The sequence below is a fragment of the Panthera leo genome, chromosome B2, assembly GCF_018350215.1.
Source record: "Panthera leo isolate Ple1 chromosome B2, P.leo_Ple1_pat1.1, whole genome shotgun sequence".
Classification (NCBI taxonomy): Eukaryota; Metazoa; Chordata; class Mammalia; order Carnivora; family Felidae; genus Panthera; species Panthera leo.
The window spans coordinates 124,811,892-124,876,508 of record NC_056683.1 but is presented as its reverse complement, the minus strand read 5'-3'; the positions used below and the strand labels follow the sequence as shown (position 1 = coordinate 124,876,508).

Sequence of the window (64,617 nt, the reverse complement as noted above, 5' to 3'; positions counted from 1 at the left end):
AATTTATATAATTTTATAATTATATAAATATATAATATATATTATATAATTATAATTATGATAATTATTATATATATAATATATATAATATATATATAATATTATATATAAATAGGATGAGATCACCAAGACAATGAGTACAGATGAAACAAAGAGGATCAAAAGCTGAGCACTGGGGCATTCCATTGTTAAGAGAATGGGGCGATGAAGGAGGACCCGCTAAGGAGGGATTGAGAAGGAGTTAGCCAGTAAGGTAGGAGGAAAAACTGGAACATGCGGTGTTCTGGAAGAGGGAGTGATCACTATTATCAAATGCTATTAACCACTTAAGTATGATAAGGACTGAGAGATGACCACTGGTTTTAACAGATGGTGGTCATGGTTTTAATGGAGTGATCAAATGGAAACATCACTCTTTGGAATCACATCCACTTATTCATTCAATAACTGTATCTTGACCATCTACTATGCGACACACTATTCTAGACATTGGGTACATGCCAGTGAAACACACACCCCCTGCCTCCCCACTTCTCCTCCCTTAAGAAAACACCTGTGCCTTTAAAAAGCTTAGATTGTAGTGGGAAGAGACACACAAACAAAAAGCATAATAAATGGGTCAGAAGGTGATAAATGCTATTAAAAAAAAGAATACTGCAGGGAAAGGGAAATCAGAAATGCCTGAGGGGCTGCAATTTAAATAATGTGGTCAGGGTAGGCTTCATAAAGAAGGTGACATTTGATTTATAGCTTGAAAGAGCTAATCCTCTGATCCAAGAGGCTCTCCAGGATTTTACTTCTCTCAATGTCCTCGCAGTTTACAGCCCTCAGCTGGCATTAAGGAATCGAGAAATCTGTAAGACCTGTGACTCTAGAGGCTGCCTGAAATGTTAACTAGCTAAAGAAATAAACCAAAAGTAAAAACCAAGATTCAGTCTCCACTTATTTCGCTGTTACCTTTAGAATGATCCAATCAGTACTGCGATCTATCAGAAACACCAAAGAAAAGTTATTTCCTATTAAGTCTAATGAAAGTTCATAAAGCATTACTAAGACAAAAAAAGAAATCTATCAATATTAGATTATTTAAAACTAAATTAAGTATATTTAGCTGCTCACAGAAGAGGCTAAATTAAGCAGGGATGTTAAGAACACCAGCTTTGGGAAGTTACTTGACACAGACCTGGAGTTAACTTTGTTGTTTCACAGGAGGCAGACAAGGGCCAAATAAGGCCTTTTCTGCTCAATCTCAGGAACATGGTTCTGCGACTGCTCACATCTAAATGAACCATACACACTGAGTCTCCAGATACACCTCGCTCCTGGGATAACCAAAAATGAGTAATAAGTAACAAAATCACTTCACACGTTGTTTCCAGTTTTAATTCATTTATTGAAATACAGCGTGAGGGGCCAATCACCAGGCACCCATTCATTAAGGTTTTAAGTGGAGAAAAAAGAGCTTTGGTGAAAAAGTCTAGTCGAGCATGCTCTAACAGAACTGTCTCCAATGACAGAAATGTTTTAGAACTGGTGCTGTCCAGTAGATTAGCCACTAGCCACGTGTGGCTACTGAAAACTGGGGCTGTGGCTAGTGCAACTTAGCGAGTGGATCTCTAAAACTTTGTTAATTTAATTTGAATGGCTAGTGGCCACTGGACTGAATGACACAGTTCCAGAGGCCTTGACTCTAAGCAATTTTTGTACGGTTGCCCTTTCTTTCCAGAAAGGATTTTTAAGGGGCCTTCTATTTTTGACATTCTCTAATTCTAATTTTTTTTAATCTTAACTACCTAAATCATCTTAAACAAGATTACCTTTATTGTAAGTGTGTGAAAGGTGAAGTGATTTTTGCCAACAGCCCAGGATAAAGGTTAGTTCTAATGATCCAGGTATTTTCTTTTCACATTTTGATATTTGATTTTCTGAAAGAAATCCCCAAAGGAACAGGCATCACAAATGCAAACCACAGTATGATGTATAGTATACTAGGTGAAAAAGAAACTGAGTTCTCCCACAACTGGCTCATTTGTGTCTCTGACCTGCCGAACTACCAGCACATTCGCTCAACATTTAACAGAGAGGTAACGGGGAAGGCCCTGTACCGGGCATTAGGAATACAAAATGTCAAAAAAATAATCCCTGCCCTTAAGGAAAGCGTAATTCCATCATACAGTTTCGACAGTACAAGAGCCTGGCAAGTTCTCCGTACCCCACATCTGAGCAATTTCTTGCCAACAAGATCATCCTTGCTAAATGCTAACATTGCAGTCCAACAAAGCTCTGTTTTCATCTGGCTCTGCCCTCCCCACCACACACCTGCCGAGGCAGTATTGCCTTTGAGGAGTTGAAAGCTTTCTTCCCTGACCCACATAAGAAGCACCTCTGACCTGGAGGGGTGCCTGGGTGGCTCAGTCAGTTATATTCCAAATGAGTACATCTCCACAAGCCAGGAACTCCATTTACTTCGACAACTTTCTGGTTTCCTTTCTTTTGGGTGTCATGATAAATTTTGAAATCTTTAGACTCCTATTTAGCATCTTGTTAACTGAAATGACGTGTAAACCAAGAAAACTAAAAGTGCCAAAGTACTTGCTCCAACCTCAAAATAGAGTTCTAATAACAAAAACCTTCAACTTGACTATTTTAATTCTTTTTTTTTAACGTTTATTTACTTTTTGAGACAGAGAGAGACAGAGCATGAACGGGGGAGGGGCAGAGAGAGAGGGAGACACAGAATCCGAAGCAGGCTCCAGGCTCTGAGCCGTCAGCCCAGAGCCCGACGCGGGGCTCGAACTCACGGACCGCGAGATCGTGACCTGAGCCGAAGTCGGACGCTTAACCGACTGAGCCACCCAGGCGCCCCTCAACTTGACTATTTTAAACATTTTTCTTTTTAGGTAAAATCATCTTTCGAACTTTAAAACAGCAATTTTGAATAAGCTTTCTCACATCGCTTAGATAATTTGCTACAGGTATTTTCTTAAAACTGTCAACGAAGGCAAATCCAAATATGCGTATCAGCTTTAAGCAAAATCATAAAGTGGGGCACCTGGGTAGCTCAGCTAGTTGAGCGTCTGACTTTGGCTCAGGTCGTGATCCCGCCGTTCTTGGGTTTGAGCCCCACCTCAGGCTCTGCACAGACAATGAGGAGCCTGCTTGGGATTCTCTCTTCTCCCCCTCTTTCCCCCCCACCCAATAAATAAATAAACTTAAAAAAAGATTTTTTAAAAAAAAATAAAGGGAAATCATTAAGTTTTTAGCAACAGCAACAGAAAATGCCTGTTACCTCTTCTGTAATGTTTGTATCCCCAAAAGCTATAATAAAACGTTAGTACTTCCTACACTACGCATCACAGAAATGCTTAATGTTAAAGTCCCAATTTCAAAAGAATAAGAATCACAGCCCATATCCTGCCTACACAGACACCAGATTAAAGACATCTGGAAAATAATTGAGATTTCAACACAGTTCTTCCAAAAGCTCTTGCTTCTCCGCACACAACGTGCTACATATGCATTAATAAACCTGACAAAAATGTAAATGAGATATGCCCGGCGTGAAATTTCTTTCGACTTTTTTCGGACTAATAAAAATCATAATCTAAAAAAGCAAACCTTGTAAGCCAAATGCTTTGTTAAGAAATTCTATTAGTTCTCTTAAAAAGGATCTACACTTAAACATTCATTTCAGTGTTAGGGGAGATCACCAATGAACATAGCAATTCTCAGCAAGAACGATCTTAGGTGTACATAACCTCAAGGAGCTTGTCACCTCTCACAGGATGACACTTCAAAAGTGTCATCTCTTATTGAAAGTCTTTAAAAGACTTTTAAAGACTCTTATTGAAGTCTTTAAAAGATTTTCACAGCTACTGAAGATCAGCCTTCTGAATAGTCACATTTTTTTTTAGCAAAAAAGCATGTGCACATAGTGCGTGCTCAATAAACAGTGTGTGCTCAATAAATGCTGAATTAAATAGCATTTAGCAAGCCAACCTTGTCATGAGAAAGACAAATTTTAGTGACATAGTCACAGCCATTAAACACCAGGGATCAAAGGCATCTGGTATAAATGCTCCTGTTTTAAAGAATTAAATGGGATCATCACTGACTTGCTCATTTTAATAACTTCATTCTTTTTTTTTTTTTTTTTTTTTACTACATTTTGGGAGTTCTTCATAGATTCTGGATGCAAGTCCTTTTCTTCTAGTCTGTAGCTCATCTTCATTCTCCTAATATCTTTGAGAAGCCTTAATTTTAAGAAAGTTCAACTTGGGGCACTTGGGTGGCTCAGTCGGTTGGGTGTCCGACTTCGGCTCAGGTCATGATCTCAGAGTTTGTGGGTTCAAGCCCCACGTAGGGCTCTGTGCTGACAGCTCAGAGCCTGGAGCCTGCTTCGGATTCTGTGTTCTCCCTCTCTCTCTGCCCCTCCCCTGCTAATTCTCAGTCTCTTGAGAATGAATGTTTGAAAAAATTAAAGAAAAAAAAAAGTGTAGACACTTCTAAAAAATGGCATTTTCCCAACTCTGCCATCGCCAAAGACGATGGCACCTAAGATGGCACCAAAGACGATGGCACCCCCCACCTAACATGACCGTATCCTGCTCTGAAAGGTTATGTCTATGAGGTAAACAGCACTTATTAGATAATAATTCATTTGTGCTCTCATATATTATTCATCTGAGACATAGGCTACTGCCAGTGTTTCTGAGCACGAGATAGCCAAGGTTGCCAAAACTCCTGCCAAAAATAAATTGACCTTTTAGATATCCTGTGCAGTGTCACGGTGGGCAATGTTACAACTCCATTAAGCTTTTTGAAATATTCACAGTAGCCCCCAGGACTGCCACCATTTTGCTCCCTGCCCAAACCACTCTCTTCTTAGAGCCATGGGCTTCTAGAGCCTCAGACAAACCCTAGCCTAGGGGCTTCACCTCAGCTTTACTTTTTCCATCAACCACATGCTGGGTCAACAGAGCTTCAGAAAAATGTGTGATTTGTTAATGGGATAAAAACAACAAGTATAAGGCACTGACTGCCAACCCATGGTTGTGCAATAATTTGGAATACCACTAATTATTAGCTCAAGAGATAGCCCCTGTACCGTGAAACATCTTAAGTCTCTAAAAGAAACATGTAACCAGCATTTTCCTCCCCAAGGCTGTGTGGGATACCAGTACAGTGCTCAGGTTTAGCAACTTAAGAACTCCCAGATACCAGAGCTTCGAACAAAATAGTGAGCAACTGAAAATGAAACATACCAAGAGCAACTGTTTGAAAAGTTAGTCAAAAAGGAAAACCGTACCCAAACGGCAGAGACCAATGCTATCAAATCTGACAGCTGGACATATTTGAATCAAAACACAACTCAAAGTCAGATCCCAACGTGAATAAAATGATAGACTCCAAGTGCAGGCTGTTAAAATGTTACCTTACACTCTCAAGCAATGCTCTTACAAAAGGGAACAGAGGTCAACAAATTAATGCATGAAAAATGAGGCAAACACAATTGCTGATTTCACATATTATTCTTCCCTCTTATAAAAGTGTTTGTTTGGTTTTTTTCTTCTTTCTAAAAATAGGGGGTGATTTCAAACATGCTTGTCACCCTTATACAAGGGCCCAGTGAAACCTTCCAGAATTACTCCCATTTTAGCACCTGTGCAGCCAAAGTGAGGGCTACTATACATTTTAAATCTACTGCCTTGTGAAAACAAACCCAAAGTTATCTCTCACCTGGAAACAAAGTACCCACCCATTGATCTCATTTGGAAGACCAGGGAGAGGAAACCCAGACTTAATATTCTCGGCCACTGACTATGTGAACTTATTATATAGATGTAAATTCTCTGGGTCTCCGTTTCTCTCTAAAATGAGTACAACAGTCAATGCAACTTAACAAACATACACTATTGAGAATACAATAAAAAATACAGCCTTTGCTTCAAATTCTGGTATCTCTAAATTTTAGACTTTTATAGCTGTGCGTTTTCACTTTTGGGTTTATGAGAAATGTGACTAGCTGGCTCTAAATGTGACTTTAAGATATGATCTAAATTTTCAATCAAGTGTATCAGAACCTCTTGGCTATGGTATCTATCACCAGGAAATGGTGCAATGGTGGCCGATTCCATTTGTTGAGCACCAACAAATGTAAAGAGTGTTGTTCTACTGAATTCCATAAAACAAAGTGCTTTGTTAATCTTCCTTTTGCTGTCCCTGAGGCTTAGCAATGCCAGAACTATCTTCAAAGGTATTTTGTATTCATCAAATAAGATTTATCCCAACTATGGTCAGTTAACATGAAAAGAACACAAGCTCCGAACAGCTTTTTATTCTTCCAAAATTTAATGCTTTACTAGAGAAACAGCCTGAATAATTAGCAATCTGATTGCTAAAATTAAGTAAAAACAATATAAGATTTAAAAAAATGGCAACCACTACAAACAAGATTCTTCTTCCATTAACCTTAATTCTAATCAGTCACTGTTTAGCTGTTTCTACCACGGTGAGAACCGTATTTTTCTTACAATTGCTAAGGAATTTTGTTGACATAAATTACACCAGTAGAAACCACAATATCCTTGGGCCTTGGGCCCTTATGTAAAATTTATGCCTATGATGTCTGTAGTAAATAAATGGTAAGACAGGCCTTTGAATCCACCGGCAGACTGGACACAGTTTCCTCACCCACATTTCCACATCTTATCCTGTGTTCTAATGTTTTTGAGGATTCCAACCCATTGGCTGAGAATATTTGAAATGAAAGGGACAATGAGATTTAAAAGATAAAAGATACCTGACCACAGTGCATAAACTCAGCAAGAAGTTTAATTACGACTCAGTTTTCATTTCTTTACAATAAAGAAGCACATGACCAAGTCTTTTCATTATGAAAATTGGTATAGGCCTGGGAACCAAAGAAAAATCTGCAGAATAAGATTATCTACCTATTCAGTAGAATTCCCTCTAACCAGAACAAGAACTGTGGACTATCCATACGGAACCAACCTTGTGATTTTACTGTAGAGGTCAGCTACATGCGACACACTGCCATCACACAGCTTTCTAAGTTTGAAGTTTTCATCAGCCGCAACAGTGATTGTGGGATGGCCACCTGAGCAGTGATCAAAATCCCAGGTCTTCCCTATGATCTCTTCTGATCAAACAACCCCAAGCTCAAAAACCTTGAATCCCAAATAAAGTGACACACCGAAGAGAGATACAATGTTAGTTTCTGAAATTTTATTATTTTTAATACATACATGTCACAAACAGAAACCTTCAAACACCACACACAATTCCATAACCAAATGTTTTAGGTTTATCAACATTCTTTAACTATTTACACTTTCTTCCCCCAACAAAAGTGCAATCCAAGACATCTTGACAAGAAATGTTTACTGACAAGAATATATTTGTGAGCTGGTTTTAATGACGCCCATCCGTTATTTTTTCTTTCCATTACCTGGAATAATAACAAAGTCAACAGGACACAGAGATGAGCTGGGTTAGGCAGCATCCTATTAAAGGAACGAAAACACTGAACAGGAGCACTTATTCCTCAAGTCCTCCCCAAACCTCCAACTAAAACTGCTCAAGAGCTGCAACCAGGAGACCAAAGAGGAGAGCTGAGTGGAGGTCCTGATCCGGGCACAGCACAACAGACTGTACATTAAGCGTCAGTCTTACAGGACAAAACAGAAGACTGCAGCAAGTTAGGTCTCACGGTCTGAGAAGTTACATGTCAGCCTATCCGTTAGTTTTAGTATTTCAACACCGAATAATATTCTTTCCTGATGAGGTCATCTCCCCCCAAACAGATACGAAAATACTTTTTATTCTGAAAATAAGCTTCTTTTGCAAAAACTGGAAAGTAAAGACCGGGGAGAGCTCTTTCTTAGAGTGGAATAATTCATCCCACTCCACAATTTCATGGCCAATGTCTATCTTTTCATCAAGCAGCTGATAAACTCAGTATATCTATCACTGGCTTCAGATGCAACCAGAAGAGAGTGGAGAACTGAGTCAGCCTGAAGAGGAAGTAATAAAACCATCAGAAAGAGTTTCTCACTAGAATGAAGCAGGTAACATTTTATTTGTTCCAGGTACAGAACACTTAAAACTAAATGAATAATAAAAAAGAGTTAGAACAGATGAAAACTCACTTTGAAATTACTAATCACTTACAAGTGGTTCATTTTATTGAACACTACTTATCAGAAAAAAAGAAAATGGATCTCTGGTGTGACTAACGTCCTTTAATATCCGAACCACAACAAAAATGGTCATTTTTGACCTATTCCAATTTCCACCAGAGCAGAGTACTCTGACAAAGTGTGGCAAAAATGCGAAGGTCAGCAGATTTCCAAAGTAAGATTTATTCTCCACATTGTTGCATACTCGATTATATTTTATTCTCAAATAAGCCAGATTCTCTACTTCAGAGGAGAACGTGATGCCTTAAAGGCAAAAGATACTCTCAGATGATACCTGTGCCTTGACTTTTAACATAACTGCAGCATCCACAGAATCCTAACTTTGTCATCCAAATAAAGGCCAAAAGCAAATTTTATCCAATTACAGGGAAAACTCCTCATCTTACTTTTCAGAGAGTAGAAAACAAATATAAGGAGAAAATACTGAATGCATCAGACACTACACTCACGGGAGTTTTAGACTACTAGGAGCTTGTGAATGTGTAAATGTGTCAATTTTAAGATCCAGAACAACAATATAAGCAGGTTTCTCTACAAAATTTTAGGTGGATTAAAAAACAGCATTACAGACATTTATTTTACTATATGTTTTAAGTTCAGAACTGAAATCCAAATGCTACTCTTAGGATAAGAGAAACCAATTTTTATACTTGGGTATACGAGAGAATCAATGGGGAACCAGTTAATTCACAATTACAGCTTTGTGTATTAAAGACAAATTTGCAAGGGCTATGTCCTATAGACCTTTTAAGTCGCATCAAATACTGTCAGACCAATATCGATTTGCCACTTCTTAAAGGCATTGAGCATTTCCCCCTACTGTGAAACATTTTTCAGATCATCAAACACCAAACCAGATGCAGTAAACCCAATTCATCCAAACTGAAAGATAAGAATATTAGTCGATATGCTGGTTCTTTAATGTTGTTATCTCAAACAAAACATCAAATATTTCATACAATAGAATGGAGACTTGCTTGCAATAATAGCTAAATGCTTCTGAGAGGAAAAACAGCTGTCTTTCTGAAGGGGGAAAAAAAAAAAGGTATAAACCAAATGAATAACACAAAATGCTCACATAACCCCAAATTTGGCTACCCATGAAACGACTGTATTTTCAGCATTCTATTAGCCTACACGTGTAATACTTGAAATTATCAAATCCATTTTTGAGGGATCATATTCCAATTACAATTCTATACGGGTATGAGGTGCCCGTCTATTTAATCAAGGTCTCATTAACACACGTCCGTATTTTGGAAAGCCCAATGCTCTGATAATCGAGTTACACAAATTACCTTCTTTTTTCACTAACGGTGAAGTATCACGGAGACCTTCAGAATGATCTCTTCTCAAACATACTGTTACACATTACAACAGGTAATGTTTTGAAAAATGAAACACATTTAAAAAGAAATATTAAAATTCTTTTCCTCATATCCTCAAAAGCAATTTTTTCCTTTCCTTCCTAGGGTCAAACCTATGATTTGGGAAACTCAGCATTAAATGGGTAAAATGTGGCCATAACAGTTTTGTGGAAGGTAAGGCATGGTAACGGTGGCTCTGAAATTCACCAGTTAGGGTCCACGGCTGCGAGATTACCCCTAAGAAGGATCTGACATCAGATGACACCTCGACAGTGCAACCTACATAAATCGACACCCACCCAAATCACGTTATTCATGGATTCTCCTTCAGGGCTCATCTGACCAACCTCAAAGACACAATTCAAATGACAGGGTTCTTTCTGCCTGATCTTGCCCCCTCCCTAGAGTCACTGTGTATCACTTCCAAATTCACTTAGCATATTCTCTGTGACAGGTCACTTACCCACAAATATTTGCAACACCATTAGTTTTCACAGGTCTTATAATTCGGATATAATTTTCAGGAGGACAACTGCTAAGTCACAACAGTGACAGAAACAGCACTCGGGTCTACTTGCAAATAATGTGCAGGTCAGTGCGCAGTGCAGAACACTAAACCAAGACAGACTAATCCACTATCAGCTCCCCAGGCACAGACTCACGTTCACACGTCACGTGTTTTTCCCAAGGCCCCGGGAAGATCTAAGAAGTGGGTCTCGAGACGGTTAACAAGATCGGAACAGGAGTTTCCTTCCAACACCTACCATGCTTTTAGTTTATAACCACATAATCCCTTTGCTAATTTCACCCTATCCTCCCCACCACCTTCAAAGCTGCATGAGAGACGCTTAGTGACGGTGAACCGCTAGCCCAGACTCACAGGATTATCCGCTTGGGCTCCGGTCGTGACCACAGACTAACACTGAGGAGTCAAGAGAGGGCAAGGGGCCAACCCCATGTCAGTGGCACATGTACACAAAGGAACTCTCCTTTAAATTAGAAAAGAAAGTAATGTCACAGAATGTCTCCCTATAAAAGATACGTAATAAAGAAGTAATGTCAATAAAAGAGCTACTACTAAAGCAAAGCTTTCATCAATAAGCTTCGAGAACTTTGAAGGAGGAAAATGGCTTCACGAAATGGTAGTCCAGGTTCCCACAGTGCGGACACTGCTGGACATTGCTGTACTCGGAGAAGTACTGCATCCCGATCCGTACGTCTATCACAGGCTTCCCGCAGTGCTTACAGTTCAGGCGGGCCTGGGGGGGAAACACAGACGCGTGAGCCACGATGCCCTTCTGTCTCACAGCACAGTCAATGTCACCCACACCGCGATGCAACACTGCCAGGCCAGAGAAACGGATCGAGAGTTTAGCAAAGCGTCCCTTTCGTTGCCAAAAGCAGGTTATGCAAAGCCTAAGACGCGTGCTCGACTGCTCATCGTCAGTCCGACGCACTGACTCTTAACATTTCTCCCTGGGTGTGCACGCCGCTAGCATTTCCACCTACTGGTACGAAGCCAACTCCAAACCTGTACTGCCCGAACGTCTGCACTAAAGTTCCCCTAACAACAGGAAACCCCCTCCCCTGGATTGTACCGAGTGGCTGAAGCCAACTTCCCCCATTCAAAGCCTCATGAAGCTTCTGGGAACATGCTGAGTTTAGGTTAAAACTTCATATACATTTCTTTCTGCTCCTTACTGCCCTTGTTTCCTTTGATGTAAAAATAAAATGCCCCCTAAAATACTCAAGGAAAATTAACGGTCCAGGAAGAAATGCTATGTTTATCCTGAGGCTTCTGGGAAACCACCGCACAGCAGATCTTCATTCGTGCCTGGGCCTCTGACAGCACAAGACTAGAGTCTTTCAGCGAAAGGTCCAAGAACTTAAGGGAATAACCAGAAATGATAAATACAACAGACTCTCAATTTAGACTCATTCTAAAAATGTAATAAAAAGTATGATCTCATTTTGCGCTCAACACACTCCTGTGAGGCGTGTGAATTTTAGATGAAGAAACTGAGGCACGCAGTGAGAGAGCAACATGGCTAAGACCACAAAGTTAGGAAGCAGAAAGGCTGAGAACTGAACAAAGTAGCTTACTCCAGAGCCCACATGCCTAGTCGTGACATGGACGACCTTCCTGGAGTCTAAGATCAATTCTCTTCTAGCTGATTAATCTCTCTGAACAACAAAAGTGAAATTCTGGGCAAACCTCTCTCTTTAATCATTCTCTTTAATCTGCTGTTCCTTTCAAATAACTAACCATCGCTTATTTTTGGCTCAAAGTCTTATTAGAAGACTTTCCTTGATTCCTTAATACTGTCTAACACTTGTACCTTCCCGGTGAATAAACAGTTGACCCTTGAACAACCCAGGTTGAACTACATGGGTCCTCTTATAAATAACCAGATTTGTTTAAATAAATACAATACAGTATTATAAATGTATTTCCTCTCCCTTATTATTTTCTTTATAATATTATCTTTTCTCTACCTTATTCAATGTAAGAATACAGTATACAATACATATGATATATAAAATATGCGTTAATCAACTATTTATTTATGTTATCGGTAAGGCTTCTGGTCAGTAGGAGACTATTAGTAGTTAAGCATTTAGGGAGTCAAAAGTTGTATGTGGATTTTCGACTGCACAGGGGATCAGTGCCCTTAACCCCTATGTTGTTCAAGAGTGAACTGTAATTAATTGATATTTTTTTAAAGCCAAAGAGTAATCAAGCATGTTTTCCATTTTACTAGGAGGCCATAAAATAAAAGTCTGAGCTTACAGTTTTAAGGAAGAAATACATAGTGGGTACCAATACTGGGTATGGCAGGATGCCATTCTGCTTTCCTCCCTAAAGATAAGGAAATAATCCCATTGCCTTTCAAGCGTCTAGTAGAAAGAACACCAGACTGGCTGTGACACATTTGTAAAGACCTGGGCAAAAAGGTCTATTCTGTGTGTGGAAAACAAGGAGGCTAAACTAGATCTCCCAGGTCCTTTCCGGCACCAACATTCTATGAGGCACAGGCCCCAAATTCTTTTATTTCCTTATTTCTTTAAAAGAGAACCCTCTCTCGTGTGTGTAAAGAGAGAGAAGCCGCCGCCTCCTGTTTCTCTCATCTCAAAAGCTGCCATCATGGCACGATGGATATTACAAAACGCTACAGTGCAGAACTCAAAGGCTAATGAGATCTCATTTCCAACGCTAATGGAATTTTAAAATGGAAATGTGGTCAATGTATCAGAATAGCATAAAAGTGGTCAGTCCTATCCGGAATCAAATGACAGGCTACGGATGGCCATCTAGGTCTCTCACGGCCGTGCTTCTCTTCTGAGAACACTAGTAGAGAACAAAGTGTAGCTGAAAAACCCACTCCGCCAACCTTTTAATTCAGCCGACACAGGTTATCACAGGATACTCTCTTTATAAAATCAAACCGTAATGCTAAAGATACAAAACTACGTAGTAACCAATAAAGTGTGTACTAGTTATTGACATTGAAAGCCAGGCTTGGCCACCAAAGAGCCAAGGAAAATTCTCTCCTACCCATGAATATCAAGGAATTCTAAAACGAGGCTTTCTTTTCCCCAAGCACTTGGAAACAAACCAAGATACTTCCAAGAAATTTCTTTTGTCTGCTGTGTTTCCATGTACTTATTAATATGTTTTCAGAGGCTACCACTTCCCTTTTTCCTGGTGGCAGCTAAGTTTTGGAAAATGCTTCCTCTTACCGGGGCTTTATGGATTACAAATCTTTCATGTTGACCTCCCAACACTGTACAAAGCAGGCAGTTCCTGGGTAACTTTACTATCCCATAGGAAGAAAGCAAAAGAAAATCCTCTCTATTAAAGAAGGGGCTTGAACCCATGAACTATGAGACCATGACCTGAGCTGAAGTCAGACAACTGAACTGACTGAGCCACCCAGGCACCCCTAAGTAATAGCTTTTTTTTCTTACTAGAACCTAAGTATACATTAATCATACAAACATAAGAAAATAGAGCAAAAGAAAACTTAGGGAACCACTTAGCATCCCACCATCCAGAAACAACCTCTGGTTAACAGGCCAGCAGCTCCCTTTTTACAAATGGAAGCATACTTCCATACATATTATGCTATTTTATAAAGTACCTTTGTGACTTGAAATACTAAAACTCTTTCTTATGAATTAGACATTACTCTACATACCCCTTTGAGTGGCTGCCGAGTATTCCAGCAACAACTCCCTCACACTGGTGAATCAGCCATCATCCCTGGACTCTGGGGAAGTCTTAGGATTGTTCACTTATCTTCCTCCTCCTCCCCCAAGCTAACTACAGCACTGCCTCTAACTCCTCTACACCGACTACAGAAAAGAAGCCGGAGATCATCCACAGCTCGCTCTGTGGGGCCAATACCAACCTGACAGCACGGAGAGGCGGCCAGGATGTCGTAGGTGTACATGGTGCCCAGCTGGTGCCAGCTGCCGTCCCACCGCGACTTACACTTGATGCAGATGATCTTGTGAACCCCTTCCAGGCAGTCCACGCACACCGCGTACAGGTGCATGAGTCTCCCTGTGCACAGAAGACATAATGCTGAGAGTGGCCGTTAGAAGGGATAAAAAAAGTGGGTTACCCATCAATTATAAACAAACATGTTATCATTCAGATAAAATAAGCAAAATAGGTCCTATTTATCACATATCCCCAGGATGTCCTTTTAGAATAATGATGAATACTAACTATTATCAATGGGACATATATTGGAAGTTGTTTTAATAAATATTGGCTCAATTCACTTTTCCAAAAAGAACTGACAGGTTTCCAATATGGACATCCAAACTCAAGTGATCAAGCCACAAATGCTAAAAACTAGCCAATGATGACAGAGGACTTTCTGCTCAGAAGTCTGTGCGTGGCGTGGGGACTGAACCACAACGCTAGTCTGCAGTCAAGGGCTTTCATCCACCAACAGGTCCCATCATAAAAAAAGGCAAAAGTCTGTCTTGATATACTGGTGGCCCAGAATTCTACCACAGCCACGATTACTAGGTTAACTGTCTTTGTCTCCAAAACTGCTCAGCCATCACCATATTTAATTTAGGAACCAGAATTATAGCTTACTTGTAAGTGGTTATTTAAAAGGAGTTCAATGCTTTGTTATTTACTCGGCTCTTCAAAGACACAACCCCATTCTTCCATCACCTATTAACATCTAGTGCTTGAGAAAGAAGTCACCCTTGTTTACACAGAAGGGTTAGTTAGGATTCAAATCATTGGGAAAGACTGGGAATGTCCAGGATCAGCCCAGACAGTGTGTAAGAGCAACACTGTTGCTCTCACAGGGAGCTCTGCTGTGCTGAAAGCTATGGTAAGAAGAACACGTCCTCCTCCAGAATGTGCTGCTCCCTGCCATCCGCCCGCCCATGGCTCTTCACCTTTCAGAGGTTAGGGCCAGCCTGCTCCTTACCTGTTGGGGGGTCGGGGGTAATACAGTACTTACAGAGACACTTTTCATTGCATTTGCTTACAAGGCTCTCTCTTCCTCCGTGAGGGTAGGAACACGTCTACACGCATGCACGCACACACACGCGCGCACGCACACACACACACACACACTGTTCTCAGGACTATCTAATTTTCACCTTTCTCCACCCATTCCCTGATAGGTTCCCTTCAGACATGGTCCTGGGCTCTGCCATATACTCTTCCTTTACTTTCTCTTTTCTCCCTATTCAAGAATTCTTCTAATCTTAAAATCTGAACCACCACTGTTATAAAAGAAGCTCCCCAAATGCTTATTTCTCAAGGTGCTTGCTACGTAGACCTCTCCAGCGAAGAGTCCCAACACCCCTTCAAACCCAAAACACACCAATGTCCTCATCGTCTTTCCCCTAAGACAAGTCCCCTTCCCAACATTCTCCACTCCCGTCCTTGACAGCATCATTTATCTGGTCTAGAGCCAAAGTGAGCTAACAGGGATGCATTCTCATCCTCTATAGGCAAGCTGCCCCCCAAGCTCCAATTTTTCCTTTAAAATAATCTCCTGTAGGTATATATTCCTACCTTTCAGTTCCCACTGGTAGCACCCAACAGTCTCTCATCTCCTGCCATCTAGACCGGAGATAGAAGCTCTACCTCCCTTAAAAAAAAAAAAAAAAAAAAAAAAAAGAAGTTCCACCTCCCTATAGATAGGTTCCACCCCTTTTGAACAATTTTTTCCCCAACCGATCATCTACTCTCAAAAAAAACAACTCTTGGGGCGCCTGGGTGGCTCAGTTGGTTGAGCGTCTGACTTTGGCTCAGGTCATGATCTCACAATTCGTGAGTTCGAGCCCCGCGTCAGGCTCTGTGCTGACAACTCAGAGCCTGGAGCCTGCTTCGCATTCTGTTGTCTCCCTCTCTCTCTGCTCCTCCCCTGCTCGTGCTCTGTCTGTCTGTCTGTCTCTCTCTCTCTCTCAAAAAATAAACATTAAAAAAAATGTTTTTTTTACACTCTTCAGTTCTTAAAGAACATGGCAAAGCTCTCGTTATGGCTCAAAAGGACACCCACAATCTATTGTCCACCTGACCTACTCATTGTCCACTGCAGAACCTCTACCCTAACCAACGTGTTCTCTCCAGTTCTGTCTCCCGACTTTTTAACCACCATTCCTCTGCTCATGTTGCTCCCTGTCCTTATCAGCAAAGACCTTATGTGAGCAGACCCTCTGCTTATCAAAATCCAGCCCACCTTCTGACATCTGCCTTCACGCTGCCTCCTGTGACTACGCAGGCCAAAGTGGCCCCTTCCTAACTGTAGGCAACTACAGGATGCCTAACGTACATCATATCCAGGTGTTATTAACTCCACAGGTGGTACTAGTGTCTTCATTCTGGTAAAGTTAATTACATTTTTATAAAAACATCTTACATCCTGGGGGCACCTGGGTGGCTCAGCTGGTTGGGCGTCCAACTTCAGCTCAGGTCATGAATTCACAGTTCGGCAGTTCAAGCCCTGCATCGGGCTCTGGTGGTGCGGGGCCTGCTTGGGATTCTCTCTCCCTCTCTTTGCCCCTTCCCCACCTGCACATACTCTCTCTCTCTCCTCTCTCTCTCTCTCTCTCTCAAAATAAATAAATAAACTTTAAAAAAAAAACAACATTGCATCCTAAGATTATAAATTGGTAAAAAGCAAGAACTGATAGTACCCAGCACATGTATGAAATTCATAAAACGGACTCACTGACGAATGGGTTAAGCGAAAAGAATCCATCACAAATAGAACACTCCTCTCATGTACACAGAACACCTGTACTCTCATTCATCTTCAGAAAGAGTATTTCCAGTCTTAAAACGAAGTGAAAGTAGTTTCCACCTACTTCCCTCTAAAATTATCCCCGACCAGTATAAAGAATGAGAAACAAAACACAAACTCCATTTTCCAGGAAACTATGAGATACCTGCAAACCTGAACCAAAATAAGAGCTCAGAAGCTGGATGAAGGCATTTTAAATGGTTTAGCTCTGGAAGCAGCCAGCATGCACAGGGAGGACTGGGATGAGGTGCTGAGAGGAAAACAGTGTGGGATAGACAAGTAGCCATTCTGTGCAACTTTTTCCACCAAATCACCCCCAAACCTGGGCTAGCCTTACGACTTATTTTGAAGAACACAACGTGACGGAAGTGATGAGACTCAGTTCCACGCTTATGCCTCTGGAGAGAGACTGCAGCCCCCACACTCACCCCCACTGAATGCAGGAAAGAGCCCAGCCCAGCCCTACCGGAAGACAGAAGACTACACAGAACAAGGAGGAGGGTAGAGCCATTCAGTCCGGCTGAGGCTCCCCAGGCCAGCCAGTCTGCCAACTGTCAGACCCGTGTCAGGGGCCATCCTAACCAACCCCCCCACAGAACGGTGACAAATCAGAAATCATCACTGTTTTAAAACACTCAGTGGGGGAGTAATTTGCCTTTAACAAAGGTTAAAAGACATTCGGGATGAGGTGAAGCTCTGGAAAAGGAAGGGGGCGGGGCTCCCCCTGCAACTTCATTTCCTCTTCCTCGGATGAGAAAGTTAGAACAAGAAACTGCATCCATGAAACAAGAACAAGATGCTATTAAAAAGAGCTCTTGGAAATTATAATTCATATTTACATAACAGAAAATCTTAAACTCAGTAAAAATACTGGAATATAAAGTTCAAGAAATCTTCCAGAAGGCAAGATAAAGAGATAAACAATAGGCTCAATGTGTATATAATAGAACAAAAAAAAGGGATCAATTTTAAGAGGTCCAATATCTGACTAACAGTTGCACGGGTTTTTTTTTATTTTTTTTTTTCCCTTAAATGAAAGAAAAAATCTTCAGAGAAATAAATTAGAAGAAAACTCCCCCAAACTAAAGACTGTAAGTTTACACAGTCAAATGTTTCACAACGAACTGGGGGGGTGGGGGGGGTGGGGGGAACAAGTGACGGTGAAACTTCAGAACACTAGGGATAAAGAGGAAATCTTAAAACCTTCAGGGGATAGAAGGGGAGACCAAAGGGACAGGAATAAGACTACTATTTGACTTCTCAACAGTGACACTGGAAGACAGGAGACAGTGAAGAAATGCCTTCAAAATCCTAAAGGGAGAATATTTATAACTTGGAAGACTTATGCCCAGTCAGACAGCAATCAAGTATGAAGACAGAATCAAGATCTTATCAGACTTTCAAAGTCAGAAAATACCTATTCCCACGCTTCCTTTCTCAGAAAGCTCCTGGGGATGTTTCTTAACAAACCGGGGGAATAAACCAAGGAAAAAAGAAAACACGGGATCTAGGAAACAGAAGATTAAAAAAAAAAAAGAAGAAGAGAAAAGCAAATAAAGAATTCCTGGAAGGGCAGCTATGTAGTACAGCCAGTAATGAGTGCACCAGGACAGACAGGAGCAGGGAGACGAAAGGCTCCGTGAAGGAGATTTCTGCAAAAGGAAATTTATAAAATGTATGATAGGTATGTGCAAATGTTTCTGAAAGCTTTGTGAGAGCTGCTGGAAAGTGAGAACAACCAGCCATTGTTTCCAAAAAGATGAAGCCAATGAAACTGTGAAGCAACTATTAACTTGAAGAAAAACAAAAGATGTCTTAGAATATACTGTACTCTACACAGGAAATGCACCTACACTACTTACTCAACACTAAATATTTACATAATCTTAACAGTAAAAACATTAAGGATTTAACCAAGAACTGTAATAGATTATCCTGATAGAAAGTGGAAGATTTAAGAAAGCAGAGTCATCCACCTCAAAAGTAAGCCAACAGACAGTATCCAAAATTGGACATGAAGATAGCAGTTTTTAAATGATGATGGGAAAAACCTGAGAATCAGTTACGGTTGAAACGTGCTCGTCTCTGGGCACCGAAACAGCAGGCATCGATGGGAAGAAGGCGGTGGGGCTACATCGTTTCTACTACAGGCTTTGTTAGCACACTTGTTTTGAAATTTATTTTTGTTTGTTAAGTTTGTTTATTTATTTTGAGAGAAAGAGCATGCACAGGAAGGCAGAGAGAGTGGGGGGGAGAGGGAGAGAATCCCAAGCAGGCTCTGCACTGTCACAGGCGCCCCATTTTTTAGCACGCTTTTAAAGTTACAAATGTGTTACACATCATGTATCTCACTTTTATAGAAATTCAGTAATTTAGGGCGCCTGGGTGGCTCAATGGGGTAAGCGGCTGATCTTGATTTTGGTTCAGGTCATGATCTCACAGCTTCACAGCTGTGAAGCCCCACAGATCAAGCCCCACGTTGGGCTCCATGCTGCCGGTGTGGAGCCTACTTGGGATTTACTCCCTCTGTCCCTGTCTCTCTCTCTCTCTCTCTCTCTCTCTCTTTCTCTCTCTCTCTCCCCCTCTCTTTGCTCTTCCCCACCTCACACATCTATGTGCATGCACTCTCTCTCAAAATAAATAAATAAAAACCTTTTTAAAAAATTCAATAATTTTACATGAATGGACAGGTTTCTCCCTGATACTGACCAACCCCCATCATTTAAGTGATGGCTGAACTATCCCTACATCCTTGAACAGTCATCCACAGCACTAAGTTCCCCCCACTCCACCACCAGGGTGATGTCTCAGCTTTCAATAACCCTCCACTTTCCTTTTGCTGCTATCAAGAAAGACTCACCTTCCATAAACTTCAAGATTGTTTCAACTAATCTAAAAACGCGTTGGTCCTCTCTGACCCCCACTTTCCCTTACTCCATCATGTTTACAAGGATCAAACCGAATACACAACGTGCTGGGCACATTAACAAAGGTTTGAAAGGCAACTGTCTTACATCAAGTGACATCATTATGCAATTCCTACTCTCAATTCCCTCCCAGTTACGGAAAACTATACACCAGGAATCCTCCGTTCAAAATCACATTAGAACCAAACACAAAGTTACCCCCCGGGACAACAACACTTGGTAGGTATGGTGACGTCGGAGTAAAGAAAGAAAACCAGCCCCACTGCCACCACCTCAATGGGCAAAGCTGAAATACTCAAGCATCCTAGCACCTAAGACGAAAAGCAGCAACAGTTAAAATTAAGCCAGAACAGGGCCATCCCATCGTGTTAGCTTTTCAGCTTGTAACAAACCGAAAGCAGGCAAGGTGAATGAACACCTGTACCTTGAAGATGACACGGAACATCATATTCGATCTCATCGTGTCTCGACGGGCTCAAGAACAGAGTTCCGTCCACCAGCGGGAACTGTTCGAACACCGGGAGCGCCCGGTGGCACAGAGCACAGTTGACGACATTCCTGTGGCTGGCGCTGAGGGCCGCGAGAATGAACTTGCGCAGATCCTCGCCCTGGCCCATCTGGGCATCGTCTTCCATCCGCACGTGGAAAGTGTTCAACTTATGCCGGGGGATGTGAGTGAGCAGTTCGGACAAGTCCAGCCGCCGCAGGAACTGCACGGGCGCGTCGAAGTGGCCCCCCCTGTGCACGGATAACCCAGCCGGACTATACTCGAAGTGGGTGTTTCGGAACACGTGGCCCCCGGCCATGGCCTTCTTGTGAGGCTCCAGATGGATGGCATTCTTCAAGAATTCCCCGAGGTACCTGGAGGAGCGGGGGCCGCTGAAGTGGGCAGGGGAGAGGATGGAGTAGCCGGTGGGCGGGGACTGGCCAGGGGAGCCGCAGGGAGAGCGGGCCCCGTAGGCTGCGGCGCCGACTGCCTTCTCCTGGGAGTTCTGCCGGTCCATGGAGTGCCGCCGCGGGAGGTCGTGGCTCAGGCCTTTCTGGGGCTTGTTCGGTGGCCTGCACTTTTTTGCTTCCTCCCCTGCTTCGCCGGGGGGCCTCCCTGTGTTCTTCTCCGACCCGGACTTCTTCTTTTTCTCATCCTGCATCCGCTTCACCTGGTACCAGTCTGTGTCCTTCTTTAAGTGGCCCTGCCCGCAGCGGCAGGAGCAGAAGCGGAAGGCCAGGTCGTAGCCCTTCTTTGTCCACATGTTTTGGCGGCACTGCTTCTCGTTCCAGCTGCGGGCCCGGCCGATGCAGTTGAACTGGACGAGGATGCTGCTCTCCCACTCGTAGAAACACTGCAGGTGCATCCAGGTGCTGGAGGGGCAGTGCTCGTTGTTGCACACCACCTTCTGGTAGTCGTCCTTGTCCAGGTCCACCGGCCTGCCAAAGCTGCAGATCAGGGGCGTGGCACAAGGGGCTTCTGGGAAGAAACAGAGACAGAGAGAGAGAGAGGAGGGGAGAGAGAGAGAGAGAGAGAGAGAGGTTCAGCACGCAGGAGCTGGAATCCCAGCTGGCACCTGGTCAGAGAGCAAAGCTACCATCCCCACCTTAGCCCATTCATGCCAACAGTGCAATTTTCTGGTGTCAAGATTTCCTCCGCTGGAATAACACCAGACAGGATTAGACAACATGTACTACTCTCTTCTGGTGTTTTGCTGGGCCGAGGGAATTTATTTTCAGATGTTTGTTATCTGCTGAAAAACACACCAGTAAGCTTCAGAAAGTCCAAATCCTTCACAGTGCAATTAGCCGTATGTCAATACTTACAACGGTATAGTGTAGTACAAGGTTTTCCTAAGATGTGAGTGTAATGACAGGCAGTTCCAAGGTTCTTTTAAAAAAGGAATCACTCTAATGAACTAGGAAATCATATGATGAAGCCACTTAGCCAACTAGTTCAGGTGATAGCTCCAAAAGGGCCCGCAAAGCCCTTTTTCACAAACTTTAGGTTATCCTGAATATCACAGAAAAGCTAGAAAACAGAATTACCTCTCCCCAATTCTCTCCTAGAATGGTCTGATACCTAAGGGGAGAATGTCTGGTCAAACTAATTGTTGGTCTACACAGAATTACACCGCCAGGTCGTGAAGGAGAAAACCGGAACTCTCCTCAAGCTATCAGGACAGAAAGCAGGAACACCGAGATATTTCTGCCCTATTTAACCACATACCCCACGGGCATCCAAAAGGCCAATCAGGTCCCCCCAAAAGGAGGGAAAACTTGGTGACACAGAGTAGGCTCTATTTCTTAACAAGTAAATAGGATTTACGGTGACGAATTCCACTGGATTCTGGTTACTTCAACACCCTTAATATTTTCAAAAGGCCCTTTTGGAAAGCAGTAATACTCCTAGTCGGGAACCGCTGGGCTTGATCAGGAAGGTTCTGCATGCCAAGCTTAGTTTAGACTTTATCTTTTTGTAGCTGAGAACGGTCAGTCAGAGTTCTGTTCTAGAAAGCTTACCCTGGTGGCAGTGTGGGACATGAGTGAGAGCCTGACCTACAGCAGCAGCACAGTAAGATGGCACCCGCTGCTGGGATGAGCAAACTCTGATGGACAGAGAGCACAAGAGGGGCAGGTTTGGACAAAGACAACTTGGGGCTGGCCTGATTCTGGATCTGCTGAGTTGGAAGCCTGTGTGCCACCGAGGTGGAGAAAGACAAGCCCAGAGCTCAAGTGACCTGGGGCCCGAATACAGATGTGCAGCTACACACCCAGAGGTGGAGGTTAAATCCCTGGACTGAGGAGTTAGCCCAAGAGGAATGTGAGGAGAGGAAACGAATCCTGAGAGGCAACATTAAAAGGCAGGAGAAGAGTCCTCCACAGAGCCTAGTAAGGAATGAACTGAGGATTCACTGAAAGACAAGTCAGGAGAGAATTCTATCATGGCAGCTGGAAAGTTACAAGAACAGAGGACTAGGAAATCCCCCAGAGATCACTGTTTCTCAACCTCTGCACTACTGACATTTTGGACTGGGTACTTCTTTGTTGTGGGCAGTGTCCTGTGCACTGTAAGACATTTAGCAGCATTTCTGCTAGGTGCCAGGAACACCACCCTCCTCAACTGTGACGCCCCAAAATGTCTCCAGACACTGCCAGCTATCCCCTGGGTGGGCAGAGGGAAAAAAAACTGCCCCTCGTTGGAAACTACTGGGTAACTTAAAGACTGAAAAGTCCTCACCAGAATGGTCAGTAAGCCAGTCAGTGACATCTTAGCAAGAACAGTTCCAGTGGGATGACAGGGGACAGATCAGAGGTGGATGGTGAAGAGTAGATGGTGAGGTAAAATAGTAGTACAGATGACCTTCCAGAAAACTCTTCCCAGAAGTACAACTGTAGAAGAAAGGGAAAAGAATGGGAAGAGGCCAGTAAGAGTAGGGACCTAAACATGTATATCTACTCAGGGAACGAATGCCAAAAATTCAGGATAGCTTTAACAGTAGGAGAGGCAATGAGCTCTGCAACTGCGTCACTCAAAGCCCTTCCCGACCTCACCCCCGCCCAGCATAGGTGATGGCACCCATACAGCCTATGGCACTCGTGTGTTACAATCTTCCCCTTCGGCGTGGAACTCCGGGCGTCGGTCAAAGGCCCTACCCAACTTGTCTACCTCCATTCCTTTGATCACTGTGGTTCCCCCATCTACCACCTAGGAGCCCACAATCCTTAATCTTCATTTGTCCAAATCCTCCCGGCCTAGTGTAGCAATTCACAGCATGGACTCTCAACCAGACTGCCCGAGCTAGAATCCCAGCAGTACCACTGCTGAGCTGCGTGCTCCCGGACAAGTCACTTCTGTCTTAATTTCCTGTACGGGGGGCGCCTGGGTGGCTCAGTCGGTTGAGCGCCTGACTTTGGCTCAGGTCATGATCTCACAGCTCTGTGGGTTCGAGCCCCACATTGGGCTCTGTGCTGACGGCTCAGAGCCTGGAGCCTGCTTCGGATTCTGTGTCTCCCTCTCTCTGCCCCTAACCCACTTGCATTCTGTCTCTGTCTCTCTCAAAAATAAATAAACATTAAAAAAAATTAAAAAAAAAAAATTTCCTGTATGGAATGCAGGTAACAACTGAATGTACTTTAGATGGTTGTTGTAAGGACAAAATATACCAACACACGAGTGGCACTCAGAGCAGGGCCTGGCACATAGAAAACCTTCTCCCTTTCCTCCCATCCTTCAAGGCCCACCTCTAGACACTGATTTCACCAGAACCACCCCCTCCCGACCACAGTCTGGTCTGAACCTTACTTGAGTCCCCACTGTGGTCCCACCAGGTGATAACTTCAGACAGGATGCCTCTTCCCTCTGTGTTCCTGGCATCACTAGGCCTAGGCCTTGCACACATCCTGTGCTAATGAAGCTGCATTAAAATGACACTGGCAAAAGAAACCCAACCCGACAAGCAGAGAAGGAAGAGAGCAAGCCGAAATCCTACACAGAGAGAAAGGCCTAGTACTGAAGCACACTGAGATGAAGTAGAAAAATGGTCTGTAAACTGGGCAAAATTAACTGCAGTCCCCTGGGCTGTGACCTTTAGTGTCCTTTAAAATGTTAATTAGTCAATTAAACAAAGTTCAGTTGCTTTTATCTATCCTTCAGAGAAACAGCTTTGGAGAGAATGCCTCTGAAACGTAATAGCAGTAGCCAAAGTGATATTAACCCAGGACGAAAGAAATCAAAGAATGGCCTAACTATACCTTGGCATTCACAACATCCAAAGTTTTAAATCTTAAATGCCGAGACTGGCTTGATATTTCTCTTTAAAGTATTTCCACATTAAAGAAGGTAGATTAAGAGGAGAAAAGTCCTATTTACATATTTGTTGAAAAGCCGCAAATACATCACGGAAGCAATTTTGAGCCCTGCCTACGAACCGGGTCTTTGGAGCTGGGAGAAGCAGCAACTCGCGCGGAGCGCTCTGGCAGAAAGGTGTGTGTGGATCAGAGGAGGCCGGACAGCTCCCCTCTTGCCCATCACTGCCCCACCCCGACCGCAGCCGTGCTCGCCCACAATCTCCCCTCCGGGGCTCTGCCACGAAGAGACCCCCCGCTCCAACCTGCCGGCGCACTCGTTTACATCTCAGCCACTCCGATGTGGCCCTTTGTGGCTGGGCCTCCAAAACAAAGACAAGGGCTTGAGACCAAACATTACACACCGCCAGCCCCACGGCAAGGCTCCGGGGACCAGGGTGAGTACCAGGGTGAGACTCGGGTCCTGCGCGAGGACTTGGGACAGGCTTCTCACATCTCACGCAGCCTTCCGATGAAGCCACGGAGGGCTGGCGTCTGCGTGCAGACACGATTTCCTTCTAGGCTTCGTTCAGACTTGCCCTCTCCCTCCCACTGTCCACACTGGAAAGGCAGCTGGGAACGATGCGCAAGGGGGTTGGGTGACTAGCCGTTTGACGTGCGGCAGTTTCCTGCTTCCTCCTCTGTAAAGAGAGAACAAAGATACTTGCCCTCATTCACGCTAAAACGTATGTGGAGGCTCTCTCCGCAGTTCTGCCACAACTCTTCCTGCTACCTCCACCGTCACTGGATACCTGTGCCTCTGGCTCCACAACTCAACGCAAACTGCTCCAATATATTGCCTACTTTTCTTACCTAATGTTTTGGACCCACAAAAGGGGTTCAGAACATAAGGAAATGAAATGAGGCCATGTCTCTTTTTCAATCTCCAGAGTTTTACAGGTAACTAAAACAGACAGGGAAAGATTTCAGAACTCTAACAAATAGCACAGTGTTCAAATCGCACCCATAACAAATGACAGTGTTATAGACATGCACTGGATTGCTTCCTGAAAGTGGTCTCTAAATTTACAAAATTCCTAGCTCTTAAGAATTGGAGTTCCTGGGGCACCTGGGTGGCTCAGTTGGTGGAGTATCCGACTTTCGCTCAGGTCATGATCTCACAGTTTGTGGATTTGAGCCCCACATCGGGCTCTGTGCTGATATCTCTGAGCCTGGAGCCTGCTTCGGATTCTGTGTCCCCCTCTCTCTCTCTCTCTCTGCCCCTCCCCTGCTCATGCTCTATCAATAATAAATAAACGTTAAAATTTTTTTAAAAAAAGGAGTTCCACAAAGTTGAAGGTATAAATATACTACAGACTGATCTGATACAACTGAATCTTTAATGGGAGAGAGGGAAGAAGGGACCCCACCCCCCGTTCAGTGAGGGCCCAAGCCACATACATTCCTCAGGACATCAGTCTAAAGCTGAGACAGTCTGATGGACAAGGAATACGGGGCACTGTTCCTTCATGCAGTCAACATTGCTTTTACACGATGTATATAAACCCTCCAGTGCGTTTTTACCGCTTCATCATCAGATACTTAGGACTCAGCTGCAATTTCTCCCTGCCCAAGTGAAAATAATCAGGGATCACCTCATTCTGGGCAAAAATCTCAAGTAGTTTCAAGTCTCGACAATGAACTAGCTAGGTGACATCACTTGGGTAAAGTCTGTCACTCTTCCCAGCCTTCTCATCTGGTATCCCGTCTCCCACCCCCCACCCGAGGCAGATCTCTGTGCTCCCACACCTATTAAAAGAGAAGGATCTGACGGTAGTCATCTACGCTGGCTGCCCAACAAACCCAAACCCCTCGACACACCCATCCACACTAACTGGAGCCCCATAAACCAGACAGACATTGCCATTGTCAGCTTTTCAACTGTAAAATTAAATGTTTCATCCCTCTTAAAATAGTTGCAAGCATCACAAACAGGTGGGGGGTTCAGCAGGGCAGCGGGTTAGTGAGGAGGGTCTTCTGAAGTCACACAAGGCTCTCCAGGCAAAATCTAAGGTAGGGACTTGGTCACATGCATCCGTGTAAGCCCACTACTATGAAAATCATACTGTTTAATAAACGTCTTGGTGAAGGAAAGCACGGCCCAACCAGATTTAGTACTCTGTGGTGACAGAAGAGCTGAAGGACGGGGAAGGGGTGAGGGGTGAACCCTTGGGGCTCACTGTTCTCAACAGGCTTCCCAGACTCATCCCGGGACTCCAATTTCAAGGTACAGCCTGGCCCTCACCCTCACTTCTACAAACTTCCCATAATCTATTCTACCCTCTTTCAGTATGCAGTTACCAAATACAAACCGCAGGGTTTCTGAACCACTATTTTACTACACGTATCTTTTCCATACAATAATTCCTCTTCAGGGGAACACATCCCCTTGTTTTTGGAGCTAATTCCCCTCAGCGTATGAAGTTTCTGAAGCGAGGATCCTCATCTCCAGCTTCCTGAGAGGCCACAGAGATTGGTCAATGAGGACAGCGACTCTGGAGACAGCCAGCCTGGATCTGACTTCTCAGCTCTGCAATTTAATAGTTTTAAGATATTTGGCAAATCACGTCACCTCCCTGGGCTCCTGCCTTCTTCCCTGTAGAATGGCACAAATAACAGTACCTATCTCAAAGGGGTGCCATGAGGATTAAGTGAGTTATTAAAGCAGTTCACACGGTGCCCAGTACTTATTAACCAACATTTAAATTTAAGAAATTATTAGAAGCCCTATCACTTTACATTATGTGACGTAAAAACCAAAGGACTTTGAAAGCACTTAGCGCAAAGCTACAACCAGAAAGAGACCATCCTCCTTTCTCCTTCACATAAATAAGGGCAAGAAATGCACTTCTTCCCCACAACAAAGCAGGGTGGCACGCATAAAATAATTCACTAAATGTTTACTGGCAAGTCTTGAAGAAACAGATGCAAAATTTCCTTCTTCTAACCCTTTAAAGGTGTTCTACTCCCAGTCAGACAAGTAAGTATCTTGTCTGATACTTACTTGTATCAGGGATTCATAAAGCATGGCTACATTTGATTCATGGGATGTGTCCCTGAAGAACTCCCATAACTAAGGGAAAGGTTGTGGGGAATGCATCCTCAGAACACATAAATCTGTAGTCATTGTGTTCTATTTTTCTTTACTGTTGCTTTTTAATATCAGCATTATCTCTAATGATTTCTCAGCTGTATCTCATAAATTGACATGGCCTATCATACTATGTTTTATCACATTTCTGTTCAAAAGTTACCAATTTTCAGGGTGTTTTTCAGCACAATATTAGCACACCGGGATATTTTCAAAGATAGACTTGAAGTATGATAATCACTTTAAAATGTAATATAATATCATTATATATCATGAAATATATAAGTATATATAAATATCATTAAAATAATAAATATCATTAAAATCCTTCAAGAAGTTTATTTAAGTAGGCTCCATGCCCAATGTGGGGCTTAAACTCACAATCCTGAGACCAAGAGGCACATGCTCTACCAACTGAGCCAGCCAGATACCCGAAAACAGTTCTATAAACAAAGAGTCCACATTAAAAAAAGAAACAAAAAAAGTTTACATAATATTGCCAAGGGTTAGTAGGTATTTCTGTTTGTAAGAAAAGGTGATGCCACTGGGTATCAAAGCATTTTTTTTATTTTTTTATAACAGCAACTATTTTTAAGTTCATTTATTTTGAGAGAGAGAGAGCACACATGCAAGAGGGGCAAAGACAAAGAGAGAGAATTCCAATCTGACAGCGCAGAGCCCAATGTGGAGCTTGAACTCTAAAACTGTGAGATCACGACCTGAGCCAAAAACCAAGAGTGGGAAGTTTAACTGACCCACCCAGGCACCCCAAAGCATTTGTATAATTCAGTTGAACTGCCAGCTTGAAAATGACATAGCTTGGTACATAATTTGGGGGAGTGGATCCACTGAAATTTTGCACATCATGTGAATCTTTTATTAATATTATTTGTCATTAGTTGGAATTTGCATAATTTAATTTGCATATAATGGGATCACACTGCACTAGGAAATAAATGAGCAGGCTGCCTTTTTGCTTGGATCACAGAGGGAGCTGGACCACAGAGAAGTACACAGCATTACATGTACTGCCTGCACTCACCCTGGAGGAAAAGACAGGTTCACGAGCTCTTGGAACCAAATCACAGGATCATAAAATGGGAACACAACTCCAGGTTAAGTATGTATGTACATGCAGGAGCGTATCTGTATGTAACTGCAGAGAGACTGCCCAAGTGTTAAACTATCCCATTTCTTTTATTATTGAGGTGTAATTTACGTGCAATGTTTTTATGTTTCAAGTGCAAAACACAGGGATTCCACAATTGTATACAACTCTCAATGCTCACCACCATGGTAAGTATAGTAACCACCTGTCACCATACAAAGTTATTACAATATTATTGACTATGCTATACTTTCCATTTCCATGACTTATTTATAACTGGAAGTTTGTACCTCTTAATCCCCTTCACCAATTATACCCATTCCTTCACCCACCTCCCTTCTGGCAGCCAGTCTATTCTGGGTATTTAAGTCTATTTGGTCTTTAGATTCATTTAGTCATTCGTTTTTTAGATTCCACATATAAGTGAAATCATATGGCATTTATCTTTCTCGGACATATTTTACTTAGCATAATACCCTATAGGTCCATCCATGTTGTTGCAAATGGGAAGATCTTACCTTTTCTTATGACTACTATTCCACTGTATGTATATATGCATGCATATTGCATATGCCACATCTTCTTTATCCATTCCTCTATGGACACTTCGGTTGCTTTCACAAGTTGGCTCTTTATAAATAATGCTTCAATGAACATAGGGGTGCAGGTTATCTTTTTCAACTAGTGTTTTCATTTCCTTTGGTAAATACCCAATAGTGGAAATAATGAACCATATGGTATTTCTATTTTTAATTTTCTGAGGAACCTCCATACTGTTTTGCACAGTGGTTGTACCAATTTACATTCGCACCAACAGTTTTCCACATCCTTGCCAACACGTGTATTTCTTGCTTTCCTGATTCTAGCCATTCTGACAAGCATGCAGTGATATTCTCATTTTATTGCGGTTTTGGTTTGCATCTCCATGATGATTGGTGATGTTGAGCATCTTTTCATGTGTCTGTTGGCAATCTGTAGGTCTTCTTTGGAAAAAAATGTCTATTCAGGTCCTCTGTGCATTTTTTAATCGGATTGTTTGGTTTTTTGGTGTTAACTTGTGTAAGTTCTTTATATATTTTGGATATTAACCCTTTATTAGATATATCATTTGCATATATCTTCTCCCACTCAGAAGATTGCTTTTAAACAATCCCATTTCTAAAGACCCCAGAAAAGACCTCCTGTCATCCTTCAGTACTTTATTCCAATTTTAAGAATTTTCCTTGCTCTTCTGAAACACCACAGAACTTGATTATCTTGGTCAATGTGCTCTCCTTTGCCAGCACAAATATTCAAAATGTGGCCATAATCAAAACTCCTAAATTTTTTTATATGTGATACCCATTTACCACCTAAGTTACAGCATGGCATCCCCAAAATGATGGCCTATCTCTTCTCTCTTGGTGGGCCCAAAATGGTGCCTGGAGACCAAAGGCCACAGTGGAATTGGCCCTTTCCCCTTACCTCTAGATTCTGATGTGGTTCAAGGCAGGCCACCCCAGAGCTTAAGATAATCAAGGCAAAACAGACTCAAGAAGAGCTTTTTACCTCCCCCCCCCGCCTTAAAAATTTAGACAGGGAGCCAGTACCAGGAGGAGAGGTATTACCAAAGATGACTACCACCCCACCCCCCCCCACCCCCCCCCACCCCCCCCCACCCCCGCCACACACATAACAAAGATCTCTCTGCAGGGCAAACACTTGTTTACCAAACATCTGCTCTTCCCATCTTCCTGTAAATTGTCTTCCTCCCCTCTGAAGTCCCTGACTCCTATATCTACTCTCTTTTAATTCATAGTGGCATATAAACTTCAATTGCCTGTCGGAAAGCCTCTCATGTCTTCGTGTGGCTCTCATAAATATATAATTAAATTTGTTTTTCTCCTGTTAATCCGTCTTATGTCAATTTAATTATTAGGTCAGCCAAAGAATCCGGAAGGGAAGAAGGGAAAAGTTGTCCTCCCCTACAATTCCCAGTGGCCTCAGCTAAAAAGACAAATGGCTTTACCTCCTTCCTCATCTGTCCACCAAGTCCAAAACAATATAGCTGCATGATTAACTGGCAACATGGGTCATCTGCAGACCAGGTACCCGTCAGAGAATACGACCCACAACTCACTGCTGCTCGGTATCTTCCAAAAGCTCAGCTGAGAGAAACAATTTTTAAGAAAGTTTTCTTGGATGATGTCCTCACGTTCCTCTAGATCAGAGTTCCTGTGGTGTGTTTTGGCCTGCAGTGTGACTTCTTAAACCAGTACAGGATTGTTTGTTACAGAATATGAGCCCAAATGCCTTTAGGTGCATCTCCTACTCTCCAGGTCTTCCAGGACTGCACTCCAGCCCTACTTCTTCGTGCCAAGACTCTGGAGGCGTCTGGGTACGAGACTCCTATACTAGATAAAAGCTATCCCTCAGTGAAGCCAGGTATCACAGAGTTGGTTACCTAGCCCACACTGTTTCCTTCTCTGGACAGACTGCTTCTAATGATGTGAGCAAGCCTAGTAAATTTTTTTTTGTTGTTATTTATAAAAGGATAATTGTCATGGCCATTGCTCAGTATTTTATAGTGGTTTAGAAGTGGCTAAGTGACCGTTTTTGTTCTTTAATCTGACGGACGCTGTGGAGTACAGCACTGCTTCTGTTCGCTTCCTCCTTCTGTGTGCAAAAAATATGGAAGCCAAATTTGTGATCTACCTCTTATAATGACTCAGGACATTGGTTATTTTTCCTAATAGTATCGTCCCTGGTACTAATATTCTCATTTATTACTTACCTTCTAGCATTACATGTATTTTTGAAAACCACCTTATTTTAGGAAGAATATAAGTGATCAAAAAGAATAAACCCATTCACCACCTGTTTCCTAACTTTCCAATCAGTTTTGCCTAACATATATTAAAATCTGTACCTGACAGGTGCCACGGCGCCCCTTTCCCACCTTACCTGCCAAGGTCAACCGGAGAAGGGTGCAAAGGGAGAGGGGAGGCCTGAGTGCCCCACTGACCCCATGGGTCCCATAAAACATAGCACATTTCAGGAGGGCCATCCTCTCTGCCATGCCCTGGACTCCACTCCTCAGAGAAGCACCCTGTGGACAAGCACAAGCGCTCTCTGTCCTTGAACCACTCACCTCATCCACTGCACACATCTTCTCTACTTTCCCTTGGGTCAGCTCCCGGAGCTTCAGACCCTGCTATCCATACTCAAGCCTCCACCCATTCCCATTTCATCATTTCTCTTCTCTCAGACACAGCCAGGGCTGCTCCCGTCACTCTACTCTGCCGGCCAACCCAGGCCTCGGTCCACCTGGTCCACGTATGTCCCTCCCCCCACCTCCACCCACTTGCTCCCAGCCTCACTGGTGAAACTGAGACAGTGGTGAAATGGGCTCGGACAGCTCCGTCAAGGGGTCCCCTCCTTGGCTCTAACCACAAAAGCTAGACTTCTTGGGCACTGGCATCCTGTGGGCCCACTCTTGTCTCCACTTGGCTCTTCTCAAGAGCATTGTCTTTACGTCCTCTGCACCCCTTCTCCTCCCTCACCTATCAAACCCGGGAATTCATGTCCTGCAAATATGAAAAGGAGAGTCCCAAATTTACCTCGGAAACTAGATCTATGGGGAGAGGCAGAAAAAGTGCAATGAACTGAGAAATGACAAGTGATAAAGATGTGGCCACATAATCTGAACCTAGTCCTGAAACACATCACCACTGACAACTAGAGGAGTCCAGCCAATTCCAATCCCATCCTCTTGGGATGGCTACTTAAGAAACATCAATGGGGGCACCTGGGTGGCTCAGTCAATTGAGCATCTGATTTTGGCTTAGGTCATGATCTTGCAGTTGACGAGCCCGCATGGGGCTCTGTGCTGACAGCTCAGAGCCTGAAGTCTGCTTCCGATTCTGTGTGTCTCTCTCTCTCTGCCTCTCCCCTGCTCATGCTCTGTCTCTGTCTCAAAAATAAAAAAGATAAACATTAAAAAAAATTTTTTTGGGGGTGCCTGGGTGGCTCAGTTGGTTGGGCGTCCGACTTCGGCTCAGGTCATGATCTTGCGGTCCGTGAGTTCGAGCCCCGCGTCGGACTTTGTGCTGACAGCTCAGAGCCTGGAGCCTGTTTCAGATTCTGTGTCTCCCTCTCTCTCTGACCCTCCCCCATTCATGCTCTGTCTCTCTCTGTCTCAAAAATAAATAAACGTTAAAAAAAATTTTTTTTTAAATAAAAAAAAAATAAAAATAAAATTTTTTTTTTTTTCTAATAAAAAAAAAAAAGAAAAGAAACATCAAGGTTGGCCACCTGGGTGGCTCAGTCAGTTAAGCGTCTGACTTCAGCTCAGGTCATGATCTCACAGTCTGTGAGTTCGAGCCCTGTGTTGGGCTCTGTGCTGACTGCTGAGCCTGCTTTGGATTCTGTGTCTCCCTCTTTCTCTGCCCCTCCCCTGCTCACGCTCTGTCTCTCTCTCAAAAATAAACATTAAAAAAAATAAAGTAAATTTAAAAAGAAGCATCAATGTTTAAAAAAAAAGTGTCAATGTAACAACTTTATGGGGAGAATAATACATTATTGAGGTTATCTGGTCTCCATTAATGGCATTAGCAATTATAATGGCAACTTGTTTTAATAAGAAAAAGTCATATTCATTGGTAAGCTAACCATAGATACATGCACTCTAATATACAAGAATTAAAAGAAAAAATAAGTTTATAACAGATGTCAATTAAAATAAGGTGCGGGTTGCCTGGCTGGTTTAGCCGGTAGAGCATACGACTCTCAATCTCAGGGTCGTGAGTTCAAACCCCTCATCGGGCATGGAGCCTACAAAAGACAGACAGACAGGAAGAAAGAAAGCAGGTGCACACATTCATATATGTACATGAGTTTTTCTACGAATAACTGGATATAACCTTATCTGTGTAATTTTATACACATGTACCTGTCTACATGGACTATGATTTCCAGTGGGGGGGAAAAAAAAAACCTTGCACTTTACTTTTACTTGCTCTAGTGAAAACCCCAAAATGTTCTTCCATTGGAGATTTGTGGTGTTCATATATACTCACAAAAAGAAAATCGTGAAACAAAAACTAGAAAAGACAAGGGCCTTCAACTTACTATAAACCCAAACTAGTCCTCAAAAGAGAATTATGGTTTGGCTAACCAAGTCCTTTAACAATTCAGTTTTAACTTCATGATCATTGTAAGCCCCGGTCATTTGGGGCCTTGTTTACGAATGCCAGTAAACAACTGCTTACTCTCTGGGTTCCCCTTTCACGCGTCACTCTTTGAATGTTGGCCAGCTCAGCATCAGCTGCTGCAGGAACCTGTCATCATCATTTGGAACTCTGACCACATTCTCAAAGATCCTAATCAGCCCTCGCCTCCCTGCCTGGCACCAGTGCAAATTCGGGCAGCAACTTCTCCTTGCAGTGACACAGGATTTTGAGGCTTGCCAGTCTACAGGTCTACTTCATCTTTTTTCAGACACTGGAGTCAAAGATGATGAAAAATATGCAAAATGAGATCTGGAAACAGGAAATATTGATAACACTGTATGCATAGAGGTGATGATATCAGTATTTCCAGTTTCCTTTTTTGTACTCCTGGAATGAATCAATAAGTTCACGACAACCCTGAATTTCTTCCACCATCACAACTGATCATGAAAATTGTAAAAGTCTGTCATCAGCCAATATTATGGATTCGAGGCCAGATTTTTAAATCACCATGTGCTGATAAGTAGTCTTAACTCAATTCACTAGGTCTGACACACCAAAATCCTCAGAATCATTAAACAAAGAAGTCAAGGAGCCCGGGTGGCTCAGGCAGTTGAGCATCCAACTCTTGATTTGGGAATGATCCCGGGGTCACAGGATGGAGCCCTGAGTCAAGCTCTGCCCTGAGCATGGAGCCTGCTCAAAATTCTCTCTCTCTCCCTCTCCCCAGCTCATGCTCTCTCTCTCTAAAATAAAAGAATGAATGGATGAATGAATGAATGAATGAATGAAAGAGAAAAAAAAAGTCAAATAACATGTGACAACTTGACTGTAGGTCACTAGAGATCTGGACATCTGCAAAATAAAAGTATAATAGTTATATTCTCAAAATGCTTTAAAAATTCAAACTATAAAGATAAACTTCACATAGGAAATATTTCAAAGTGATCTGGTCTCCAAATAAGTCAGTTTTTTTTTTAGCGGATTTACTATATATAATTGCCTAAAGAGCCTTCAAATTTTCCAAGATAGTAATCAACACACATTTGGACAAATGGATGGCTTTTAAAAATGTCATTTAATAAGGATCATGTTCTAGGAGATGTAATAAAAACACCAGGGTTTGTCTTAGGGTTAAACACTTACTACAGAAGAAAGAAAATACACTGGGGTGCCTGGGTGGCTCAGTTGGTTAAGCGTCTGACTTTGGTTCAGGTCATGGTCTCGTGGTTTGTGAGTTCAAGCCCCGTGTCGGGCTCTGTGCTGACAGCTCAGAGCCTGGAGCCTGCTTCGGATTCTGTGTCTCCCTCTCTCTCTGTCCCTCCCCTGCACACACATACTCTCTCTCTCTCTCTCTCTCTCTCTCTCTCTCTCTCAAGAATAAACATTAAAAAAAGAAGAAAGAAAATACATAGGGTCTCTAAAATCAGCTACTTACAACTACCTGCTAATCAATCCAAGTCAATTCAAATGTTTTTGGACACCTATTATGTGGCCAGTGCAGAGTTGAACATAGGGGATGCAAGGGGTGAATAAGATCATAAGCCATTCTTTAATATTTCCGACTACCTTATTTTTTTAAGTTTCTTTATTTATTTTGAGAGATAGAGGGAGACCTCATGAGAGTAGGGGAGGGGCAGAGAGAAAGGGAGAGAGAGAGTCCCAAGCAGGCTCCGTGGAGTCAGTGCAGGGGCTCACAAACCGTGAGATCATGACTTGAGCCGAGACCCAGAGTCAGACGCTTAACCAACTGAGCCACCCAGGCGCCCCTGTCTGACACTTTTTTTGTTGAAAACTGAACACTTTAAAACTGTATGGTGGCAATTCTGAAAATCAGATTCCCTCTCCTCACAAGACATGCTGTCGCTGCTGTTGTTACTATTGCTGTTTGTTTGTTTAGTGCTTTTCTTGGACTAATTCGATGAAGTCTGTATCTTGTCATGTGCAGCCACTGAGGTCTCTGCTCAGTTGTTTAGTGATAACGGAGCTAAACACTGGAGAGAGACTTCCCTAAATGCCTTGAACAAGTCTCCCACCCTTCAGCAAAGGGCTCTGTGCGTGTGCTGGCACATGTCTTCCATGCTTCAGTGGTTTACAACTGTTTTAAGCCTCTACTTTCTGCTGGTGCAGAGCCTCAAGGCCCGAGGTGAGAACAGGGTTTCAAGCGTTTCCTGGGCATGTGTGCAGTCCTGCCCATGGGCATCGTCTTCTAGAGCTCCAGAGATACAGCAGAGCTTTTCATAAGCCCCCTATGGACATCTCATTCCCAAGATTTTCTTAAGTTTTTTTGGCCAGCTTCTTCTTTGCCCCAGTGGACACCACCGCCACAGGCAGTTGTGATGTTAAACAATGGCTGCTGATTGTTTTCAACAGAAAAACCGAAGAAGAGGGCTTTACCACGGAGTAACCTCTGAGCCCAGCCAAATACAGACAAGCCCTGGGAATGAGGCTTTACCAGGGAGCTTCCGGAGGAGTCACACAGTGGCAAATCTCTGGCTCTAGGGCTTTTGGGGACTCCAAACCTGTCTTTCCCATCCAGTGATCCTATGCTACTTGTTTAAAGCTACCACAGAGCCAGGGAGACGGAGTGGGAACAGAGTGAGTTAAAAGACAACATTTTCCTTGAATGCACACTCCTGGGATTACTGCAAGCCTATGGCTAATTTCCAGAGTTCTGAAAAGGTTGATTTTAATCATTTTTGCCTTTGTTCTCACTGCTTTTACAGAGAAGTAGGTTTCTAGATGTCCTTATTCTGCCATTCCAACAGTGCTTAATATAAACTTGTTTGTATGTATATTCTATTATAGAAAACTACGACAGAATAATCAACGAGAGACTTTCAACCAGGAAAATACTTGGTCTTAGAATCAAATTCTGGGTAAGAAATGAACAGAAATAAAGAAAAAATGTACAATTTTTATTATTTTTTAAATGGCTGACAAATGGTTATCAAGTTACTATGACATTGGGATTCTCTTTAAATACATTTAAGTGACGTTTACGATACACTGGAAATGGTATCCTCTGCATCTAGTTAAACCTTTAAACAACTGGGTGCAACAACATTACATGTGCAAGAGGAACTCTGGGTTCTTCAATTCTTTTAGGGGTCACACAAGCAAAAATGCTTGACTAGCACTTTGAAGTCAGCCTTCTGAAAATTACACTGTGGTTACATCATCCACACACTCAGGATACTCAGCAACTCCAACACTGAACAGCACGTCTTCAGATCAAAGAGCTCCACAGTTAGGCCCTAGTCTGGCCTTCCCACCTGATCACCCACCAGGCCAGAAAGCAAAGCCTCGGCTTCAGCCAGGGTCTCCCCCTGTGGCCGCAGTGCAGGAAGCAGGTCAGAGGAAAACAAGTGGACAAAGACTGAGTAGTAGGCTAACCGGAGCCCACCGCTACCCAGTACCACACCTCGAATTCACGGAAGGTTTGCGTGTCATTTCTTGATTAACTGGTAAGTATATTTTTAAGTGAAAACTAAGAAGCTTTATTAATTTACTTTCTTTGTCTCAAGTATTTTGAGATCTGTTCCTCTACTACATAAAAAAACACACTAAGTCCTATACATAAAGGGAAGTCACTACAGAACTATTTTGTCAACTTGTTTTAATTAGTATAGGAGCTACAAATAAGCTCACTTAAGCACATCTGTCTTAACCTCTTGATTTAGTTTATCCTCCCTTATGTTATTTTAGTAGCTGAGACTGCTCCAAAGTGAGTAGCAAATCCAGTACATGGCGATTACATTCAATTAAACATGTTTTTATGCTTAAAGTAGGGTTTAAACACATGCTTTTACTCAGACAAACCACTCTATACAAATAAACAAGGAAGTTTTACATTTAAAAAAAAGAGAGAGAGGGCTCTCCAACTATATTTAACAACTCAGGCTTTTAACATTCCCTCAATCTATTGTTTACTCTCCTGGACCTACTCTTTTCTTTCAGTTAAAACCCACAGCCTACCTCGCCTCAAGTTCAAACTAAATAGAAAGTTATAGGCTTTTATTTTACCTATTTTTCATTTCTTTTCTGGCTCTAGCATTCTGTTATCAGTAAAAAAATCTATATCAGTAATAACTCTAAAGTAGAAAATTCATTTTTCCTTTTTTTTTTTTTTAACGTTTATTTATTTTTGAGAGAGAGAGAGACAGAGCATGAACGGGGGAGGGTCAGAGAGAGAAGGAGACACAGAATCCGAAACAGGCTCCAGGCTCTGAGCCGTCAGCACAGAGCCCAACGCGGGGCTCGAACTCACGGACCGCGAGATCATGACCTGAGCCGAAGTCGGACGCTTAACCAACTAAGCCACCCAGGCGCCCCCATTTTTCCTTTTCTAATGTCAAGATCCAAAAGGACAAAGACCCGAACGTGCATGGTTTAGGCTGAATATCAGAATGAAGATAATGGCTGCACAGCTTTCCCAGCATGTTTCTTAAAAATACCAAAGTTCTGGGACACTTGGGTGGCTAAGTTGGTTCAGCATCCAACTTTAGCTCAGGTCATGATCACCCAGTCTGTGAGCTCGAGCCCCACATCAGACTCTGTGCTGACAGCTCAGAGCCTGGAGCCTGCTTCAGATTCTGTGTCTCCCTCTCTCTCTGCCCCTCCCCTGCTTGCACGCGCGCGCGCGCTCTCTCTCTTTCTCTCTCTCTCTCTCTCTCTCTCTCAAAAATAAATAAACATTTTTTAATAAAAAAACAAAAACAAAAATAAACAAACAATACCAAAGTTCTACAGAATAGAAATAAGGCAATCTCTTCATTCAAATTCTACAAACATTGCCTGAGCCCACATAGGATCCTTTAGTGATTTGCTGAAGGTCATTCAGCTAGTACATGGCCTTTCCTCTTCCACTCATACCCATACTGCAGACAAATCAATGAAGAGCATAAAGCCACTTTATAACAAGAGGCAGTGACCAACAAGCTTTGTGTAACCGGATCATAGTAAGTCTTTCTACAGTTTGGAATAGCATCTTATACAAAATTATAGAATGACTTACTATGATCTGATTACCCAAAAGCTTATTCAAAGTGTTCAATACCCATATTAATCCTCAGTACCTTTTATACGTACCTTAAAACTACGTATAAAAAAACCCCAAGTTAAAGAAGTAAGTGCTGGGGCACCTAGGTGGCTCAGTCAGTTAAGCATCTAACTCTGATTTCACCTCAGGTCATGATCTCCGTTTGTGAGTTCAAGCCCCACATGGGGCTCTGTGCTGACAGCGTGGAGCTTGCTTGGAATTCTGTCTCCCTATCTGCCCCTCATCAGCTTACTCTCTTTCTCTCTCAAAAATAAATAAAAATAAACGTTAAAAAAAGATTAGTGTTGGGGGCGCCTGGATGGCTCAGTTGGTTAAGCATCCAACTGCGGCTCAGTTGGTTAAGCGTCCAACTGCAGCTCAGGTCACCATCTCACAGTTCGTCAGTTTGAGCCCCACATCAGGCTCTGTGCTGACAGCTTGGAGCCTGGAGCCTGCTTTGGATTCTGTTTCCCCCTCTCTCTGCCCTTCCCCTACTCAAACTCTGTCTCTCTCTTGCTCTTTCAAAAATAAACATTTAAAAAAAAAAAAAAAAACAAAACCCTAGTGTATTTAAATCAGTAAAATCGCAGCACACCATAGCTAAACTCATCTCCCTACCCTATTTCCATACTCTAAACTAAACTAAATCCTGGGGGTGCCTGGGTGGCTCAGTCAGTTAGGCACCAACTTCAGCCCAGGTCATGATCTCACGGTCCGTGGGTTCAAGCCCCACATCAGGCTCTGTGCTGACTGACAGCTCAGAGCCTGGAGCCTGCTTAAGATTCTGTGTCTCCCTCCCTGCCTGCCCCTGCCCCTCCCACTCTGTCTCTCTCCATCTCTCAAAAATGAATAACCGTTAAAAAAATTTTTTTTAATAAAATAAAATAAATCCTTACACTTCTTGTTCTCCATGTAACTTTTCTGCCCTGTTAAGCTTCCCTAAGAAATACTTTCTGCTCCCTTGCCTTCCCTTCAAAATAAACCTGGGAAAATGCTTTAGAGGGATCCCTCCCAACCAGGCAAGTCACTCTGCCGGGATCCAAGGAGAAAAGACAAAGCTTTTGCCTGGGGCCACACTGATCTATTTCTGAAATGCTGCATCAGCAACCAACAAGCAAGTTACAGAATCTGTTGCAACAAGGAAAGACTTGTCAAAGGAGAGAGCATGTTTAAATCTTACACACACCTCAGTAAAAATAAAAGCTAGACTCAAGAATCAGTCACGTCTGCATCCTGGTTCAGCAGTTCACTATATATCCACACTCAACCAACACAACCTGCTGTAATATGACTGGTTTTCAAGACACTTTTTCATAAGATTTTTTACTGCTAAGACAACTCAAAGTTATAGACCCCCAATGATATATTAAGCCAGTGATGCCTTTGTAACTAGACATTCATTCCTTTTCCAATTACTTTGGTGGAACACACATAATTTTATAGCATGGCACTCTCAAAGACTCAAAACTATTCATTTCTAAACTAGAGGAAAAAAATAATAGACCGTTTATAAAGCTACCAAAAATATCTAGAAATTTCTTTTTACTATAGGAGAATTTAAATAGTAAATATAATTCTATTTATATTTTATAATATAATATATATTATATATCTACATACAAATATATACAAGTATATATATGATTATATACTAATTGAATTCTAAGTGTTTCCAAATCTGTCAAGAGAAAACAATTTCCAATTAATTCTTTAAAAATTCTTCCAAGATATCTTTTTATCACTTACCTCATGGAACATTAAAAAATAAGTTGTAAGGAAAACTGATTTAGTCCAAAGTCAAAAATTTCAAACCTGAGCATCTAGAGGATGAAACTTACAAAGTGTTTTTAATCAACCAAACCCCAAGAAAAACAATCATACAATATAAACATATTGATATATTTACATTCATACATTAACACTTATACATACCAAGCATCATATGCCTATAGGAGTTATTTTGATGAAATCCATAATATAGTTTGGTATATCCAAAATTCTTCACTATGGTTTAAAATGCAAAATCCAGGGGCACCTGGGTGGCTCAGTCGGTTGAGCGTCCGACTTCAGCTCAGGTCATGATCTCACAGCTCGTGAGTTAGAGCCCTGCATCAGGCTCTGTGCTGAGAGCTCGGAGCCTGGAGCCTGCTTCAGATTCTGTGTCTCCCTCTCTCTCTCCCCCAACCTACTCGCATTCTGTCTCTGTCTCTCTCAAAAATAAATAAACATTAAAAAAAAAAATTTTTTTTAATGCAAAATCCAGAAGGGAGATAAGGAAACAAATGAAAGTCCTATGTAAGCCTTTCAAATGTTTTTACAACAACACTTACCCACTCCCCCACTCCATAGGACCCTAGAGGCAGGTAAAGGGTAAAATGCAGAAAGGCCCACAGCGAATGAGGCCCGATTACAGATACACGCACACGTGTGAATCATGCAGACAACAGCCAAAAGCAAGGCTCTGTTATGAAAAAGTGGTTAAAATCACAGTGGAATCTGCTGCTATAACGAAATGTGGGGCCGGCATGATTCACAGATCACAACAGAATAATCCCCAAATCAGCTCTAGTCATTCTGCTGAAACAACCCTCCACAAGGCTTACCCCAGTCCTCACGGCAGGGTCAGAAAGCCCTTGCAGAAACTCCTAAGAACGCCCTCCAGGAAGCAGACCTGCCCAGACAACAGTAAACAAGCTCTGAAGACTCTCTTGGAAAATCTACACAGCACAACTTCTGGACCCAAACATGGAAGAAACTAAAGGCTCCCCCAATAAGGATTTTGGAAGAATAACATTCGCAGCAAACTCCACACAGGAGAGCCGAGGGCTGCCTTGGGATTTACCAAATCAGAGTGTGCATTCAACTAGGGGGGAGCAGCCACATCAAGTAACTTAGAACTTAGAACCAAACACTCAACCAGAAAACACTAAAACCCCTAAATCATGACCCAATAATTTGTTTTTTCAAAAAGCTCTACACTTGGTCTGCAAAGAGTTGGTAACAAACAATGTATCATATCATCTTTATTTTCTACAGATAAGAACATTTGAGATGAGAAAAGTTCACTTGGTCCTGCGAAATGCCAGATCGCAAATTATGACCTGTCTCTCAAACCTCACACTCTGTAGAACAAGCACTGAGTTTGGGAACCTCTTCCAAATCACAGACATCTGAGAAGCACAAGGGCTAACTGGATCAGCACAATGCATGGAGGTGCAAATAAATTTTGGTTCAACTGAGTGCTCTATCTTCATTTCATTAACATGCAAATGTCATTTCAATCCAAGTGTCACAAAGAGAAAAATGAGAACTTTCATGACTCAGCATTTCAGTTTGTTATGACAAAGAAATTAGGGGATAGGGTGCTTGGGTGGCTCAGTCAGTTAAGCTTCCAACTTCAGCTCAGGTCATGATCTCACGGTCTGTGGGTTCAAGCCCCGCGTCGGGCTCTGTACTGACAGCTTGGAGCCTGGAGCCTCTTCGGATTCTGAGTCTCCTCCTCTCTCTGCCTCTCCCCGGCTCACACTGTCTCTCAAAAATAAATGAACATTAAAAAATAATTTTAAAAAAAAGAAAAACGAAGAAGTTATGGGCAATTTAGCCCAAAGAGAACTCAAGTCTGCAGGTTTATTCTTGAGAAGAGGTAGTAAATAATGTGCCTTTATCTACAAGTTTCAAAGTCCTGTGGAGCAGGGATAGGAACCGCATTTCAGAAATGCGCCAGAAGCGACAGGTGTTGAGCACCACAGCTCAGCTGTCAGTTGGACAGTAGTGATCAGGGAAGTGGAGGGTCAGGGAGGGCAGCAGGAACTGCGACCGATTCTGTGAAACAGAGCCTCAAAAATTAAACACAAAAAAGGAAACAGAACCTCACTAACGTAAGAGCACTGCTGTGCACGGATACCCAAATGAACTCAAGTCATTACCCTTCCACCACGCCCACAATGTTTTTCCCACAAGTACAAGTCACAGGTGGGACTTCCTCACTCAATACGTTTCTCTTGAGTTCTCTCACTATGTGGATGTTCTGTGATCATACAAAACCGTTAACATTTCTAACCAGCAAGAACACCTGAAATAAGGCAAAAAGATAATAAACCAAGGAAAATGTACCTCAAAAAAGTATCCTGAGGGGCGCTGGGGTGGCTCAGGCAGCTAAGCAACCAACTCTTCATTTCAGCTCAGGTCATGACTTCCCAGTTCCTGGGATTAAGCCCCGAGTCGGGCTGCCAACCGTGGAGCCTGCCTGGGGTTCTCTCTCTCCCTCTCTCTCTGCCCCTCCCCTGTGCACACTCTCTTACTCAAAATAAATAAACATTAAAAAAAAAAGTATCCTTAATATACAGAAACTTTCTGCAAATCAGTAAGAACACAAATATGCCATTAGTGAAATGAATGAAAAAAACAACACAAATGAGCAGTATACATATAAAGGCACTCGCTCACTGATAATCCAACAAATGGGGCATCTGGGTAGCTCAGTCAGTTAAGCATCCAACTTGCTTTCAAGCTCAGGTCATGATCTCAGGGTGCATGAGATCGAGCTCTGAGTCGGGTTCCGCAGAGCCTGCCTTGGATTCTCTCTGTCCCTCTCTCTCTGCCCCTCCCCTGCTCACAGGCACTCTCTCTCTAAACAAATAAATAAACATTAAAAAAATAACAATGAGCTGTAATTTTTCAACGATCTGGTTGGCAAAGATGAAAATGGTTACCAAAGTCCATGTTGAGGAATGTGAAGAAAGGAACACCATATGCAGGGCCAGTGTCAGCGGAAACTGCTGAACTCTTTCTAGACAGCAGTTAGGCAACTTGTATCAAAACCTTAAAAACCACATGCCTCGTGGGGCACCTGGGTGGCTCAATCGGATGAGCATCCGAGTTCCGCTCAGGTCATGATCTCACGGCTCGTGAGTTTAAGCCCCGCGTCAGGCTCTGTGCTGACAGCTCGGAGCCTAGAGCCTGCTTCCGATTCCTTGTCTCCCTCTCTCTCTGCCCCTCCCCTGCTCACGCTCTCTCCCTCTCTCTCAAAAATAAATAAACATTAAAAAAATTAAAAAAAAAAAAAAAAAAAAAAACATGCCTTGTGACCAGTGATCCCACATCTTAGGACTTTAGCCTAAAGATAATCACATCCTAGTTATGAGCTGTGATCCACTGAGAACAGGAAGTGTGAGTTCAAGTGTTCACAACCTCCACAATTCCAACACCAGGAAATCCTTCTGTCATAATGAGAAGGAATCAGATCCCCATGAATGGAAAATGTATGAGCTAAGTGCTTCCTTGGTCAAGTGCTTTGTTTCACAGATTTAATTTCAGTTCAAGTACCCAAATGATAAGCATAAGGCATTTTAAAAGTAATATAAACAGCCCTATTGCTTCCTTGATGTTTTTTTACTGAGTTTAAGTCCTCTACTTAAAAAGTTGTTCATTATTTATGCACATGTATGTGCGTCCAATATCACATAGGATCACACTGTGGCACTGGGGCCAGGCACATCTCTTTAACCCAAACATGCCTTTTCGGCAGAAAGGGAAAGAGGCCATCTCTGGAGCTTAGTGTCCTCATCCTCAAAAGCAGACTCGTGACTGCTGGGTGTTGAGCCTGGCTCCTAGAAAGCACTCAATAAAGGGCAGTTGTGGTGTCATCGTTGTTCCTATACCTAGAAGCGGCTGCTTCTCCTTTCTGTGGATTTTATGGGTTCTGCAGCCCCAACACACCTACCACCCAAGGAATCTCACCTAACTTGCTCTGTACTGCAAGACATCACCTGCACATGTACAACTAAATGCCTTATATAGTGGAACTGTATCATTACAGAGCTAACAGTACTGCAATACGTAAGCACTGCCCGATAAAAAGAGATCCGAGGGGTTGGAAACCATTTGGAATAGTTCTTGGAGCTGCCCCGTACATTAGATGCATGCATTTCTGTCTCTCCCACAAAAGACACTTCCCGTTTCTCAACGCCAGCCTCCCTCCGTGGCTTCTGGCAGCAGCACTGTGCCTGTTCAGTAACAACCATCTCAAACCATCTTAGGCTCAGCCTCTCAGATTACCAACTGCACATGCTGCCAATCAAAAATAGTCAGAACTTGATTCTGTACATTCCCCAGTCTGCATTTCTACCCAGACCCTGAGCTTTGTCAGGCATGTGTAACAAATAATGTGTCACTTTAATAAGAAGTTGTAACATAATAGAGTTCTACTAAATATTATACTGAAATGATCACATTTAAGAGTGCTCATTTAGAAATCTAAAATAGAGTTTGTGATTCAGTTTCAGTATTAGCGTCAAAAGACTCGCCTGAGACACTTTCATAACTTGAAAGGACATGATCTGAAGTATCAAACTTATACTCATCTCTAGGGAAAAATATACATTTTAAGTTTGGCAAACAGCTCCCTTACTATGAACAATTTGATACCCTGCTAACCTTTGCCTAAACTTATCCTTTTTATCAGTTTTATGAAGGCATATGCCTTAATACCATCTATTTCTAATAAATTTCTAACAAAATAAAACACAGAAACCCTGAATTATGACACTGTCTTTCGCTATCAGACTACCTACAATTGCTATTACGGGGGGTAATGTGATCTGAACTGCAAAATATTTTGAAGAGATCTAGAATGTGCCACTGTGGCCTAAAAACTGCTTTCAGCTGCAAGCATTTGAGTTCCTGAAATCTCTTATCTGCCTAAAAGCAGAGCCTCTCAAAGAACTCAATCGACTTATGTCCCCTCCCTAGGAGCAATCAGGGAAGACTGACTCTTATCACCAGAGAGATGTCTCCACACCACACCTAAGCAGACATTGTCACAAAACTATCACGTTGCCCATCTATTCTCTAAGGGCCCATTTATCTTTCCAGAAAGTTATTTCTTTTTCTATAGGTGCTTTTTCTCTTCCCTTCTCTCATTTGTCTTCCCATGAATGTCCTTCTCCCCCCCTCCCCACCCTTCACCAATGAAGATGGTATATAAGCCACAAATTCTAACCCTCAACTTTGAGTGGCATATTTTCCTGTGATTAAATCTGCCTTTTCTCTTGTTTATGTATCTTCTGTCATCTTAATTTGCAGGCCCCCAATTATTACACCTAAGATGGAGGAAATGCTTTTCCTACTGACAATTTAAATCTACAAAATACATCCTATAAGTGTATGAGAATCATGCTTTCTTATTAATTGCAGTCAAAAGCAATTATATAATTAACATTTAACACTTCCTCTTTGAAGTCTTCCTGTTTTCTCGCTTTTCTTTAAACTTCCTATTAATTTTTGTTTCTAACTCTTAGATTTTCAAGTATTATTCTCGTAAGTATAATTTGGCAGAAATAAAGTTTCCCTTTTCTACTTCTGACAAATCAGAACATATAATAATTGAGCATTAGAAACACTACTCTTAAAAAGAAAAAAAAAACTACTCTTTGCCATTTGATAAAAACCTCTCCAGTACAATCAAACTAAAACATCCTGTTGATTAAATAAAGCAAGTTGCTATCTCACCAACCACTGAGAACTGGAAGCTTTCTGAAATATACAGAATTAGGCACCCGTGCACATACACGTACACACACGTACACACACACGTACACAAACACACAAACACACACACACACACACACACACACACACACACACACACATGCAGGGTTACTTTGTACAAAACAATGAAAGCCAACCACAAACCAGAGGTTGTTTTAAAACTGATCCAATGATGATAAAAATAAAATGACAAACCAAGAAAATTAGTCTAACCTGGCTCTGAGATACACACTTTTTACCAAGGTATGAAAAATAAACCATAGGGACAACTCTCCCTGCAGGGAAAAACCCTTTCTGCTCCGATGGCCACAACCACTCCCTTGGCAGTCAGTTGTTTCTCTTAAATTAACCTCAATTAGCTAACCCTGCATGGCTCAGAAAGCACCTGGATGCTGGTGCCCACAATGAAGACTCTCCACACAGCAGCCTTGGGTACCATAACACCATCACCCGTGTGCCCACTGCTTTACTAAAAAGCCACAATCAAGGGTCCATGGCAAGTTGGGCCAACAATCCTTGACCAGCCCTATCAAAAGAAAAATTGCTGGGGTGTCCAGGTGATTCAGTCGGTCGAGTGTCCAACTCTTGAATTCGGCTCAGGTCATGAGCTCATGGTTTGTGGGTTCAAGCCCCACGTAGGGCTCTATGCTGACCATGTGGAGCCTGCTTGGGATTCTCTCTCAAAAATAAACAAACATTTAAAAAATTTTTAAATAAGAAAAATTGCTAAAATAGCATTCTGCTGAAATTACAACTGAATAGGGCTAGCTTTAGTAGTAGGCAGGGATAGATAAGGGAGCCGTGACCACATGCTTCAAGACTCCCTGTAGAGGCCCTGGGCCCTCCTGGGCCCTCCTACTCCTCAGAGTGGCCACCAGCATCCCCCCCCCCCCCACCCGCCCCCGCCCCTTCCACAGATTCAAGTGGAAGGCTATATAGCTGCAGGTGGGTTGGGGGTAAAGAAAGGACAAACACATTCCAGACCTGCCCATGCTAGGTGCCATGAATAGATTCTCACAAACTGTTATCTAGTTCCTGATAAGGTCCCAATAAAAAGTCAGAGACAAAAATCTTTGGCGGAAACCCAGTTGGGACTCCTCTCACTCCCTCTCACTCTCTGAGAACTTTGTACTTTTGCTCAATAAACTCTATCACCGTGCTCGCTCTCTGCTGTATGAGATTCATTCTTCGACTCCATAAGACAAGGAAGGACCAGCGTCTCTCCCACCCAGCTATAACACAACTTTACAAGCCTGTCAACAACCTACGATGACAAACCAAGCTATTCCCTTGTGCGGGTTCAACTGACCATGTGCCTACTTACAAACCTCAGGGATGGTCCTCCACTGGCTACAAAACATCCAGATTTAACCATCTGGCCCCATTCCCTTTCCAGCTTCCTGTCCTACTACCGCACCTCAAACCAGTCACAAACTCCTGGCAGCAATCTTTCCCATCTCCCTCTGCTTGAAACATCTTTCCTCTGCTTTCAGAACTACATGCTTCTCTTCCTCCAAGACTTGGTTCAAATGTCCCCTCCTCCGGGAAATAAATCATTTTCTCCACTGGGCCTCCACAGCACATTATCATGCTCCTAGTGTTTACAGGTCTCTGTCCCAGCTTCACCATTAGCCTGTAGGGATGTAGAATCTGAGGTCTTCAACTACAATTCATCATTAAACTTCCAGTCATAGAAGAGACAACAGGCACATAATAAATGTTTAGGAAATGGCCGAGTGCACAGATGAACAAAACAACCAACAAGCAAACAAAGCACACCAACTAATGAACCTTCTAGTTGTGGCCTGGAGAGAGGAGACATTAATATTAATGTCAGTAATATTAAGCCCTGGCTAATCCCCAAAGGACACCCTGAGCTCCTTACCTCCTTTCAGCTACTCTTAAACCCCACACATGTTCATTTCACTTCTCTGTATCTTCAAATACAATCCGCATCCTTAATCCACATTTTTACCACCTCAGAAGCTCCAGCTCTTTATTTCATAGTTGCCCTTGTGTAGTCCATGTAATAACCAACTTGCACTTGTTTCTATAAAGGCTCCCAAACAGACCATAAACCCTTTGGGCACAATTCTTTTGTCCTTGTAATCCGAGGGCCTCACATTGTCCTTGTGATCCCAGAGCCTAACACAGTGCCTGACAAATAGTACTCAATACATGAGACAAATAAATAAATGAAGAAAGGAAGATGTAACCATATTCACGTTTTGCTTGTTACTTTTTTTCCCTGTTTTGCTAAATCACCTGATTTTTCCACGTAAACTATAATAATCAGAAAGAGAAGATGAGGGAAGAAAATATCATTTATAATCGAATCAGTACTTGAATAAAAACCTGTATCGTACAAGTCTTTTGCTATATTAACATTCACAGACACTTCACCACCATCTTATTGTCTCTCAGTGTCTGTTCTCAATGCATAATAGTTTTGTTTTTTTTTTCTTAGAGAGACATAAGCAGGGGAGAGTGGCAGAAAGAAAGGGACAGAGACCGAGAGAGAATCTTAAGCAGGCTCACGCTCAGCACAGAGCCCAACAGAGGGGGCTGGATCCTGGGATCATGACCCGAGCTGAAATCAAGAGTCAGATGCTCAACCGACTGAGCCACCCAGGTGCCCCTGAATGCATAATACTTTAAAAAGTTTTCTAACTGAATAAAGTTGAACAAATCACAAAACATATAACGCTATTACTGCCAGTACCCATATCAGCCAGGCTCTGAGCCAAGATCTTTAATGCACTGTTTTTCTTAATCTTTATAAACACTCCAAAAGGTTGTATTTGGAAAATGGGAGTCTGAGAAAGGTTAGATGGCAAAGTCACTTAGCTGGTAAACTGGACCACCTACACTTGCACCCAGATCTGTTGAGACCACATGCTTTTTGACTAAAATTTTAAAAATTCTAGCCCTGGGGCACCTGGGTGGCTCAGTGGGTTACACATCTGACTCTTGATTTCGGCTAAGGTCAGGATCTCACGGTTTGTGAGTTTGAGCCCCACCCCAACCAGGATCCGTGCTGGTGGTACAGAGGCTGCTTGCGATTCTCTCTCCCTCTCTCTCTCTGCCCCTCCCATGCTCTCTATCTCTCTCTCAAAATAAATAAACTGTGAATGGATGAATGAATGAATGAATGAAATTCTAGGCCTTATTTCTTAAAATTAGAATAAATGATGTAGACAGAATTTCAAAAGCCTATCCCTTCATCTTCACTATTACCAACTGCTCAAATATCATTCACCATTATTAGATATCTTGTTGAATTCTTGTTAGCCACCAAATCACTAAAGAGCACAGAAGTCCCCAACCGAAACATATGCAGCCTTGGAAAGTCCCCTTAAGTGTGACAGCATCTGCTCCAGGCTCTTGATCCTACTGGGCCCTCTTACTGCTGAGAATTAGGCAGCAATTCTCCAGCATGCCGTTAAAACTACAAGAACTCAGGACGGTGAGGCTGTGGGGGAAGGGCACTCTGACCAGAGCAGGGTCAAATTCCCACAACTTTTCTATAGGACAATCTGTCAGCATACATTAATTTAAATATTTTTTTAAAAAGCATATCATTTGACACAGTAAGTCCACAGGGAAGAATGTATCCTAAGTAACTGGATAACTCCCACAGATGTATAAATAAAAACCTAAAGGTCAAACAATAGTAGAATGATCAAATTATCCAAGGTACGGACACATGATGGCATATTATACAGTCACTGAAACATTAAAATGGTGATGAACCTGTGTATTTACTACTCTGCTAAATTTCCACAAAATACTGCCTCTGTAAAAAGCTGGTTACAAAATAGATTATCCTCTTTTTTAAAAAATTATACATGTACTTTTGAAAATCTATAAGAGAAAATATTAAAAGTATACAAGTACAATGGTGATCTAAGTGGTAAGATTATGTGTTTGAATAGAAAGTCAAAGAACTTCGCCCCATCTTTATTTTTTTTAAGTCTATTTATTTGAGGGAGAGAGAGAGAAAGAAAGATTGAGCAGGTAAGGGAGGGGCAGGAAGAAGGAGAGAGAGAGAATCCCAAGCAGGCTCCACGCTGTCCACACAAAGCCCAATGCAGGGCTCAATCCCACGAAATGAACCATGAGATCACCTGAGCCAATACCAAAAGTCAGACACTTAACCAACTGAGCCACCCAGACACCCCATCCGCAGTGGCCATTTTATTCTCTTTCCACAGTGGCCATTTTATTACTGATAAAATAATGAAATAGCAAAATATTTTTAATTAAATCTATCCCTTAAAAATGCCAAAGAGCTCGTGAGCAAAATCAATCAGATTTTTTTTTTCCCTAGAGTTTTCCTTTTGATGCCTTCAAGTTTTTTAAATTGTTCATAGATAAGCGTGGAGTAAATTCAGAGGAGGATTAAGCTGCAAAAGACTTCCCAGTTTTATCTCCTGTTTTCAATTCTTTACAGAATGATACATATTCTTGGACTTGGATGACATTGAAGGTTCAGTTTTTAGAATTCAAGCTCAGGTCCTTTCAGAAGTAAATAAAGAAAAGATGGTACCCAAAACCTCCATTAACAGATCATAGAAGAGTTTTTACTCGCGGTGCCTGGGGTGGCTCAGTCATTAAGCGTCAGACTTCACCTCAGGTCATGATCTCACGGTTTGTGAGTTCTGTGAGTTCAAGCCCTGCATTGGGCTCTGTGCTGACAGCTCAGAGCCTGGAGCCTGCTTCAGAATCTGTGTCTTCCTCTCTCTGCCCTCCCTCCCTTGCTCACACTCTGTCTCTCTTTCTTTCTCTCTCTCAAAAATAAGTAAACATTAAAAAAAAATTTTTTTTTAAGTTCTTACTATAATATACAAAGTGCACAAGATGAATCTTTGATGGATGAGGCAATATTTTCTATCAATCCCCATTACAAAGGTGGATCTCAAAAGACAAGATCCAAAAGTAGCAGATTTTTTTTCATTTTTATTCACTTTTGAGAGACACAGCGTGTGCACAAGGGGGGAAGGGGCAAAGACAGAGGGAGACACAGAATCGGAGGCAGGCACCAGGCTCTGAGCTGTCAGCACAGAATCCGACGCAGGGCTCAAACTCATGAACTGTGAGATCACGACGTGAGCCAAAGTCAAACCCTTAACTGACTGAGCCACCCGGGTGCCCCAAGTAGCAGGTGTTTTTAAACACCTGACAAAATTAACTTCTAAATAAGAAAATGTCTTCCAAGATGATAATCGTACCCTACATACCTTAGGCCTGCAATAAATATTTCTTGATTTGAAAATAAACAGGGGGCGCCTGGGTGGCTCGGTCGGTTAAGCGTCTGACTTTGGCTCAGGTCATGATCTCACGGTTTGTGAGCTCGAGCCCCACGTCGGGCTCTGTACTGACAGCTCAGAGCCTGGAGCCTGTTTCAGGTTCTGTGTCTCCCTCTCTCTCTGCCCCTCCCCTGTTCATGCTCTGTCTCTCTCTGTCTCAAAAATAAATAAACATTAAAAAAAAAAAGAAAAGAAAATAAACAGCAGGCAAACACTCTTCATTTTTCTTCTGATGAATAGAGACAATTTAAATATAGTAAAAATTCAAGTAAACACCTAAAAAGAGAAACTACTTATAATAAACTACAAGCCTGAAGTTATACAAAATGTGTTCACTGACCTAAGTATGCAGAAAAACACAAATCTTGTTTATAGGGAACAGGTAGAGTTCCAAAAACCCACTTGTAAAGATGTATGAAATTCAGGGCACATTTCCCGCCAAAACCCTGTTACACTGGTAGTGAATTCCCGGCCTGATCCTAAAGGGTAGTGAGAACTATTTATCCCACGCCTGTGTTTTACGTGGATAGCACTAGTGGTGTATGGGAAGAAACAGGTAATGCTAGAGGAATAAAAAGGGCTCTTCGTCACTCGTCACTCGGAGAAGGCTCTCAGCTGAGTGCCTCTCCAGAGAGGCTCTCCAGCCAAGAGATAGATGCCACTCCCCAGGTCATACTGTCTCTTTCAGGAGACAGTCCAAGTCCTAAAGACCAGTCAGTGGAGGAAGCGGAGTTTAAAGGCCCTGCCCCCATGCCTCAAGGTAAGATAACTCTGCAGGGCATCCCAGCTCCAGAGTTCCCTGTTGTAACTGCAGGGCAGTTCAACTCCTTGCTTTACTCAATCCTGCTTCCCTCGCTGCCCAGCTAGAGCATTCCCAGTAAAACTCCTACACGTAAAATCTGTTTCAAAGACTGTTTCCAGAATCTAAGGCAAATAACTAACACTTAGTAAGCTCACATTATAAGTCAAGCACTGTGCATATACATACTTATATAGTATATAAGTTATATGTATGTAATATATGTGATCTTGCGGTATTATGGGTAGGTACTACAATCCCATTTTAAGTATGCAGAAACTGAGTCTCGGAGACGTCAAATGACTTGCCCAAGATTATATCTATGCCTTCCAAATGCACAGCCAATCAATATGTAAACAAACTCTCTTATACTTATACTGTAAGTGTTGCTGAATGGAATGGATTAAGGCAGATTCAGCTACTCAGAGGTTCTGGTGGCAGTCAGGAATGAGTGGCGTGGTGACCCATGGTCGTACATAAAACAGGAATTAATAAAAGGACTTAGGATCCAGGCCCATTGAAAACTACATACTATGATCAAGGGTCCATATATTTTAGGCCCTCAGCAAAAAAGCAGTGGCCTAATGGAACCAGAATTCCAAAATGAAACTACATCGTAATAATCTACCGCATGATTCCTAGATCCTAAAAATAATGATTGGCAAACCTAGTCCACCTACAATCAAAACGCTACAATATGTACACCGATGTTTACTATGTAGGAGGAGCATGGCACTTCATCTTTTACTCCAATTCCTGCAAGAAGCTTCCTAAGCCAGTATCTAGAAATGCACTAACAAACTTATGAGGGGTACGAAGTCTTTACAATTAATACTCATCTTACCCAAGACGCACAACTTCACCCAGTGCAACTTCTTCCCCTATAACCATTCCATAGCTTCCCGAGCTTTCCCTGACAGTCTTCTTTTATACATTAAGCAGCTATTTACACGTACTGACAAAGAGTGAACAACTAAGAACTAATATTACCATGCCCTGGTGGCCGTCCTGCCCAAGAACCACAAGACACAAAACAATTCTATCAACTCCAAACAAGTACAAACGACAACTACTGTTAACTTCATTAAATTTGCGTTTGCATTTGTAGATCACAACTGACTTGAACAATGAGAACGAACTGTTTAAAAGTTTAAGAGAATTCAGATCCAGCACATCCTCAAAATAATCACTTAATTTCTAATATTCATAACTGCAAAATCTAATGTCACAAGTTAAAAAAATCAAAATATACTTAGAAATACTATAATAGTGCAATCAATGTCATTCTAAAATTCAAAAATAATTGGGCCTTAGCAGCTGATTCTTGAGAGTTTGCATATCTGTTGCCCCTTCCTTTAAAACTCACCAGGGGCGCCTGGGTGGCGCAGTCGGTTAAGCGTCCGACTTCAGCCAGGTCACGATCTCGTGGTCCGTGAGTTCGAGCCCCGCGTCAGGCTCTGGGCTGATGGCTCGGAGCCTGGAGCCTGTTTCCGATTCTGTGTCTCCCTCTCTCTCTCTGCCCCTCCCCCATTCATGCTCTGTCTCTCTCTCTCCCAAAAATAAATAAAAAACGTTGGAAAAAAAAAAATAAAAAAATAAAAAAATAAAATAAAAAAAAACTCACCAATGCCACTTCTACCCCAACATTAGAAAGCATAGCTTTAAATGGCAAACACACACACACACACACACACACACACACACACACACGCATATTTGTAATTTCCTTATTTATCAATTTTGCACACAAGAGGCCTTAGCACCCATGTTGAGTTACCAACTGCAGTGACAAGTTCTTCAAATTAAAATGGATCATGGAGACTTCACACCATGGCACAACCAAATATGGAATCCTAAAATACAGCTTGCTGATCAAAGTCTGTGTCTTCTCTAACCCTGACAATGGCAATGTTTGGCCCAGTTCTTACCTTTTTCTCCATTCACCTCATAAAACAAGTTGCAAATCAGAAATACACAGTTCCACACAGATAGACACAAAAGTGCTAAATACACCTGAGTTTGACATTGCAGAGGAGAGTAATAATAGTGACACCATAACCAGCTTAAAGTTTACAGAGGAGGGGGTATCACCAGCCTAAGAAAAAGTATTTCCTCGCACAGCTGTAAAGTGGTTTAATCTTTTGGAGAAAAAGATAAACAGCTGGGAATGCAAGCTGGTGCAGGCACTCTGGAAACCAGTACGCAGGTTCCTCAAAAAAACTAAAAAAGGAACTACCCTACGACCCAGCAAATGCACTACTAGGTATTTATCCAAGGGATACAGGTGTGCTATTTCGAAGGGACACATGCACCCCCATGTTTATAGCAGCACTATCAACAATAGCCAAAGTATGGAAAGAGCCCAAATGTCCATCAATGGATGAATGGATAAAGAAGATGTGGTATATATATACAATGGAGTATTACTCGGCTATCAAAAAGAATGAAATCTTGCTATTTGCAACTACGTCGATGGAACTGGAGGGTATTATGCTAAGTGAAATTAGTCAGAGAAAGACAAATATCATATGACTTCACTCATATGAGAACTGTAAGAGACAAAACAGATGAGCATAAGGGAAGGGAAGCAAAAATAATATAAAATCAGGGCGGGGGACAAAACATAAGAGACTCTGAAATATGGAGAACAAACAGAGGATTAGTGGAGGGGTTGTGGGAGGGGGGATGGGCTAAATGGGTAAGGGGCACTAAGGAATCTACTCCTGAAATCACTGTTGCACTATATGCTAACTAATTTGGATGTAAATTAAAAAACAAATAAAGTTAAAAAAATTAATAAGTAAACAGCCATCGTGAAGCTTCATACAGACAAAAAATAAAAAGGTACACCAGAACTGGAATGAGAGCTCCATGAGGACTAGGATGTCCTCTCTTGATTACCACTGTACCCTTTCATACTTAACACAGTACTTGTAACACTGTGTTTAATATATTTTGAAGGAATGAATGATAGCTATCATCATTCATTGATCACTTTTCTTAAAAAACTTTACTAAGCATGTTAAAAGCTTAACAAGCCTTTAAAACAAGAACTGCAAACCAGAGAAGAAAGTAACACTCTGAGCCTCAGAATAACTCTATGGGGGGGCCAATGGAATATATACAATTTTTTTTTCAATTTTACAGGCGAGGAAATCAAGTGTCAGAAAGACTGACCTTCCCAAGAAGACAGAGCTCTAAAAGGCTAAACCACCAGTCTGCCTTCCTTCCCCTATGCCACATCAATACCAAAATGAAGTTCAGAGCTAGGAAAACAAAAGAACATGGATGGAGAAGACAGTCTGGCCAAAAATTGTATTATCAAACATTCAAAACTAGGCTGTCTGTTCCTGGAAAAAAAGAAAACTTTCCTACATCACTATTGTGGAGATACAGTCAGTGGGGCCTATGGTTCTGTTCTTAATTGGCTACACTTCAATCTCCTACGTTCAGAGCACTGTGGGGCTCTTCTGAGTGCAGGTGCCTCTTTAAAAAAGTGACTGATCTGCATGAAGAATGGCTTCAAAAGCTGAAAAGCTACAAGTTAAAAGTCAGAAATAAAGCTCCTAATATCCCTTCGTTAAAATATACCTCTATTCCCTTCCCTGAAAAACTGCCTGACCAGAGGAATTCAAAGAACTGTCCAAGTAAGAAAAAAGTGTTTAGCCGGCACCCGATAACGAAAATCGTGTCTCTCTAGTGACAACGGCAATCTGTCACATCTTCAGTATTCCCTAAGTGCCCTTCAAAAGGTGCATTAAGGTACTGCCTAAGAGCAGCAGGCTTCCTTCTAAAACCGTGAAACAGAATCATACAGACGATGATTTTTTTTTTTTTTTAACTCCGGTCTGAGAACGGAAGTCAAGTTCAGATTCTCTTCCTTCCTCAAGCGAGTAAGAGAATTAAAGAGCGCGCGCGCGCACAAGCACGCACACACACACGCCCTGTAGTAAAAATGTCTCGGGGCCTCTTCACCTGTGGCAGTCGCCGCAGCAAACCCCGATTTGCTGGGATTTGAGGCTCTTCCCCACGCGGGGAAAAGGGGGGTGGGTGAGGGGGGCACAGGGGAGCATGAACTGGTGCCTAAGTTTCCAAGCGGATCATTCTTTTCAACTTGGGCAGCTCTTTCCTTCCCCCCACCCCCCAACCCGCCGCTCCCCCACGGGCCGCAGCACACAGTCGGCTCCGCCAGAACCCGCAGGGCCCGAGGGGAGCACTGCCGCCGTCGCCGCCGAGCCCCGGGGCACCCCTCGGCGTCGGAGGCGCAGGCGGCCCCGGGTTCTCGGCCCGGGAGCGGTGCAGACCCCGGGCACGGGCCGCAGATCAGTCGTCGCCGCCGGGCGTGGGGACCGGGAAGGGACAGCCGCCGCGGGGCGGAGGGGCGGGGTGAGCACTTCCTGACTCTCGCATTGTCCACGCACCGCCCGCGCCGCCCCGGGCCCCGCCACCGCGCCTTCCCCGTCGGGGAGGAAGTTGGCGTTCGCCCCGCCAGCCCCGTCTTACCGTTCTTGGCGTCGCCCGCGGCAGCAGCCCCCGAGGCGGCCGCGGCGTTGGCGGCGCCAGTCCCCGCGCCTCCGGTGCCCGCCGCGCCCCCGGTGCCCGGCGCGCCCGCCGCCACCGCTCCGCAGCCGGCCGCCGCCGCCAGGCCCCCCCCGGCCGCCGCGCCCGCCGCGCCCGCCGCTGCCAGGGCCCCGGCTCCATTTTCCTGCTCGTCCCCGCTGCTGTTGGCGCGCTTGTTTTTGCGGCCGCCTTTGCTGCTTTTGGGGTTGGGCATCTCGCGAGCGTCCAGGTGCCCGGCGTCAAGGAAGGCGGCTCCCCGCCGCACGGCCGCTCCCGGCCCGCGCGGCGCCGGCTCCGGGAGGAAGAGAATGGAGGGCGCGGGCCGGCGGCTCCTTCGGCGCCCGTCTAGCCGCGCGGCCCGCGCCGCGCCATCCCGGCCGCCGCGCCCTCCCCGGCTTCCTGGAGCCGGCGCGCGGCCACCCGAGGCTCGCAGCCGCGCGAGCGCGGCGGGCTCGGGACCCGAGCGAGACGCTCCCGAGCCGGAGGGAAAAGGCGGGTCTCCGGCTTGTTTTGATTCGGCTTCGCTGACACGCTCTGGCCCCGCCCCCGCCCGTGACGACACTGGGGATTCGGCCTGGCCGCGCCCACCAGGTGACCTCAAGGCGGACCGGCCCGCCCGCGTGACGTCACGCCCCGCGCGAGCCGGCCACTTTCGAGTGACGTCATTCTGGCGCCCTCACCGCGGGCCTGCGAAGCTATTGGCCGTGCGCGAAGCCACCTTCCTGAAGTGGCCTCCTACACCAATCCGGTGGCATTTGGCGTAGTTATTCGGTGGCCTCCCGACCTTCATGTAATTGAGGCTTAGAACAATATGGTCCTGAAAAATAGGCGGGTGACTAGAAGAAGGGAAAACAAAGGATTTTGGATTAATAATCCATCAAAAGACCTTACCCTTCAAGAACAGTTTTAGGGTAATTACAGAAATAGGATCGAGGTCCCAGACAATGGGGATGAACAGCAGGGTCCCTGAATGAGAAGCCGGCACAGTGTAGTGATGAAAGTAATTCATACAAACAGGACCCACCATCCAGGGATAAAACTAAATGTTGCCTGTGACCACTAGGCAGGACCTGCTTGGGAGGAAACCCAATCCCTGTGGGCTGAGCTGTCCCAAAAGAGAGATAGCTGCGTTGGAAGCAGGCTAAGATTAAAACGTGACGCCTCTGAAGAGAGGCAGTGACCTGAGAGCAGGAGACCCCTGGGAAGAGTTCTACATGGTTTCTCTTTTCTGCAACTTTATTCTGCCTTTTCACAGACCAGCTCCTTCCCATATCTCAGGTTCCAGATCAAACACACTTCCTTCAGGATGTTATAGTAGAGCTCCTACCTTCCGGGAGGAGCTGTGAGAAGTATCACTGATAATTTTTCTCGTCCATCTCTCATTATGTTGACGACGTATACGTTTACTTGCTTCCTAGCTATCTCCTTCTCACTCTCTGGAAAGCTCCACAGGTAGTAGGTTTTATCCGTCTTGGGCACCTCAGGCAGAAGCTAGCATATATTTGTTGAATGTATCAATTAGGTTATTTTCCCCATGATCTATGGAAGAAAACTATTTTAGTTGACAATTTACAGTTTTCCCCTCCTCTAGTGTAAACTTTAATTAACCCAGCGCTTCAGTAAAGGCTCAGTGGCTGTGTTATAAAGCATAAAGGGACAGACAGGGATGTGCGGAGAACTCTCCCTCTCAGGCTCACCTAATGGAGAGATTCTGACTGGGAGCTCCCAGGTTCATAGGAGAGTCCATAGCAGAGCTTGGAGCTACAGGGAGGAGCACTGGATACTCAGGGGTAATTGCTGGTTGGACTTTTCAGTAGGAAAATGATGAACCTTTTAATTCCCCAATACATATGGATAGTTACATTAGATAAATAAATATTTTGTGCCTATATTTTCACATCTATTTCTCCCCCACCCTGACATCTTCTAAGCACTAGAGGAACAGAGATTGAGTCTATCTTTCTAGCTAACTCGGCAGAGTCTAGCCAAAAACCTGACCCACAGTAAGTGGTGAAGAAAATCTGTTGAGTGGAGGTTGCGTAATGAGCTTTTCTCTGGCTACATTTTTCTGAACCTTGAAGTCTCAACCTAAACCATCCATTCTCTAGGAAGTCTACTCTGACAGCCCAAAGTGAGATTCACCCCTAAGTGCTCCCTGTTACCTTCCCTACCAAAACGCCATGCACACACGTATTGAAGATGCCTGTTTACTTGTCTCTTGCCTGGGCCCCCACTGGACTACCAGCTATGTGATGGCAGAAACTGTGTCTTAGTTTCTGCCTCACTGAATCCTTGTTGCCTAGCTCAGTGCATGGTATAGAGTATGTATATGAGAAGTGCATGAATAAATGAATGGACAAATGTTTTGAAGGTATATGAAGCAGGATTTGGTCACCACTTGGCCCCGGGAAGTCAAACAATACTGAAAACTGGAGGAAATGCTGACGGTGTGTAATTAGAGACTTCAGGGGGAGAATGGAGGAGCTGGGGATGAAGATAATGAGGTAATGTGGCCTATTCAGATTTAGCTTAATTTCATTACTGAGATCCCTCACTAGAGGTAGCTGAGACGTCTCACCTTGCCTTGGGCCTTTCTTTCTTTTTCTTCTTTTTTTTTTTTTTTTGAGGGGTGAGAATGAAGAGGTTTTTTTTTAACATTTATTTATTATTGAGACACAGAGACAGAGTATGAGCATGGGAGGGGCAGAGAGAGAGGGAGACACAGAATCGGAAGCAGGTTCCAGGCTCTGAGCTGTTAGCACAGAGCCCCACACGGGGCTCGAACTCACGGACCGCGAGATCATAACCTGAGCCGAAGCCGGACGCTCAACAACTGAGCCACCCAGGCGGCCCGAGAATGAAGAAATTTTATATTAGAATACCAGAAAATGGAGATAACTATTTTCTTGAATAAGCACATTGCTGTCATGCCATAGTGGATCAGAGTAAGTATGCCTGTACCCTGCAGACAGATGTTCATTCCAGCTGCCTCCCACCTCTAGATGAGACTTAAGAATTGGAAGCTTTCCCACAAAAAATGTCATAATTAACTCAAAGCACACAGCCATCCAACCAGGTGCTTTTCTTATTCATTGTGTGAGCCACCTCCTCCTCATTCAAACTAAAACAAAATCAAAAGGAGGAAGGAGAAGCTGGGCCACTTCTTCCATTCTTAACCATGCTCATCTGTTTTTAGCCTTAGTCAAATTTGATGCAGAGGCAACAGTAAAGGACTCCATTTCCTACTTCCAAACAACATGTGGGATTTCCTTGGAATCCTAGCCCTTTATCTTTCCCTTTTTACATGATTTTTGAAGAAGAGAGAAAGGGAGAAAGCCTGTCCAAAGAGCAAAAGATGGATGGTGGGTGACCCAGAGCCCTCCCCTCAGATGCTTCCAGAAGAAAATGTGAAGAGTTCTAGGAAACCATGGAAGCCTCTATGCTCTGTACATCCACACTTGGCTTCTGTTTAATTTCCATGATCAACCCATGTGTTCTGAAGTAAACTTTGAAAAAAAGTATACCTCTACCCAAGGTTTCCTTCCCCCAAACTTTATCACCCACTCCAAACCACATCTTTGCAAAATTGAATAAAACACAGCAACAATCCAGGTCATCAGAGGTAAACAATCGATAGCCTTGAGAAAAGGGACAAACTAATCTTCAGGACTGGATCAGAATAAATGGTCATTGTTTCAGTGTTCTTGTTCTGTTTGCGTTTTTGCTTGACCTGTGTGCCTGTCTTCTGAATTCTTGGGGTCAACTAAGTCCTTTGGGCTAGAATTGGGCTGATCTGCTTAAGTCACTTCAAGTAAATATACCTTGAACAATGCCTATTATCTCTATGGACCAGGGTTTTTTGTTTTTGTTTTTGTTTTTGTTTTTGTTTTGTTTTTTTCTAGAAATAGCCTCTCCTATGCCCAGAGGTTTACTTTGAGGAATAGTAATAGTTGTGATTACCAAGACTTTTAACAAAATGCAATACTAATGCAAATAATGACATGAATTATTAAATGCCATAGATCTGCTCTCCTATTAAACTGTTCCCAATTATCAATATTAACATTTTTCTCAAATGTGTATCCTCATAATCTGTTTCCAGGCCTTTATTTTGACTTTTACATTATTTCCATAACCTACAAAAGCAGTCATATAAAAGAAGAGAATTATCTCAGTGCCCCCTGAACTTGCTACCTACCACAGCCTCGGTGCCTTCTTTGCTCATACTGTTGTTCCAACTCAGCATCAACACTGTCATGAACCCCAATAACCTAAATAGGACTCTCCTTTCAAGAGACACACCCATAATCTTTCCCAGGACAGACATCCCTGGACTCCTACCATTCAAGACTCGTTTGCTTCCCACCTCTGTGCGCTCACCACCTGGCTTCCAAACTGTGGCTCATAGTCTCTTTGCAGGCTATGAGATCAGTTTGGAGGGTTCCTACCAGCATGTTTTGAAAACTGAAACAGAAGAGAAAATATGAATGCATTGCATATAGATATTAAGTATTGTTTTGTAAAACATACATACTATCTTTGTAAAATTTTGTTTACACACACACACACACACACACACACACACACACAGAGTCTTGTTGTATAGTCCATTTCTTATTGTGGTTGCAAGCCAAAAAAATCTGGAAACCACTGACTATACCATACCACGAAGTATTGGATTTGTATGGGCTGTCTTTCCATGGTTTTCCCACCTCAGGAAGAGCATTTTCTCCCTCCAAGTATATATTAAATTCTGCAAAGGAAGGCATCATATCTTTTATCTTTTCTACGTCTTCCAATGAAGCTACCATTACAAGTGTTTTTGACTGCATGTTCCATACATATGTAAAAACAAACCAAACTTGCGAGACCTGGGTGGTTCAGTTGGTTGGGCATCAGGCTTCCGCTCAGGTCATGATCTCACGGTTCATGGGTTCATGCCCCACATCGGAATTCAGCACAAAGAGTGCTTCGGATCCTCTGTTCCCTTCTCTCTACACCTCCTTGCTTGCGCTTTTCCCAAAATAATAAATATTAAAAAAAAAATCAAAAACCTGAAATTCTATTGGGGGAGGGGTGGGCAACACAACAACAAACACAGAGGAAACAAATACAAATTAATCAACCGTTAACCTGAAAATTAAAAAAAAATTTAAAAGATGGGTAGGCTGCATTTTGTTTTGTTTTGTTTCCTCTGATTTTGGAGGGGGAATGGTGCCCTCAGATCCCCAGAAGGTAGAGGGGTAATGGAGGCTAAATTGTCAAAGAAGTCTTCACAGAGAAGCATGAAGATTAGTCTTTTAAAAGGGCTTGAAATCAGGGGCAACCTGCTGGCTCAGTTAGAAGAGTGTGCAACTCTTGATCTCAGGGGGTTCAGTTCGAGCCCCACGTTGGGTATAGGCATTACTAAAAATAAACAAACTTTAAAAATAAATAAAAAATAAAAGGAAATGAAAGCAAGAATGAGTACAGAATCTACAGAGGGAAGAGAGGAGGCCGTAGGGACTCTGGTGTTTGTTTGGTCAAGTTGGGAAACAGATCACAATGGACACACAGCTGTTTGCAGTCCAGGCCTTGATAACTGATACAGAAGCTAGAACGCACCGTCCTGCTTTCCCTTTCGTGCTTTCTTCTTTCTGATAGTATTTAATTACTATGGCACATAGTGTTTACTTATATTACTGTATGGTATATTTCATTTTTATGTTTATTTACTTTGTGTACTTTCTGTTTTTCCTCTCTGGAATGGAGGTTTCAAGAGAGTGAAGGTTTCTCTGTTGAATCCTCAGCGCCTAAATCAGCACCTAGCATAAAATAAGACTTTAACACATAGTTGTGGAATTAAAGAACATGTAAAAGAACATCTAAAAGAAATAACCCAAACCAGATCTGACCTCAAAAAAAAAAAAGAAAGAAAGAAAACAAAACAAAAGAGCCATCTAAGCCCACATTGCTATGCTCTTGGTAGACATAACATCCTTCCCAGCTGGCTAGCATATTTAAAGCAAAACTGGGGGCTCTGTTTGAGGCCAGCTTTTACAGCAGGGGGCCATGGCATAGCAATATCTTCCTCAGCAATTGCAATGACCAGGCAACTATCAATTTCTATACCTTGTATTTCTGACATCTCCTCTAGACATAGCACTGAAAATTCAAAGACTTGTATCACCTAGATTTCATCTTCCGGATCCCCTGTGTTTCTTCCCAGTGAAATCAGTATTTTTCTAGGCTGCCATTCTAAAGTACGATTTAACCACGGTGCTTTAGTCCTTCTTTCGGCCGTCTGCAAGTTTGCCTTAGATAACGCAACACTGGCCTTTTCTAAAAGCCTCTTTTAATTCTACACTAGTTATCTATTGCTGCCTAAACAAATTACCCTACGGTCTAGCAGCTCAGAACAGCACACATGTATTATCTCACAATTTCTGTGTCAGGAATGTAGGCATGGCTTAGCCGGGTCCTCAGGCTCAGGATCTCTCTTAAGACTGCAGTCATGTTGAAACTCAACTGGGGAAGGACCCATTTCCCAACCCCGTCCTGAGGTTGTTGACAGCATTCAGTTCCTAAGGGTAGCTGGCCAGAGGCCTCCCTCAGTTCCTTATCATATAAGCCTCTGCATAGAGCAGCTGGCTTCATCCAAGTGAGCAAGTGAGGCAGGAAGAGAAGGGCAAGCAAGACAGAAGCCAGTCTTTTTTGTAACCTAATCTCAGAAGCAAAAAGCAAGTCACCCGGTTCGGCCCAAGCTCAACAGGAGGAGATTTTACAAGGGCATAAATACCAGGGGATAAGGATCGCTGAAATCCATCTTAGAAGCTGCCTACCACAAGTAAGTTAATATATTGCTTCTAATCCAAATTCTAATTCCAAAGGGCTTCAATTTTAGCTTATAAGACAAGGGTGGATTGTGGTAATCATTTCATAATATATACATGTATCAAAATACAGGTGTTTGTACATTGTAAATATATACAATTTTTATTTGCCAATAAGACAAGGAGAGTGAGAAAAGGTATGAACTTATTCTGGTTCTTCCTTTCTAAATTACTGTTTTGACTAATTAATCTTTGGTGATCTTGGATGATTCAATTTCATGAATCTAAAATAACTTTTGCAAAATGATCTTTGTTTAAACTGTTTCAGTCCTCTGTATTGAAAACACTGTTCATGTTTAGAAAGAACCCAACAGTATAGTGCATTCTTGGACTGAGGGCCTGCTTCAAGGATACCTACTTTTTTAAGTGCTAAGGCTACGCTATACCTCTTTGTTGAGTTAATTTTGATTGAGCTTGAATAGAATTCTTTCAAGATTCCTC

General features: G+C 42.9%; 1 protein-coding gene across 1 annotated transcript; it reads right to left on the bottom strand.

The window, feature by feature from the left end:
• Nucleotides 1–7,233: 7,233 nt before the first annotated feature.
• Nucleotides 7,234–57,764, bottom strand: HECA (hdc homolog, cell cycle regulator). The gene is made up of 4 exons (XM_042939960.1): nucleotides 57,248–57,764; nucleotides 20,230–21,270; nucleotides 14,002–14,156; nucleotides 7,234–10,848 (listed from the first exon to the last, which is right to left on the bottom strand). Exons 1-4 carry the CDS (start codon nucleotides 57,516–57,518, stop codon nucleotides 10,684–10,686), a joined length of 1,632 nt encoding a protein of 543 aa, XP_042795894.1. The 5' UTR covers nucleotides 57,519–57,764; the 3' UTR covers nucleotides 7,234–10,683.
• Nucleotides 57,765–64,617: the final 6,853 nt, after the last annotated feature.

What these genes read in the sequence shown, in the direction of transcription:
- HECA (XM_042939960.1), bottom strand. Translation starts at nt 57,518, where the DNA reads ATGCCCAACCCCAAAAGCAGCAAAGGCGGCCGCAAAAACAAGCGCGCC. An exon ending in CGCGGGCGACGCCAAGAACG is followed by an intron (nt 21,271 to 57,247) that starts GTAAGACGGGGC and finishes GTTTCTTCCCAG; the next exon opens with AAGCCCCTTGTGCCACGCCC. An exon ending in TGTTCCGTGTCATCTTCAAG is followed by an intron (nt 14,157 to 20,229) that starts GTACAGGTGTTC and finishes TTCTGTGCACAG; the next exon opens with GGAGACTCATGCACCTGTAC.